General features: G+C 53.4%; 11 protein-coding genes across 12 annotated transcripts; 3 read left to right on the top strand and 8 right to left on the bottom strand.

The window, feature by feature from the left end:
* Positions 1 to 21,555: 21,555 nt before the first annotated feature.
* On the bottom strand, positions 21,556 to 22,163 carry IUM83_01294 (uncharacterized protein; the record flags this gene model as incomplete). The annotated part of the gene is made up of 2 exons (XM_067925138.1): positions 21,556 to 21,602; positions 21,665 to 22,163. 2 exons carry the CDS (start codon positions 22,161 to 22,163, stop codon positions 21,556 to 21,558), a joined length of 546 nt encoding a protein of 181 aa, XP_067797721.1.
* A 3,215-nt stretch (positions 22,164 to 25,378) lies between these two features.
* IUM83_01293 (M96 mating-specific protein family) lies at positions 25,379 to 27,211 on the bottom strand (the record flags this gene model as incomplete). The annotated part of the gene is made up of 1 exon (XM_067925137.1): positions 25,379 to 27,211. The coding sequence occupies one exon, from the start codon at positions 27,209 to 27,211 to the stop codon at positions 25,379 to 25,381; it is 1,833 nt and encodes a 610-aa protein (XP_067797724.1).
* Positions 27,212 to 33,904: 6,693 nt separating this feature from the next.
* IUM83_01292 (uncharacterized protein) lies at positions 33,905 to 34,306 on the bottom strand (the record flags this gene model as incomplete). Its single annotated transcript, XM_067925136.1, has 3 exons — positions 33,905 to 33,924; positions 33,999 to 34,191; positions 34,250 to 34,306. 3 exons carry the CDS (start codon positions 34,304 to 34,306, stop codon positions 33,905 to 33,907), a joined length of 270 nt encoding a protein of 89 aa, XP_067797723.1.
* Positions 34,307 to 34,837: 531 nt separating this feature from the next.
* Positions 34,838 to 35,787, top strand: IUM83_01291 (GTP-binding protein ypt3; the record flags this gene model as incomplete). The annotated part of the gene is made up of 2 exons (XM_067925135.1): positions 34,838 to 35,263; positions 35,377 to 35,787. The coding sequence occupies 2 exons, from the start codon at positions 34,838 to 34,840 to the stop codon at positions 35,785 to 35,787; spliced, it is 837 nt and encodes a 278-aa protein (XP_067797631.1).
* A 307-nt stretch (positions 35,788 to 36,094) lies between these two features.
* On the bottom strand, positions 36,095 to 39,226 carry IUM83_01290 (Leucine-rich repeat; the record flags this gene model as incomplete). 2 transcript variants are annotated; one of them, XM_067925133.1, is made up of 9 exons in its annotated part: positions 36,095 to 36,376; positions 36,453 to 36,700; positions 36,773 to 36,862; positions 36,936 to 37,025; positions 37,083 to 37,259; positions 37,337 to 37,459; positions 37,590 to 37,685; positions 37,791 to 37,970; positions 38,044 to 39,226. In XM_067925133.1, the coding sequence occupies 9 exons, from the start codon at positions 39,224 to 39,226 to the stop codon at positions 36,095 to 36,097; spliced, it is 2,469 nt and encodes an 822-aa protein (XP_067797629.1). The 2 variants fall into 2 exon arrangements, with proteins under 2 accessions (XP_067797629.1, XP_067797630.1); XM_067925134.1 differs by having other exon boundaries at positions 37,337 to 37,714.
* Positions 39,227 to 40,110: 884 nt separating this feature from the next.
* IUM83_01289 (uncharacterized protein) lies at positions 40,111 to 40,797 on the bottom strand (the record flags this gene model as incomplete). The annotated part of the gene is made up of 1 exon (XM_067925132.1): positions 40,111 to 40,797. One exon carries the CDS (start codon positions 40,795 to 40,797, stop codon positions 40,111 to 40,113), a length of 687 nt encoding a protein of 228 aa, XP_067797280.1.
* Positions 40,798 to 44,538: 3,741 nt separating this feature from the next.
* Positions 44,539 to 46,213, bottom strand: IUM83_01288 (M96 mating-specific protein family; the record flags this gene model as incomplete). The annotated part of the gene is made up of 2 exons (XM_067925131.1): positions 44,539 to 45,375; positions 45,452 to 46,213. 2 exons carry the CDS (start codon positions 46,211 to 46,213, stop codon positions 44,539 to 44,541), a joined length of 1,599 nt encoding a protein of 532 aa, XP_067797278.1.
* A 4,537-nt stretch (positions 46,214 to 50,750) lies between these two features.
* IUM83_01287 (Glutathionyl-hydroquinone reductase YqjG) lies at positions 50,751 to 51,978 on the bottom strand (the record flags this gene model as incomplete). Its single annotated transcript, XM_067925130.1, has 4 exons — positions 50,751 to 50,939; positions 51,016 to 51,311; positions 51,372 to 51,755; positions 51,870 to 51,978. The coding sequence occupies 4 exons, from the start codon at positions 51,976 to 51,978 to the stop codon at positions 50,751 to 50,753; spliced, it is 978 nt and encodes a 325-aa protein (XP_067797281.1).
* Positions 51,979 to 53,551: 1,573 nt separating this feature from the next.
* Positions 53,552 to 55,294, top strand: IUM83_01286 (Zinc finger, RING/FYVE/PHD-type; the record flags this gene model as incomplete). The annotated part of the gene is made up of 1 exon (XM_067925129.1): positions 53,552 to 55,294. One exon carries the CDS (start codon positions 53,552 to 53,554, stop codon positions 55,292 to 55,294), a length of 1,743 nt encoding a protein of 580 aa, XP_067797118.1.
* A 431-nt stretch (positions 55,295 to 55,725) lies between these two features.
* IUM83_01285 (M96 mating-specific protein family) lies at positions 55,726 to 57,103 on the top strand (the record flags this gene model as incomplete). The annotated part of the gene is made up of 2 exons (XM_067925128.1): positions 55,726 to 56,253; positions 56,351 to 57,103. 2 exons carry the CDS (start codon positions 55,726 to 55,728, stop codon positions 57,101 to 57,103), a joined length of 1,281 nt encoding a protein of 426 aa, XP_067797282.1.
* Positions 57,104 to 57,166: 63 nt separating this feature from the next.
* Positions 57,167 to 58,528, bottom strand: IUM83_01284 (M96 mating-specific protein family; the record flags this gene model as incomplete). Its single annotated transcript, XM_067925127.1, has 3 exons — positions 57,167 to 57,628; positions 57,691 to 58,014; positions 58,085 to 58,528. The coding sequence occupies 3 exons, from the start codon at positions 58,526 to 58,528 to the stop codon at positions 57,167 to 57,169; spliced, it is 1,230 nt and encodes a 409-aa protein (XP_067797633.1).
* Between the last annotated feature and the right edge of the window lie 10,401 nt (positions 58,529 to 68,929).

Here is a 68,929-nt window from a genome sequence, read left to right as displayed (position 1 = left end):
GTGTCGGGCACACAAGATTCGGCCTGACCAGTCGCCTATGGATTTGGGCCAACGGGAGCCGCAGAATCTTGGCGTCATCCTGATTACACACTGATTTGTACCCAGAGTAATCAGTGTAATCAGGTGATGACAGACCAAGTCCGCCCAATCCCGGCCACAAGATCCTGGCGTAATCAGGATATCACTGATTTGCACCCAGGTGTAATCAGTGTAATCAAGTGATGACTGACACAGACAGGCCAATGGAAGGGCCGACGCGCATTCACGGGCGCCGCCAAGCCAATAGTTTAGTGGGTGTCTCACCCTTGTTCAAGGTGTACCCAGGAGATGTTTGCACCCTTACTTGATAGACCCTTTGTATGTGCATGTGCATGATAATAATCAGAGTTTGTTTTGCCCCGAAGACCGCAAGCTGCGGAGTTCGTCTTGCGCCGACGGGCGTGTTGCTACACAGGGACCAAGTCCCTGCCCCCGGCGGCGCGCGCAAGGTCAAGTGGAGTCGCTACGAGTGTTCTACGGTCAAGCTCAGCTAACTCCAAATAAATTCAAGTTCAACAACCAAGCCTTTTCGTGTTTCGGCCCGGTTTGCCGTCGTTGTTGCATTTCCACACGCGGGACATTGGTTTTGCTGGTTTTTCGTGCTGGTTGGCTGGTTTCCTGGCGGTGCTTCATATTTTCGGGCGGAAGGTGCTCCGCTCTGAGGTTTCGGCAGAGCAATACCTGGGATAGTGGTTTCTGGGGTTGCTGGTGGTATCCGTGTGGCGCGAATAGTCTGGGATAGTGGTTCCCAGCTTCGCTGTGTCGCCTACATCAAGGCGTGGTGCGCGGAAGTCCCAGGGTGCAGAGCGAGAACCCTGGATCAAGGCAGGCTCAGACCGAGCCAACTCTCGGGGCCACTCTGGTCTGAGGGGCGAGTGAAGACCGTTGTGCGGCTCTCAGTCTGAGCCGCCGGAGGAAGTGTCGTGACTGGAAGCGACTCGAAGCCGGAGTCGCTGAGCAAGGAGGAGGCTGTTAAGGCCCAGAGTCCAAGGGCCTGAGAAGAGAAGTGGACTAAGTGTGTGTGGAGTGAACGTGTTTATATTCAAGAAAACGGGGCACAGCGGACTCAGCACGTGCGTACAAGGGCCTTCCAAGCAAGGAGCAAGCTTCGTCTGGGGGCATCTGGGAACTGTCGAGTTCGGAGGCAGCTGGTGTGGCCGACGCAAGTCTGGGCCCACAGCGTAGCCTTAGGAAGAACCAAGTCAAGGGATTGCAAGAGTGAGGAACACACGCCTCACCCAGCTTAGGATCTGAGATCTAATCTCAGATTCTGAGTTGAGTGGTCTGAGATCGAGGTCTAGCCGCGAGGCTATTCCCTGATTTTGGAGCCCGCATCGCCACAGCTGGTGCGCGTGCCCGGATCAGGAAACGACTTTGGTGACGGACGTGTGCAAGTCATGTCGACTGCTCCCGACTCGAAAGTTTCCAAGACAAGTGGTGAGATGCCTGAGTCTTCGCTTCGGCGAAGTCTCAGAGTTGCTGGGACGCCCAGGTCCAGGAAGTCGGAAAGGGTCCCAGAAAGTGATGATCTGAGCGTATCTGCTGAGGAAGAAGCTGAGATGAGTGCTGAACCTGAAGCTGCGCCCAAAACTGAGGATGCCGAGCCGCCGCCCAGCTCGCCTGTGAAGAAGCAAGCTGAGACTGATCGAGATTCGGATCCAAGACAAGATATTCCGAGAAATGATGGTCCGAGTCTGGGATTACCACCAGCGAGTCACAGTTCGACACATCGAGGAAGTTTCTCAGCTGAGATGACCACTGCTCAAGCGCCGAGTCTCAGCCCAGAGCCAACTACTGGGAGTAATCCCGGTAGCCAAGCCGAGGGTGGTGCGCTCAGCCTTTTGGGTAAGCGCGAGCTACATCTGAGAACGAAAAGTGTTTCTGGGGCTGGGACGACCCCTGCGAGGCTGTGCTATGCGCCTGGTGCCACACTTCCCAGCTATGCAAGTGGTGGCGGTGCTTGGTCAAGTACTCTGTGGCCTGAGCAGAGAACCACTCGCAGATTGCAAGGTGTGCCTGAGGGTGAAGCTGAGACTTGGGCTCTAGCCCCACTCCCAGAGACGACTGACGAAGAAATGCTGAGCTATCCGCGATCCCAGTTTGAGATGTGGATGGGAGTCCCAGCTGAGACTGTTCACCCGGTCGACATCGCTTACAACCCGTGTCACGGTGGTTACGACCTGTGGGGATTCATCAAAGCTGCTGAGTCGACCGGTCGACACTTGTTTTCTGTGACCCGGTCGCCTGCCGCTAGGTGGTTGAACGTGTTTCGAGCTGAGCGACGTCGACTCCCGGTCATCTCAGACCTGAGAGATGTGAAAGTTTCGCTGAAATTGCTTCCACCGATTGCCTGCATGGCGCTGTTGCAGACTATGCTCTGGGAAGCTGGGTATGAATTTGTGAACCGAGTCCCAGCTTGGCCCAGCTTGGCCCAGCTTGGATGAAGTGTCTGGGGTCCCAGATTCTCGGGTCCGAGTTGAGATCGAGCGAATTGCTCATTTCCTCGGCATTGAGCTGGCGACTTGGAAATCTGTGGTTCGTACTACAGCATACTATGTTCGACAAACCTCAGATTCTCTTCAGACCCAGTCTGCTGCTCAGGGATCTCAGACCCAACTCGGATTCCCAGTTGATCGAGATGGAGATGTGGCTATGGGTGAGGATGCCCAGCTTTTCCTTGGCCCAGAAGTGGTAATGCGTCTTCAGCTGACTGGCCTTCGGCCGAGAAGCCCAGCTTCGAGCTTGGATGAAGAACCAATTCGCAAGAAACCCCAGCTGAGCCATGAACCGGCTGAGATTCCGCTGCCCTCGTCGCGCTCAGTTCCTTCGATCCCCCCAACATCTCTGCTATCCTGGCACGGGGCTGGGAGTGATTCGGATGCTATACGAAGTGCAAGATCGGGCACAGTTCCAAGTGTGGTTGGTGCAAAAGCTGGTTCTGATGCCTCCATGGCTGGGAATGACCAAGGGACGGACCTGTCTGGATTAAGTTCCTCGGGATCGTCTCTGATGTCTTTCTCAGATTATGGTGTTGGAGCTGGAACGTTTGGACCCACTTCAAGTGCAACGGTGATGATGGGATCTGTGACCTCAGCCGCGCGGAGTAATTTCCCAGCTGTAATGGTCTCAGTTACACCCCAGACTACTTCAGCCTCAGCTCGGTCTGAGACTGGGACGGCCAGGGACGTGAACCGCTCGCAAGTGCCGTTGCCTGGCACACCAGAATCTGAGAAGAACGCTCTCAGTGGCATGAATGACGCGGAACCTCACAGAACTGTGACCCCAACTGTGAAGCCAACCTGGGAAATTCGTCAGACTGCGCAATATGCTTTTCCGGAAATTTCTCAGCCTCCTATGACTGACGCTGAACTGGAGAATGTGTATCAACGCGAGATAGCCCGAGTCCGAGCTGAGGCGGAGGCCAGAATTGCAGCGGCTCAGGCAAGACGCGCTGAGCTCGAGGCTGAGCTGAGAACTTTACTTGTGGAGCAAGGAGCTGAGTCGATTGATCACCACGCTCAGCACTACATTCCCCAAACAAGTTTAAACTCAGCTCCCAGATCTCAGAAGCCAGAGCAACAACTTCAGTTGGAAGCACTCGAGCGGTTGGCCAAGCAGAGGGCTGAGGAGGAATCTCAGAAACGCAAGGAAGACGAAACCCGAGCTCGGTATCTCTTGGGTGTGCAACAAAGTCTCAGAGAAGCTGAGGATCGAGCTCGGCAGGCTGAGCGGAAGAAAGCTGAGGAAGCTGAAGCGAGCCGCATTCGAGCCGAATACGAATCTGAGCTAAGAATGATGAATGAGAAATATGCCCAAGCTCAGATCGAACACAAGAAGGCAGTGGCGATCCAAGAAGAGAAAATCCGCCGCTTCCAAGCGGCTCAAGACCAACTTCGCCAAACTGCTGTTTCTCGATCTCAGTCTGAGACCCCAGCTCAGATTATCCCAGCCATCGCGGTTACATCTCAGACTCCTGGAGACTCTGTGACAGCCCAGCTTGCTCAGCTGACGAGTATTGTGCAACAATTGGTAAAAGCCAGTCAAAGCAAGTCAAGTTCAGCTGGGAAAGCCCAGGCTTCAGCCAGGACCAAGACTTCTGAGACCAAATCTGAGACCAGGTCTGAGATGAAGTCAGGCTCAGCGTCTCGCCGAAGTCAGAAATCTCGGACGTCGCCGCCAGAAGGCTCAGATGATAGCGTATCTGAGTCACACGACTCCAGCTCAAGTGACTCTTCTCAGGACGAGCTCGAAAATCAGTTTGGAGCTGTGGCTCAGTCCAAGAGTGCTGATCCCAGCTCTGGGACTCGAGTGGTAGTCCAAGCGATGATTCCCCATGATGCTCTGGAAAAGTTCAATGAATATGCACCCCTGGAGGACCGAGTCAACTGGTGGGAGCGTTTCATGTACTACGCCACCATGGCACCCTGGGATGAACGAACTCGGATCGTCCAGCTTCGTATGAGACTCTCAGGTTCTCTGAAAGACTGGTGTACTCAGCTCTCAGACGATGTCCGCTCAGACTAGAAACAGCTTTCACACGTTTTCAAGAAGGAATGGTGCCGAAGCATTGGTTCCAAGGCTGAGCGGTACTACGAAATGAGGATCCGAGACCGGGAGACCCCCAGAATGTTCTTCTACCGCCTCAACCGTGCCGCAAAGAAGGCCAACATCGCTTATCTGAAGCCAACCCCAGACCGTGAGGCGCATATTAGGCGCTTCATCAAAGCTGTGGGTGATTCTCGGCTGAGAACCACTCTGCAAGGTCAGAAGTTTGACACGCTGAGCGAGTTGGAGGAGACTTTGAAACGTATTGAAGCTCTGCAGCGAGATGAAAGCCGGGATGCTCAGCAAAAGCGAAGCCCATCTCAGACTGTGCAGTTTGGCAGGTTTAAGCCTCAGCAACGACGAGCTGAGGGCCGGGCGTTCTTGGCTGATGGAGGAAATTTCGACTCAGATCTGAGACGACATGTCCAATTCAAGGACGACTCTGAGATTCCCTCAGATAATAAAGCTGAGACCGAAACTGAGACCGGAGCTGAGAATCTGAGCCCCAAAGAGGCACAGATGTCCGGGAAGGAGATCACAGAACCATCTGAGCTCAGCTGTACAACAGCCCTGCTGGATGAGGAGATTTACCGAGTTGCTGAGAAATTGGCTTGGAAGCCCAGATCCCAGCCCAGAAGTGATGAGTACCAGCATGCTGAGACTTGTGGAGAATGCGGCAGCAGCCGCCATACTACGGAGAAATGCTGGAGCAAGCTCATCTGTGGACGTTGTCACGAAGAGGGTCACCCGACTCAGTTCTGTCGACGCCAACCATGTTCCAAGTGCGGTGAATACCATCGCCGGGGTTTATGCGACATGTGTTCGGCTCAGAAAGCAGTACAGGATGTCATCCGTGCTGGGGGTTCCATCGAGGGTCTCGCTCCTGAGGTAGTCCAAGCTCTATTGGATGGCCCGGAGTCTGGGATGCCATTAAACCACTAGGCTCGCTGGCCCGGGAACCAGTGCGTGACAAGACGAAGTCCCAAGAATGCTGCGCATATGCATATGTGGGCTCTGCCCTTCCATGTTGGCGCAGTAATAACCCCAAATGTATGTCTTCATCTGAGCAAGGATGTGTTTATTCCGTTGGAGCTAACCTCGAAGACCCAGACTCCGAGGCTGAGCCTGAGAACCATCTCGAGTGTGCCCTAGTCCCAGGTCAGAGATATGGCTGGTGGAGCAATCACACTTTACTTGGTGAAAAACGGGCGGTGGCAAAGGTGCATGGAGCGATTTTCGATCACAGATTACCGATTATGTTGGATTCTGGGGCTACTACGAGTTTTATGAGCTTAGACCTTGCACGCAGGTTAAGGCTCAAGCTCAGACGTGGTTACAGACTCAAAATAACTGGGGTCGGGGACGTTCCCACCTATGTCTCAGCACAAGCTAGGATCAAGTTGACGCTCGGAACTCGGGTTGTTTACATCATGGATATCTGGGTTGGCAATGTTGGAGAAGGTGTTGACTGTCTTCTGGGAATGGACTTCATGATTGCTGCTGGGGTTCGCCTCTGTGCACGCGAAGGCATGGTCCAACTCCCAGATGAGGAAAGTCTTTTCTTAGTTGGAGGACCTGAGGTGGATCACATCGGTTTGGAAATCGGAGTCAGAATGTTGGAGACCGCCTGGCTACAACCAGGAGAATCTGTGATTCGCCCTGTGAAGTATGACCGTGCCGACCCTCAGAAAGTCCAGGAATGGGCTGGGAGGGGCAAGCAATGGGTGACACAATTCATCTATGGAGCTGGGCGGAAACCGAAAGCAGTCAAGATTGTCAATATCTCAGACCGGTTGACCCCAGTATATCAACACACTGTGGTTGCTTGTTTGGTGGAGAAGGATTACCTGCCACATGGAGACTTTTTTGTGCGGCCGCGATCTCGGAAGTATCGGGAATGGGCACAGTTGATTTTTGAAGCTGAGCCCTCTGAGGATTTTCTGAGGCGAGAAGAGGAAGCTGAGAAACTCCGGGAGTTGAACGAACCCCCTGCCGTTGAGAAGCATTCTTATCCTTGGCCTCAGAAGATCCTAACGAACCCGAGACTTGCGCGAAAATCTGGGCCAGCGACCTCTGAGAATGCTGATCAGGAACTGAAGAGAGTTTTTTCGAGACAATCTGAGACTTTTATGGGCAACCCCAGATCTCAGCTGGACGAGACTTTTTCCCGATGTCTGAGAATGGAGGCTGAGATAGATGAAGAAGCTACGGTGTTTTATCACGAAGGAAGCGCGCTGCTGAGCGATCTCCGAGATCAACTGGCGGCTCTCCCTGAACTGAAGGACTTGAACCCCAAAGCGGACCTGAACTCAGTTGACATCGGCGAAGTTGGTGAAACCACACCTGAGATGGACTCCGAGATCCGGGAGATCTTGGAAAGACATCACGCAAGTTTTCTGGGAGATGGGAATGCAGTCCCAGCCCCTGCGCGAGGTGTTGTCTGTGACTTAGATGTTGGTGACGCCAAGCCTATAGCTCAGCGCTCGAGATCGATTCCTCCGCATCTGTTGCCGAAGGTGTACGATCTTCTCAAGAAGTTACTGGAAACTGGACTGATCGAGACTTCACACTCAGATTGGGCATCACCCATCGTCATTGTGATGAAGAAGAATGGAGTTGATATTCGACTTTGCATTGACTACAGACTGGTGAACCAGCTGATCAAGCTAATGTATTACCCTCTGCCTTTGATCGATGACTTATTGATTGGGTTTGAGAGTGCGATGTGGTTTCTCAGCTTGGATATGGCTAGTGGATTCTGGGCTGTGCCTATGACGATCAGAGCTAAGCTCATCTCAGCTTTTATTTGCCCGTTAGGCCATTACCAGTGGACCCGCATGCCGTTTGGACTGAAAAATGCCCCGCTGATCTACCAACAAATGCTGGACAATTGTCTGTGGGGATTTGTCCGCCTCCCGGCCTCGGAAGAGGCTCAGGTGGACCCAGATGTGCTGAGGTTTCTGGGAATTAAGCCAGAGGGCTCAGATGGAGTTGAGAATGAATTGCCGGTGTTGTGTGCAGAGCTGACGGTGTTTCGGAGAAACATACCAGCCCCTCCTCAGCTGAACCCAGTTCTGGGACGAAGTTCGTACATCGATGACATCGCTTATGGAGCTGAGACCTGGGATCAACTGTGTATCGACCTGAATCGATTGTTGTACCGACTGCGATACTGGGGAATTTCTGTGAGCCTACCCAAGAGTGAATTCGGTAAAAAGACGATCTCGTACTTGTTCCACGAAATTGGGGCTGAGGGGATCCGAGCTAAGCCGAAAATCGCCAAGGGAGTCCGAGATTTGCCGTTCCCGTCGACTTTGAAGGGAGTTCAGTCTTTTCTGGGAAGCCTCAATTACTACAACAAGTTCATTGAAGACATCCCAGTTGTAGCCTCTGTCCTCTACGAGTTGACCGACGATCAAGTCCGGGAAGGCCGAGATCTCAGTCGAGCTAAGGAGGCGTTTGGGATCCTGAAAGCGAAAATCGTTTCAACGCCGTTGCTCAGACACCCAGACAGGGAAAAGCCGTTTGTGATCATAGTTCACGCTAATCCCTGGGCTGTCTGTGCCGTGTTGGGACAAGAATACGATGGAGTAATTCACCCGGTGCGTTACACCGGAAGGGTGCTTCATGATCAGGAACTCAGATACCACCCAGCTGAGAAAGAGGTCGTAGCCCTACTCAGGGTTCTCAGAGTTTTCTACACAATGCTGGTTGGATGCAAATTGCTGAAGGTCTATACCCGGTATTCGGTTCTGAAGTGGTTGTTCAGGTCTCAGTCCCTGGAAGGTCGCTGTGAGCAGTGGGCTGCTCGCTTGGCTCCATGGCCCTAGGAGGTTCACAGAGTAGAGCGTGACGAAGACGGACTCGCTGCAATTCTAGGAGCTGGGATTACCCCCCGGGAGCAGCTTGATGAAATCGCTGAGAACCTGATCCCAGCTAAGGGACGTGTAGTCCGAGCTCCGCCCATCAGTCTGGAGATGCTTGAAGCTGATTACGAGGGATGGCTGCTTAGTTTTGACGGAGCAGCTAAACTTTCAGATCGGCGAGGTAGTTCTGGGTGCATCCTGTCGAAGTTGCCGTTCTGGGACGTTGTAGAAGCTCGAGGTTTTCATTTCGAAGGTGTCACGGTGAATGAAGCCGAGTATCATGGTCTAATCGAGGGCACTCGCATGGCTTTGGAACGTGGAATCTCAGATTTGGTTGTAGTTGGCGATTCTCGAATTGCGATCCAGCAGGCACAAGGTTTGATTCAATGTTTGAATCCTGGACTTCAATTATTGCTGGCTCAGTTCGAGTCTACCCGCCTCAAGTTTAAATCGCTGACACTAGTACATGTCAAGTGAGAATTCAATGCTACCGCAGATTATTTAACCTCAAAGACACTCCTTGCTAAGTGCCCAGTAGTGGTTGATGACCCGGTGGAGCTGAGTCAGCTCAGACAGATGAATCAGATCCCTGAGAAATTGGTGAAATCTGAGGCACCTGAACCTGCTGACTCCTCGGCAGAACACTCGGTTGTCACAAAAACTGCGCCCGGACCCAAGACAGAACCAACCTCTCTCGAAGCTGCGGCTGAAACATTGACTCCTGACGCAAAGATTTTTGTGGTCACTCGTAATCAAGCCCGGCGCCAAGAAGCGGGCGCTGATGCAGACAGGGAACCCCCAACGGAGACTTCAGAAACCCAGGCTGAAGCAGAACCCAGGTATGTACCTGAGATGACGACACCCGCCGCATCAATAGCCGAAAGGTGGCGACGAATCCTCGTGCAGCAAGAAGCTGAGCCCTGGACAAAACAGCTCAGAGCTTATCTTAAAGGTGAACTTGAAGACATGTCCGCGGCCGAAGCTGAAGATGTGGCGAAGGTTGTGGATCGTTACGTGCTAGACTCTCGGGATATCCTGTATTATCTGAGCCGTCCTACCCCAGGTCGACCCAGGGACGCTGCTGGGAATCTGAGATTGGTAGTACCTTCCGCTCTCAGGGACGACCTGTTGCAGCTGAGCCATGAAGATTGTCAAGGCGGCCATCAGGGAATTACTCGCACCTTCGAGAGACTTCGCCAAGAATACTATTGGCCTGGGATGTATGTAGATGTGGAACGCTATGTCAAGGAATGTGTGGATTGTGTCACTGCTAAAGGAGCTCCGCCTAACCCAGGGCCTTCACCCGGAAATATTCTGGCATCTCGGCCCTTTGAGGTGGTCTCTATGGACTTTGTGATACATCTTCCTAAGTCAGACCGTGGCAATGTATTTCTGCTGCTTTTCCAGTGTGCTTTCTCAGGGTATGTTATTGGGCGGCCTATGAGTTCTACTACAGCTCAGGATGTGGCTGAGGTTTACATGGAATATGTCTTTCAGAGGTTTGGAGCGAGTGAAATGCTGCGTCATGACCGAGATCCTCGGTTTATGAGTGAGGTTTTCACCAAGTTCCGGGAAATGCTGGGAAGTCGACAGCGTGTGACCCTAGCCTACCGCCCTCAGGCCAATGGCCAGCAAGAACGCTCTGTGCAAACCGTAGTCCGAGCTATCCGAGCTTACGTCTCCGAGCCTGACCAAAGCGACTGGGACGACCAAGTGGAGAAGCTGGTGTGGGCTCTGAACACGTCCTTCGACGCTACTCGTCTCGACGCTCCATTTTATTTGGTTCACGGTTGGGACCCGAAAAGCACAGTCTCAGCTATGCTGGGATCTCCCCCAGCTGGGCTGGATCAAAGGACTGCTTATGAGTGGCGACGGAACGTGCAGAGGCAATATGAGTACGCCCAAGCTTGGGCTAAGGATCTCCAAGCTAAAGCCAAAGAGAAACGTTCGAAAGCTCAGACTAAGGTCTGGGCTGAGCTCTCTGAGAGGCTGAAGTCAGGGTTTGCTGTCGGTGATGCTGTTTGGTTATACCTGGCCCGAGTGCAACCTGGACTGAGCAAGAAATTTGCTCATCTCTGGCATGGGCCGTTCCGGATCTTGGAAGTCTCAGATGACTATCGGTGCAAGCTGAAAATCGAGGAGACTGGCTACAAGCTCTACCCGTGGGTCCATGTGAGTCGACTCAAGCCTCGAGCACTGTTTCCAGACCGACCCACAGCTGCGATCGAAGTTTCTGAGGAAGATGATCTAGATGCAGCTTTATTGCCCGAAGATATTGACGAGCCCGATGAAACTCAGGATATCTAAGAGGTTGAGGCCATCCGAGATGTCCGCTGGGTCAAGAGAACCCGGACGTCGAGAAGAGTCCGAGCGTATTTGGTAAAGTGGAAGGGTTATTCGGAGTTGGAGTGGCTGCCGATATCGCAGCTGAACTGTGGAGCTTTACTTTACGAATTCAACAAGAGCCCGCGAGCGCATGCACGGTTTAAAGCTATGCAGGCTGGCTATGAACCTCCTGAGTCTGAGGCTCAGTAGAGGTATTCAGCCTAAACCGTGCATGTGTTAGTGTTGCTTCGTGTTTGAAATTTGTTGAAGTTTTACATGTTTACCCTATTCTGAAGATGCCTGGAGTGAGCCGAAGCGGTTCCTAGCTGAGGAAGTGAAAACAAGCTGAGATGCATAAGAACTCAAGTGACACACGCAATGCAAAATTGTGAGGACGTCATATTGAGTTAAAAACGCTACATCTCTGTGAACTACTCATCCTCCTCTCCTCGGTGGCGCCGAAGGCTCTCCAAAACTCTCTCCAACTCAGCTTGATCGTAAATGATGCTTGGGTCGATCGGATTCTGGGCTCGCTCTTCATCGTCCAGTGGGTCTCTTTGGAGCTCGGCCGGGGCCAGGTCCAGAAACGCGTCGTCCGAGCTGCGAGTGGCGCCGGCTCAGCATCGTCCAAAGTCTCGAGCTGATCCGGGAGCGAGATCTGGCGACTTGGGTCGCGAAGGATCCAATGACAAGGATCGTGAGGGACGACCCAGAGTCCAGGCTCGTACCATATATCATCCGTGTAGCCTTTGACGCGTCCCAGATCATCCATGAGCTCCCGACGTCGAACCTCGAAATCGGCACTGCGCTCCTTGCGGTCACGGTAGAGATCCACAAGCTCAGGAATGCCCAGAAGTGCAGCCATGGCTCCATAATCAAAACGTGTATCCATCGTGACCCAGTGCAAGCGTTCCCAGTAAGCTCGCCGCCAGAGGCTCATGAAGTTGACCACGCGCTTCAGAGCGCGAACCATAACCGGGCCCAAGTCGCGACATAGAAAGAATACCAGAGTCTGGATTCGCTGATTCCACATGGCATCCCAGGGCTTTGTCTTGAGAAGTTCCAAGTACTCGACCGGTTCCCAGCGCTGGTGCAGGTGCTGAATATGGCTCTTGCACGGCGCGTATCTGGGGAAGCCAAACGTCTGTCGAGGAAGGTCTTGGACTCTGATGCCATAATGCAACCAGCTACCTTGGCCCGGTTGCGGTTCTTCGATAACTCCATCATCTGGGCGCGCTGCGAGCCCTGCCTTAGAGCGTCCACTCGAGCGAGCTGAGATCTGCTGCGGAGCCATTGTACGAGCTGGGTCAATCGCTTGGTCAGACACTGGAACCTGCAGATCAACAAGACTGGACCTACCATGCAAAGTCGTATGGGACGAAGTCTTGCCGCGCTTGGAAGTTGAGCCACCGGCGGACGAAGTTGGGTCGCGTATCCTTTTGCCCCCACTGGAGCTTCTCCCTGAAGCGGCACCTGACTTGGAGCTCTTGACTTGGTAGTGCCCGCCACTGCCCATCTTATCATCATCGTCATCGGCATCGTCGTCGACATCTGAGAAGTCAGTGTCGATTGAAGAGTCGTCGTCCTCGTCCTCCGGGCTGGGCTTCTCAGGCAAGGGATCCCGGTTGGGCGGCCGTTGACTCAAGTGCACGTCGCGGACCCGCTTGATCGCTGCCTCGTAGTACGCTGACGGCACGTACGCCAGCCAAGGCGTGGAGTCCAATTGCTCCCAGTAGATCGCCGAGACCAGCATGCTCACGAGGGCCTTCTTCCCAAATTGGTCATGCAGGAGTTGCGCCTTCCCGGCTTGGTCCACGGCGTCCCAGAAGTCGACGCCGGCGCGCATCAACTCCCTGACGTCGCCACGGACATGCTCCCACGGCAGATGTCGGGGGAGTTTGAGCGCTGCCAGACGATCTGAGACCCGGGACTGAGATTCCTTGGAGGCGCGAACCTTTTGGGGCGAATGAGACGAAGGGTAGCCGGGCAGACTCATCCGATCATTGATACGCTTGATCCTGAGGTGCTTGGATGGACTTGTGCTGGAAGCGGCGAGAAGACCTGAAGACTTGCTTGGCTGGGCTGGGGCTTTGGCTACCTTGCCACCAGCCTTTCGAGCGCTGCTCAGCGAAGGAGTCCGGACGGAGCTTGGCTTCTTGTTCTTCTTCTTGCTCGGCTTTGCTGTCGACGTGGCCTTGGGCTGAGCTAACGTGCTGCTGGGCTGAGCTGAGGCTTGAGCTTGAACTGGGACCGAAGTGGGAACCTGAGCCGATGTCGCTGACGCCGCCGGAGGCACAGCCGAACCCAGGAGAGACGTCAACGTCGAAGCCGCAGCGCTGAGAACGATCGCGGACGCTGGGCTTGGGACTGGGTCGGCGGTGTTGAGCGGAACGTAGGGCCCACAGTCATCCGAAGTCTGGTCCCGCGCCGAAATTTGGATTGTCGTCCTGAAGCTGGCTGGGACGTTCATCTGGCTCTGGAAACGCTGAAGCAGCTCATAAAGGCGCGCCCAGTGCCCCGAAGCGCTGCAGTTTGCCATCAGGAAGTTCATCAGCGCCTCAGCTGAGAACGGGACCGCGCTCAGTAGCTGGTGCTTGAGCTGCGTGGTGTAGACGTCGCTGGCGTGCAGAGTGCTCTGGCAGGCGGCGAGGTCGCTGCCGCACTTCTTCAGCTGCCCGCAAAGCGCTTGGTTCTCAGCTTGCACGTCGTCCAGCCTCTTGGTTAGCGCTTGAACTTCAGCTTGAAGTAGCCGATCCGGACTGCTGGCCGGAGGTGGGGCTGGCGGCTGTGCCCTGAGCTGAGCCCGAAGCTTCTTGTTCTCGGACAGCTGGAAATTGAGCTGAGCCTCAGCGGCCTGGAGCTCACCACGGACCACCTGTTCTCGCCCGGCTGCGGCAGCGTCGTACTGGTGAGAGCCTTGATAGTCGCGCATCTCTTGAGCGTGGCGCTCGCGCTCGCGCTTCAGCTCCACGGTCAGCCGATTGATCGCAGCCGAGAGCTGCCCGACTTGAATGTGGGCCGCACCACCGGGACTGGGACACTCGAGTGCTTGAGCGTAGTTCAGCACGCGCTGCAAGCACTGGGCCGTACCGACAACGCGGCGCGCGAAGTGCTCCACGCCGAAACACTGCACCAGGGGGACGGTCTCTCGCTCGAAGCGAATACGCGATCTTGGATCCGAAAAGTTCAGGGCACGGAAGCGACTGGCTGGATCACGTCCTGCGAAGCGGTGACATGTGCCATCCTGCTCAACCACGCCAACTCGTTGCTCGAGAAGCGCGTGACGTCTTCAATGCGCGCGACCCCATCCAACCCATCAACGAGGTTTGCGCGGTTCTCCACGTCGTCAAGCGTCGCGGGGACCCGAATGGTGGACGGCACGGGCGACGGGTGGCGTTGCGAGGGACTGAAGAGCGTGAACGACCGCCGTGTCCCCGCCGGAGACGTCGCCGAAGGCGTTTGCAACGCTGGCGGTGGCGTCAAAGCTGCCGTGCTCACTGATGCGACCGTCGTGGATGCGGATGGCGGTGTGATCGACGTGCAGGAGCTCGTGGTGCTGCCGGACGGTGGCTGCGAAGCCGGCAATGCCGGTGCAGAGCGCGGGACCGTCGAGGCGGATGCTGGAGTCGCCGGAGACATGCTGGAAGCTACCGAAGATGTCGTGGAGTCCGTGTGCACCCTCGTGGAGGTCGCCGACGACGCGAACACGCTTGTGGAGGTCGCCGTCGCCGTGAACACGGAGGCGGAAGCCGTGGGAGAGCTGCCAGTGCTGCTTGTGGACGTGGACACGCTGCCGGAGGTTGCAGGAGCCGCAGGAGCGCCCCGCGACCCCGCGTCTTGTCCGTCGCCACCTTGCGATGGTGCGGGGAGCCGCTGGTCGTCCGCGTGGTCGTCGGCCATCCGAAAAATGTGTTGCGCGTGCCAGCGCTGCAATGTGAAGTTCTGTGACTCCGGACTGTTCGCGAAATGGCTGGGCCCGAGGCCCGGGAGCCGCGGCAAGAGATTTCGCGGCCGGGACGGGGCGAGTGTGGGCATCTTCCGGTTATGTGCGTTGGGGCCAACTTGTGAATGATCTCTTTGGACTTAGCGCAGATAAGGGACGGTTGTGACGAGGTCCGAGCCAATTCTTGGCCAGGACCCATCAGTCAGAAGCCCAAACCCTACCACGTACCGGCCACATGTCACTTGAAACGTGGATATTTCTTGACCCAAGTCTGGTTTTTGTACATACTTCAAGTTGTGCTGGCTACATCTGGAAACTGAGCTCTGCGAACGTCGAGTTGCGGCGACCCCAGATCCCCAGGTCTGAGATTTGAATTCGGTCTGGAGTCTGAGGTCTGAGAATCGCTCTAGAGGCCACAGATCTGAGGTTCCAGGCCTTGAATCGGACTCTGGGCGACGAGTTGAGCCCTGGCCTTCTGGGTCTGTGATTTGAAGTCTCATGGTTGCTTAAGTCTCAGACCTCAGGTCTCAGATTGGTGATCTCACAGTTTGGAATGCCCGGAGTTCTGAGACCTGAGAGTGGTGGCAAAAGTCTGAGACTTGGTGATTTGGAGTTCGGTCTGAGGTTTGCCTGTGGACCAGACCCCGAGATGTGCAGTCTGGGGTCTGGGAAGAGGGCGTGGCGTGCGGCGTCTGATTTCATCTCGGCTTTGGGGTGCCACAACTGAGATATGGAGTCAACATCGTAATTTTGCCCCCAGCTCAGATTCCCAGACTCAGAGTCCCAGAAGTTGAACCAAAACTGAGACTCGTCAAATTGGTCGGACAGCCGGGGTATGGAATCAACATCGTATTTTTGCCCCCAGCTCAGATTCCCAGCCTCAGAGTCCCAGAATTCGAGCCAGAATTGAGACATGTCAAATCGGTTGGACAGCCGGGGTATGGAATCAACATCGTATTTTTGCCCCCAGCTCAGGTTTTCAGCCCGGCAGTCCCTCAACTTGTGCCAAAACTGAGACACGGTGATTGTGGGCGCAAGTTGGTGTCTGGATGCACGATGTTCGTGAGGATAAGTGGCAACTGGTGAAAGACAGCTGACGCTCCAAGCCTAGGACGTGACTAAAAGCCTACGGCGTGCCTGCAGGGCCTGAAGTGCGACTTCGTGGTCTCGCCTATGAAGTGGGTACACAGCGATGGCTACATTGCCGGTCTGGGAGCTGCGGTAGTTGCTCTTTGGAGTTGGCGGTTGCCGCTTGGAAGGTCGCTCTGAAGGGTCGCCCCGTTGTGGCTTTTCGGCCCCTGGTGTCGGGCACACAAGATTCGGCCTGACCAGTCGCCTATGGATTTGGGCCAACGGGAGCCGCAGAATCTTGGCGTCATCCTGATTACACACTGATTTGTACCCAGAGTAATCAGTGTAATCAGGTGATGACAGACCAAGTCCGCCCAATCCCGGCCACAAGATCCTGGCGTAATCAGGATATCACTGATTTGCACCCAGGTGTAATCAGTGTAATCAAGTGATGACTGACACAGACAGGCCAATGGAAGGGCCGACGCGCATTCATGGGCGCCGCCAAGCCAGTAGTTAAGTGGGTGTCTCACCCTTGTTCAAGGTGTACCCAGGAGATGTTTGCACCCTTACTTGATAGACCCTTTGTATGTGCATGTGCATGATAATAATCAGAGTTTGTTTTGCCCCGAAGACCGCAAGCTGCGGAGTTCGTCTTGCGCCGACGGGCGTGTTGCTACAGGGACCAAGTCCCTGCCCCCGGCGGCGCGCGCAAGGTCAAGTGGAGTCGCTACGAGTGTTCTACGGTCAAGCTCAGCTAACTCCAAATAAATTCAAGTTCAACAACCAAGCCTTTTCGTGTTTCGGCCCGGTTTGCCTTCGTTGTTGCATTTCCACACGCGGGACATTGGTTTTGCTGGTTTTCGTGCTGGTTGGCTGGTTTCCTGGCGGTGCTTCATATTTTCGGGCGGAAGGTGCTCCGCTCTGAGGTTTCGGCAGAGCAATACCTGGGATAGTGGTTTCTGGGGTTGCTGGTGGTATCCGTGTGGCGCGAATAGTCTGGGATAGTGGTTCCCAGCTTCGCTGTGTCGCCTACATCAAGGCGTGGTGCGCGGAAGTCCCAGGGTGCAGAGCGAGAACCCTGGATCAAGGCAGGCTCAGACCGAGCCAACTCTCGGGGCCACTCTGGTCTGAGGGGCGAGTGAAGACCGTTGTGCGGCTCTCAGTCTGAGCCGCCGGAGGAAGTGTCGACTGGAAGCGACTCGAAGCCGGAGTCGCTGAGCAAGGAGGAGGCTGTTAAGGCCCAGAGTCCAAGGGCCTGAGAAGAGAAGTGGACTAAGTGTGTGTGGAGTGAACGTGTTTATATTCAAGAAAACGGGGCACAGCGGACTCAGCACGTGCGTACAAGGGCCTTCCAAGCAAGGAGCAAGCTTCGTCTGGGGGCATCTGGGAACTGTCGAGTTCGGAGGCAGCTGGTGTGGCCGACGCAAGTCTGGGCCCACAGCGTAGCCTTAAGAAGAACCAAGTCAAGGGATTGCAAGAGTGAGGAACACACGCCTCACCCAGCTTAGGATCTGAGATCTAATCTCAGATTCTGAGTTGAGTGGTCTGAGATCGAGGTCTAGCCGCGAGGCTATTCCCTGATTTTAGAGCCCGCATCGCCACACCTAATACTGTGCTCACCGTGCTCATATCCACGCTGTATACGTAGACTAGAACTAGAACACGCCATCGCATGTCGATTGAAAAAGTCATGAATTCTGCTGTCCGCTTACACCAGTCCTCTGATCGCAATTTCCCGATTGTCGTCAAAATGCGCGCCAATCGGACAAACTCGCCTACAGCGGTAGCCAGAGTCCCCTCACACCAGTGGATGCAGTGTAATCTGATTGGTCGGATTTCTACTACCGCATATCCCCTGTCCTAAGCGAACGTCGATGTGCGTTCTTAACGTTAGGGTTAACTAGCCCAGCAATGAATTAAGTATTTAAAGGTAGGAATTAAAATCGTACTTAAAGAGTAAAAATTATGGACACGGCGGGAATCGAACCCGCGTTCATCCGCACAAACCGCGGTGCTCTTGCCACTTGAGCTACGTGTCAAAGCTCACTTGGTTATTTTCGAAATTGCATGAAGTAATATTCTAGAAATCATCTTCCGAGCTGTCGCTGCTAGCATACTCATCGTCCGTATTTACCGATCTTCCAGCAGCACCAAGCTCACGTATCTTGTCCAGCAAATCCGTGATATCCTCGATGCAGTCAGACCCAGTTTCTGTATCGACACTACGCACGTCATCAAGGAGTCCTGCCTTTGCAAAACCACTGACAATTGTTTTGGAGCTCAGATCCTTCCAGCTTTCGGCAATCCAGGACGTAGTGTCAGTGCGTTTGGGTGCTTCCATGACAAAAGCAGAGCTGGACTCATCGTCCTGAATGCTGTTGATCATCTCTCTCGCCACCTCTTGTATCTCGACCCTAGCTATGGTTGCTGCTTGCTCTGCAACGCGTTGCCGTTCCGCTGCCCGGTTTCGTTCGCGGGCGTGATGGTCAGCAATCTGTGAGCGGAGGCAGTGTACCCAGCGCGATCGCAGCATACTCTTGAAAGGCTGATTCCAAGCCATGTCTGCTGGTTGGCACACGTAGGTATAGCGTGGAGGCACTTTCATTAGCACGACGTTGATGGACTCAGCATAGTCCGTGACCTCTTGGGTCCAGTGACCCGAAAAGTCATCCCAGAGTAGGAGTATCTTTTCATCCATGTTATCTCTGTAGGCAAAATCATATCTAAGGAACTCCAGTGATATATGTGAGTTCCACCACGCAGTAGTGTTGCCGTAGATACGGCAACCGTGCAAAGACTGCAACACAAATACCTCGTTCCACAAGCGCACGCCGAAAACATGACGAATTGAATTATGTGCTGCTTGAATGTGATCATGACGTGACACACCGCTCTTGAAAACAAGAAGCGGGGCATATTTGTTTCCGTGCCAGTCCCCCAACAGCATTGCAGTGGCTCGCTCCTTGTCGTTGCCACTGCACTTCACCCACACCGTTTTTTTTTTTTCACCACGAGTACTAATTGTCTTGCAGGGTAAATACTAAAAAAATACAGCTATGACATGCATGCATACTGTTAGTACTTCTGGGGTGCAAGCTACGAACTGACGAAATCCATACCTGTCTGGTCTGCGTTGAACACAGTCCTAATGCCGTGCTCAATGATGGCTGCCCGAACTTCGCCTATGAACTTCGCTTTTGCTGCTGCAGCGTCTTCTGGCGTCGTATGTCCTTGGCGTGTCTTGGCACGAATGGACAGCTTCTGGCGCCGCATAAAGCGCCTCCGCCATGAGTGAGACGCCTTGAAGGTGTCGTAACTCAGCCCTTCGACAACAGCAACCTCTCCAGCCTTGTACCGCAGCATCTGCGAGGTAACGGGGCATCCCTCTTTGCGCATTGAGCTCAGCCAGAGGACAGTATCACTTTCTGCATCACTAGATAGAACTGTCGCTTGCCCTGTGTTGCGTAAGTTCTTTAAGTGCCCCTTGCCGTCGCTGCATATCGATCGAATATGAGCTTCTTGTTTTTTGTACTTTGATATTTGCTTTTGCTTGCGATTCTTTTCTCCTGAAGTGCAGGATGGATAGAAGTGCTCGATTGCTTTATTTACTGTGTGGTCTGCATCTAAGAAATCGAGCACATGCAGCTTGTGGGTGTAGTCTACAGCGATACGTGTGTACTGCTTTTGCTTTCTGCCGGTTCCAGTTGTACGGGGTCTTCCCATGGCGCTTTCTGCAATGCGTCCGTTCGCTAGCCATCGGCAAGGCCACTCTAGTATTAGCTGGCACACGGAGGTATTTTAGATGTAGTCACATGATACAAATTGAGCTCTGCTATTGACTGAAATAGAACTTCGCTTAGGGCCGTTCCTAACCGGGATCGCGATCCCAAACGTGGCCTCTGATTGGCCCGTTTCCCCCCGACTATTTCCGACTGTGTATCCCCAGCGTAACCCCTGCGATTCGAGCGGGATCGCCGGATCGCTCAGAAGCAAAAATGACCGTTCCAAGGTGGCTGGAACGCGCTCCTAACGAACGCTCGCTCCGTCATCGCCGACGCCGCCTCCGCTTGATGGCAGCACTTGTATTGGCTGCTGACGCGATCCCTGACGAACGAGAGGGGTGCATCTTACGGCACCGTTTGGACTGGGACGTGACCAAGCAGACGCTGCTCCTGAAAGCACAATTTCAGCGCTGTTATCGGATGAGCTCGGAGTCTGTTGAGCGTCTTTTGTCGTTTATCATGGCCTGCACTAGTCCGGGACAAGCTCCTGTCATGCCGTCGAACCGGAACTGACCCCGTCTCTCCGGAAATCATGCTGCAGATGACCATTTCATGGCTGGCGGGGAGTAGTTACCATACGACGCCGTTCACGCCGTAATGGATGCCATTTGCGATTGCGCGGAGCTGACCATTAGGGCGCCAACGGAGTCAGCGAAGCGCATGTACGAGTTGGCCGATGGATTCACAACGATAAGCAAGGACAGTGTTTTGACCGAATACATCGGCTGTATCGATTGGTGGCTGTGTGAAAATCGTGCTCCGAGTGCAAGATAGGTACCCGATGTTGCTGCATTTTACTCCGGACATTACCAGAAGTATGGCCCCAACGTCCAAGCCATTTGTGACTCGCTGTGTCGATTTACCGGCTATTGCTTCAATTCGCCGGGCAAGGTGGGAGATTCGATCGCGTTCAAGAAATGGAAGTTGCGAGAAGCAATCATGCAGCTACCAGCGGGCTTTCACACCATCGGAGACAACGCGTACCTCCTTTCCTACTCGCTGCTAGTTCCTTCCAGCAAGCCGGAGCTCAAGAGAAAGGCACACTCCGACTACAATTTTTATCTGAGTCGATTGCGAATTCGGATAGAAATGGCATTCGGTCTCCTCGTCAATAAGTGGCAGATCTCCAAGCGCCCTCTCGTCGTCGACTTCGTGAACGTGAAAAAGGTGATCAAGACATGCATGAAGCTCCACAACTTTTGTATTGATGAGAGAACTAAAACGCAAGATGCAAGTACGAGTATGCGCGCAATTACTACGAAGTACCATAACTTGTCCGAAAGCTGGTATCATCCTACCGACAATTCTGACGACGCGGTTGCCCTGCGTCCTGACGCACAAGACCGCATTCTTCGAGACGTCATCATGAACCACATCCAAACGTTCAACCTTCGCCGACCCCGCGCTAGCAAAACGCTCTTCCGTTCAGGATCTGCAGCTCAAGCGCGGTAATCGGAACTTCAAGCATCGATTTCTTCGCTTGCTGTGCCTTCAGTGCCTGTCCGATGTCAGCTGCATCAAGTCCCTACGCGATATACTCCCGACGCTGCTCCAAGAGCTGCTGCGTCTTGACGGCGTTGCGATCCAGCATAGCATACATGGTTGACAGGTTCTGAGCTGCGCGTTGCTCTTGAAGGTATAATTTCTGCTCAATCCACGTATCGTCCCGCGCCTTACTGCTTTCACTGGTCCCAGGTGGAGCAGGTCGTTCACACGTTCGAGAATAGTTGCCACAGCGTCTGACTGCGAGCCTCGTCGACGTTTCCGATTCACTTGCTGGCGCCTCTCTTCTCCCTCCATCGTCGAATCGTCGTCGTCCTCGGCGTAGACATTAGCTGAGTAGAACTCCCTTACACCTTGATGATGTTCGCACCACCGATCCAGGTATAAGACATCAGCGCGCCCATCACAAAAGTCCCAGAAGTCATGACTCCCCTGTCCAGAAACCTTGGATCCAGCTTCAGCACGCGCAAAGTCGCTGCTAACCTCCTTCCACATCCTCTTCAGCTTGTCCGCCGAGTGCGCCATCTTGAAGGAAGCGTCAATGCCTTCGAAGATGACATCATCTGAAATAATTTTGTCGAACTCACGTGTGTCGGGGCAGAAAGCTGCAGCCACATCGATCCAGAACGTAGACCCGCCTTGGTCGAACTCCTCGCGGCGAAGCTGGTTTCCTATCGTCAGCAAAAGTTCGTAGAAACGAAGCGAAAACAGCACGTTCAAAAGCCGAAACATACAGCCCTTCGTGCGTTTGTCATCATCACCACGTCCACGCTTTGATCGCTGTCGCTGTCGGCTGAGCAAGGCTTCCACGCCTTCCTTGTTGGTGTCCCAAGTGCAAAGGATTTTGACGCGGTCATCTTTTTTTGTGTTCTTGGCCACGTTCAGGTTGCGGGCCGTGCACTCCAACTTCAGCTGCTCCAGGGTCCAGTCTTTGTAGTCGTCGGACGCCGGGGGGCGGATCGGACGCTTACGCGAGTCCAGAGCCACGGTAACAGTCCACTTCGAGCTGAATGCAGCTGTAGTGTCGGCCGTGCTGCTCGACGAGCGCGCTGCTTCCGCGTCGGAGTTCGTCTCGCTTGCTGTCATGGTGCCTTTGAAACGAAATGTACCACTTTCATGGGTACCATGACGCGGTCCGGTTAGGAACGGCCTGGATCGCATTCTGAAGCCATCTTCTCAAGAGCCCTACCCCTTCCGGATCGCGATCCCGGTTAGGTTAGGAACGGCCCTTAGGACAGGGGATATGCGGTAAATACGTGTTGTTTAATCAGTAATTCGTGGCTGTATACCTATCCCTCTGATGAGCGGTGGCACTTCACAGAGTCCGATTGCCAAAAGAGCTGCAAAGCACAATACTTGCACATTACCAAATGGCTTGAGGACTGTACATGGAGAAAATATCAAAAACACAAAAGATTCCCTGACAAACACCACGAGACACCAGGACAGAGACGGTCATCCTGTCTGGTCCCAGCAGCTCAGATTAGGTCTAACTAAATTTTGCACTCCCCCTCCTCATTTAAGAATCGTCGCGTCATCGGGAGGGGGAGACAAGGCGCGGGGGCATGGACAGCGTGCAGCACGTGGGGGCGGGGACAGCGTGTCGTCGGTGGCGCGCAGCGTGCCTTGCCCCGTTCGTGGAGATGTAGTGAGTGGCTCTGAGTACCTAAAGCATTGTTGTGACGGCTATTATTTGTGCTGAAGTGTAACGAGTTGTGCTGTATGTGTGCTGCAGGTACAGACGTTGTTAGAAAAATGAAGAACTATGACCACTGCAAGGTGGTGTTGTTTTTATTGGTGGCTGTAAGCGCAGCTACATCGCTTGAGTTCTAAAGACTCTGTAGCGCCTGGCCAACGTTCTGCGGACGGCCAACGTTTTTCGTGCGCTTCCTGTTAACCAGGATTTCCTCGCCAGCTTCATCCACTACGCTTCTAGATTGCTGCGCGAACAATAAGTGGCAGCAGCATCCCATTTTAAAATGGTAACGACAGGGGCAGTATGCAGTGCGCAGATCGACAGGCCAACCAGTGCGTGGTTGGCCCTCAACCTCCATGCGTGCGTAGTGGACACCGAACTCAGCGGATATCACCATAATTTCTCTGGCGTGATTGAGCTCAGGCACAAAAGTCCTCACAGGAAGCACTTCGTACACGTGGACAAGGTCAGGATCGGCATCACCGAGGAGGAAGTCGATGCTTGAGCGGGTGATGACGTTTTCAGTGAGCAGACCACGACGGCGAAGACCTCTCGTACGCGTTTTCAGCGTTGTCGCGCAGGTGGGGCCAAGCATAAATCGAGGCAACGCCACCGAGCGGTGATCACAGCACGCAAGAAGTTGAGCAATCAGATGCCCCATGTTCAGTTGGCGGTGGTGCGTGTAATCACGCTTGAGTGCTCGGTTGAATTGCTCGACCGGGTTGGTGGTGGTGGCGTATCCGGGAGGTGTGAGGTGGCACTGCCTGTTTGCAAATGTGTCATTGAGCCACTGCGTCGTCAAGTACGCGGTGATGGAAGCACGATCCGCATGAGCAGCCCAATCATTCATCATTTTCTGCTTACGCTCGACAAACTTTGCCTCGCTCCGAGAGAAGTGCAAGTCGTAGACGCCTTTGTAGACCAGCGCCGAGAGCTCCGAGCTCAGCCCACGTGTTCTCTCACGTAGCTTCGCAACTACGTGATAGTAGCACATAAGATAGGTAAATGAGCTGTCAGCGACGACACTGGCAAATCCATTGTACTGCGCCTTGTCGGCATCGCCAAGCACGTAATTCACTAGCAGCTCTTGACCATTAACGCGTGCAAACATGCGTCGCAATGCAACGAGAGCGGCAGCAAAGTGGCCTTGTTGAAGCTGGGACGTAATGAACAGCGCCACAAGGTGAAAAGTCCGGGAGGCGTCCGTAATACCACACACAAGCACCGGGTACCTGACGCTGTTCAGCTTGAACGTGGCGTCCAGATGCAAGATCAAGGTACTCGGATCTCGTGCAGCGTTGCGGAGCAGTGCTTTTGTGGTCATACCTTCCAGAAACGGCCGGTTGTCCGAGCCGTTTCCTACGTCGGGCACGCCCGACTCGTCGTACTCATTAGAGAACGTGAAGGGGTCGCGCTCAGCTTCACGTCCACTAAATGCTGCGACTCGCACGGCTTCTGCGATTGCCTTGCATTTGTCGTTGCCACCCATGCGCGTTCGACGAAAGTGACTCACAATGTTTTGCACTGTACGCAAGCTAGGAAGCACAGCAGGCTGAATGCCAAACTTGCGACTTAAAGCATGTCGAATGCGCTGCGGCATCAGGTTTTCACGGACGAGCTCCTCGATGAAGCCATGCTGTCTTGGCGTGATGCAAGCTTTTGACGGAGTTAACGCCCGACAATGGTGGTCGCCTAGCTCGTACATGTCAACGCTGTCAGTCTCCAGGCAGATAAGCACTTTCAGCCGCCAAGGGCAGGGTCTGTAGGCGACGGCATCTCTGCAGTGCTTGCACGCACAACGCAGAATCTTGTAGTGCATTGAGTGCGGTACGGCGCTGCTGCAAGTCGTGTACGACATGATTTGGCTCTTGATCGTCTTCCAAGTCTTCATTCCTTGAAGCAGTAATGCAGCATCTTCAGTGGAGACGTCGCTGCGGAGCAGGTTCCAGGGGTGAGAGGAGGGCATTCCGGTGAGTAGCGAGTGATGTTGTAGACAATGTAGTTTTGCTTTGGTGGAGGGGGAGCGCTTGCAGCAGCAAATTTGAGAGCGAGCCGGACCAGTTATTTCGTACTTTCAGACGACATATATTGATATGCAATTGGGTAAAACCATTCAAATAAAGATCTTAGATTGGGTGAAAATTGTAAATGGTGCTGACACAACGGTATGGGATGATTGCTCGCAAATTCTTGTGGTCACCTTTCATTGAATTGTGGTTGCTACTATTTTGATGTGGCAAAATCATGAGGTTTTGTGTTCGTCAGTGCCCATGGTGATTTTCAGGGATTTGTTGTGGTTTTAGAACCTTGTCCTGTACATGTATCCCTGACTCGTGTCACTGACACGTTGGAAGCCGCAACCCTCGGTGCAATCTGGATCCTGCCACAAATCCTGGATACTAATCAGAAAAGCGGACGTAATCCTGCGTGACTGCTCGGCAGCCAATCAATGCCATCCGTCCGGACAGTGGTGCGAACCCACAATCCATAATCGCGCTGTTTACTAGACACAGCACTTTAAGAGCATTTCAGCTTGTACCGCATACATATATTATCCTAGTCATATTTACCGCCTCAAAACTGTTCTACACTTTAATGCCACGTTCTACCGCACCTCCTGCTTGAGCTCGACCTTGAGCGAGTCGTGGCTGTGCTTGGCACCGATGGCTCCGTTCATGAGCGCGTTCTCGACGCTGCGCTGGCGTTGGCTCCACAGGGCTCGGTAGCACGGCACCACCAGCTCGGCCAGTCCGTGGGTGTGTTGCCGACTCTGCTCGGCCGAGACGCCGCACAGCTGGGGCATCAGGTACGAGCAGAGCTGCAGGATGCTCGAGTGCTCGCCCGTTGCAGTGCGCAGCGGCTCCAGCAGCCCCCAGCCGCAGTCGCGGATCTCCACGCCCTTGGCACTTGCACTCACGTGGGGCAGGCGGTTGGGGCACTCGGCCACCGACTCCCACACGAACACGACGCGGCCCGTGGTCTCCTCCACGACGCGGCGAAGCACGCAGCGTACCGTGAGCTCGGCGTCGGGCGCGCGGTGCTGTCGCAGCGGCATGGAGCTCTTGAAGCACACCGTGTCACTGGTGGTGCCGCCCACGACCGTGGCCTCCGACTCAGCCTCCAGCGTCTGCCAAATGGCCGCGGCGCAGTCCTGGACATTGAACGGCAGGATCTTGGCGTCCTTGACCTCCATGACCGGCCCGCGGCGCTCGTCCAGGATCATCTGCGTCTCCTGCAGCTCCTGCTTGTCGCGGGTCAGCCCTCCCTTCTCGAACACGGCCTCCATCTCGGCCAGGCGCGCGTCCAGCCCGGAGGCAAGCGACGCGAACACTGCCGTCTCCTCGGTGTCGCTGGTGCGCGGGCGTTTGACGCCGAGCACAGCCGCCGACGTCTCAGCGTCCGAGCCCGAGCTCATGGACGACTTGCATCTTTTCCGCAGGAGCTTCTCGAGGCCCTTGGAGATCTTCAACTGCTCCTGGATCAGGCCCTTGAGGCGCAGGTTCTCCATCTCCGCCTTGCTCTTCTCCTCCTTCTGGTGCTGCGCCATGCGTTCCCACACAGGCACGACCAGCAGTCCACTGGCGGCGTCGCTCGAGGACTCAAGGCCCATAAGCGGCGCGGCGGTAACAGCCACGGGCGAGTGGTCGGACGTCCGTGCGGCGTCGCTCTTGTGCATCATGACGGCGACGGCCCTGGACTTGCGGGGCATGCGCCCGCGCACGTGCTCCAGCTCGCGCTGCAGCTCCTGCACCTGGGCGCGCAGCCTCGTGAGCTCGTCCTTCTGTCGTTTGCGCGAGTTGTTGACCGCTCCAGTGCCGGACGCCGCGCGGCCTCTCTTGGGCGGGCTGGGAGCTGCAGCTGCTGGTGCTGCACTAGCCTGCTGAGCAGCAGCAGCACTAGCCTTTGCAGCTGCAGGCTGGGGCTGATGCTTGGGCATGGGCATGGGGCGTGCCGCCGGCGACAGGCCGTGCGGACTCACGCCCGCGGCCGTGGGCGTCTGCGTCGAGTAGCTCTGCGCCACGCCGCCCGAGCTGCTCGGGAAGGCGAAGCGCTGGTCGCCACGCAGCGACGGGATCACCATCTTGGGCAGCGACGGCAGCGGCGAGCTGCCCGCCGACTGCGGCCGCAGGGCCGGCAGCGTCTGCGGCTGTGAGCTGTTGGTGGAGCTGTGGTTGTTATTGCTGTTGCGGTTGCTGCTGCTGCCGCGTGCCAGCAGCTCGACGATCGTGAGCGCCGTGGCGTTGCGGCGCTCGGCGTCGTCCGAGCTGTCCGGGAAGGCGGCGTGCGGCATGCGGCCGCTCGACGTGGAGCGCAGGTTCAGGGGCGGGAAGACCGCGGGGCTGGCCATCGTCGGGAGCGCGGGCGACGAGCGGGTGGAGTCGTCGGCGCGCGGCTTGTGTCTCGGAGACGGCGATTGCTGGACTGCCAGCGGGCCCATGCTCTTGTCCTGGGTGGGTGGAATGCCGGGAAGCTCGGGGCGTTCGTTCTTGTCTTGTCCTGCGCGCGTTGCCGAATGTTGATGCCGACGACTGCACGGCCCGGAAAAGAATAATCACGCGGCTTTTTTGGCAAAATGGCAAATTTTGGCCCGAGGAGGTGGGTCATGAGGTCTGTGAGAAAGGATATACTGGTGGAAACGATATCGAATAGGACAGGTGTGGGGTAAGACTGTGTGGGTGATGACCTCCTTAGAACAGATGCCGGCTGGGGGATGGGCGAGGGTGTTGACCAACCGTGTTTAGAACGCCGACGGATTAGACCGGTGGCGGTTGGGAAAAGCGTCCGTTTCGCGAAAATGGGCACGTCTTCTGCATGGAAAATGGGCTCGAGACAGGGATCTGTTTGCGAGACGCGAGATCAAGTGTTCATCCGACTTCAGACTCGTCCCAGCTCTTTAGAATTGAGCGTAGGAGCGCCGTGAAAATCTCAGAAAATCCCGCTGGCCAGACGAACTCTGTACGAAATGGGCTTATCCAGCGTCTTTTTTGGTGCTACAGCCCGCCTCAAGTGCCTAATTACGACGTCAAGTGCCTACTTTCGCCGCCCTTTCCCAAGCGTAGCATAATCCGGAGCCCCGCCAAAGCCGATCGATGACGATGCGGAAATGTCTCCCGTGGTACAATTCGGAAAACACTTGGTTTCTCTATGTGAGTACGACTGATACGCGGCAGTCATTCCGGTACGGTAGACTTGCATTGTAAACAGAAAATCGCGATCACAGCGCACGTGGGTATGTAAATCGTCGACTGCCGTGGCCGTGGCCGGGCTCTATCGAGTCAGCCAGCGGCGATAGCAAGCAAGTGCATGTACTTGGCGACTGGGCTGTTATTGTATAGGCGCACCTCGCTGCCGCATCCATCGCACTCATCGCTCGCACTGGCACTCAGCTGGGTTCAACGAGCCGTCTTGCTTTCGGACTCATCACTGGCTCGATTACGACGACGATCGCCATCGCAAGAGCGTGATGATGCCGCCGTGCTGCTTACGCTCGGAGAGAGGCTCGGAACGGACGGAAATCTGACCGATGGGCTCGGGTGCTGCGCCGGACAAGATCTCCTCCGCCCGGCCGGCGAGAGCGCAACGTGGTCTCGGACCAAGACGTCCTCAGACGTTGCCATCACGCGGCGGATGGCGAAGCCTTCTGTGTTGATGCGACGATCAGACTCTGATTCAGAGCGACCATGATCACCATGTCCACCACGCGGCCGCAGGGCCGCCGCAATCAGCCCCGACTGACAGCACCTTTGACTCCCTTCATCACAGGCCTTTACTGTGTGCTGCCCGCGCAGATGGACAAAGGGCGGTTTGCTGGCTCCAGAGAAGCTTGTATGACTTCAAATTTCACCTTTGCTGTTGCAGCTTGCAAACAACATGCAAGCGGGTCAACCTGCAGCGATTACCAATCTACTGGTACATGCACATGTAGGACAAGACTGTCGGAGTGGACAGGAAGGCGACAACAGCTCGCGTGATTGCGTTGATAGTCTGTCCCAGGGATCTCGTTTTGCACGATCCAGCTGCGGGAGCTTTAATTGGCAAACGTCGCCTTAGTCCATAGTCCACAGATTATGGCTACCGTAACACTGCAATTGTGTACATCTCGTGGTAGATTGTTTTTCGGTATACATCCGGTGTGTACCACACACAGCGATTGAGCGATTTGTATTTTTAGATGTATTTTGTCAAAATTGGCATCAACAATTTCAATTTCACTTGACCTCGGATACGCTTCCGCTTACTCCATCGTCGTCAGGGGTCAGCAGGTGCAATCCATATCGAAGATGCTTTGCTAGCTTTATGTTTGCTGTCGGTCTCTATATTATACTTCGCGCCGTAAAATGCATGCGCTCCGTAGGGGGCTGCGGAGCGCCGACATTGGCATGATCGTATCATTGAAGCTCCCCGCTGCTACAGCGACAAACTTGGAAGTTTTTATATGCATTGAGATGTTGCACCAGGGTTTGGAAGCCATCATACGCATCCCACGAGCACGTTTCATTTTGTATAGCTAGTGTACTCCCTTACGCTAACATGCTAGTTGCTATACATGTCAGCTAACTGTTAGTTAGTGCCTAGTACTTTGAGCTAACATGTCCGTAGCGTTAGACCTGCATAAACACAGGCTATCTGAAGTATGGACCTGCATGAGCGTAGCCATTTTGAACAGGAAGGAATTTGTGTTTATAGACCATTTTGTTGCTCATAATATGAAAATATTATTAGCAAATCCGAACTTGGGCACAAATGGATTCCACGCGCACCCTCAATTACACAAGTATCCCCGGATCGCTGATTCGGAACCGCACAGTAGCTCAGTGCTTAAAGAAATAGGCGTACAAGCACTATAAACTAGATCACGGGGCTGGGATGAAAGCTCTGTTAGAATTTCTTGGAACCCAGGCAGACACAGCTCCGTGGCAACGAGGACTTCAACAACAACGGCCGAGTCAATTGTGGAATCATGCCAATTCGCTCACCCCGTACCAAGTATGGGTGGCATGTCGAATGGCGTTTCGTCAACTCAATCTTTATTTCGATGGGAGGAAAAATGCCAGTCCCTGCCGAAAACTCGCGGGATGCAAACGAACGAAAGAAAACCAAACGTACATATTTTGGGACTGTCCTTGCGCTCAATGGTGTTGGCAATTGCTAAAACGACAATGGACCGGAACAGTTTTATTCGACGATGGTTTCTCCAATTTTCGCACCGCGTGTGCAGACGAACATCACCACCGATCTCGAACGCTTTAAAGACGAGAATATCGGCGCTCTCTATACAGCAGCACACAGCGGCACTAAGACGTATATGACTACAGTGTGTGGAACAACTCTTTGGACACAACGCAACCGAGTCACATTTGAGATGAGTCAACGTCCAAGTCGCTCAGAACTCCGTGTCATGGGTATATGCCAGTTGCGAGCAGTAGCAAGACGTGAGCGTAGAAGTCAATCAAGATGTCGAGTTAGAGCAGTGTTTGGACAGCGTTCTTACAACTCAGACATTTCGAGCAGTATGGCCAGCACGGGAATCCCCGTTACTGACAGCAATAAAAGCATTTAAGACTAATATGTGTGATAGTTATTTTAATAATTAAAATACTACATGTACAACAACTATTACCGTAACAATCGGGCCCAGTGCAGTCATAATCACATGAAGCAAAGAACCTCGTAAGGTTTTTCAAAGAGTTCGCTCGGATGACGTCCGTCCCGCACGGTTGGTTGCGGTACCTCCCTCGCGCCATCACAGTCACAAAAGAAAATGAAGAAGAGGCCGGAGAACAATAACAAGACGAAGCTGAAGGTGCGGTCTCTCGGAAGTACAGTGTTTTGCCTCAATAGCGCAGTCGTACTTTGTATACAATTTCTCAAGTAAATGGGGTGACAGAGGTTTTACTAGTCGACTACGAGTGGGAGTAGGTCGCAATGATGCCGCGCAAGCGCTCAACTTCAGGCGCTGCAGCCTCTAAGTCGACCGCGCTTGGCGAAGTCGCTCGGTCCTCGGTTGGTGAAAAACAGGGTGATTATATATAGTCTGCGAGGTTATTAGATGTGATGGCTGCGCTATTGAGGCAAAACACTGTACTCGTTTTTTACATTTTGCTGATGATGCTCGTGTACAGGGTGCTGAGGCCTCTAAAACCACTGCCAGAGATGACCATCACTGACGAGGAGGAAGATAACGATCAATAGACGTTAAACACAAGTTTTTTTCAAGTCTTTTTTTCTCAATATTTTTTTTAGGAGGGGAGGGGTTGTCACCCATACGTCTGCCAGTGTCGCACTCAAACCGTTTGTCGCACTGGACCCGATTATTACGGTATGCATTTGTTCTATTAGGTATAGTTCTGGCTCGACACGCGAAGTGGGTTTAGGTTAGCTGAACTTGTGCACTGCAGCAGAAAAGTATTGGACTGTCCGTTTTTCTGGAGGCATGCACACAGCAATCCTGGATGGGGGATTACGCTTGGCGAAACGTGCTGCACAGCACGCAGGCTCCGGAAGTGGAGCGCAAACAACACGCAGGCTCCGCTAGTTTTCGCATGCTGTTTTGCGGAACAATCCGAAGCAACCCATCGGATGCAGGCCTGGCAGCAAACACTGTGGCCATACATCTGGCATAAACTTGCACCGATTGCGCAGTATTACCGTTGCGCACAATCAACCTAAGTTGCTCAGTCCGGTCGCTATATTGGTCTACACTGCGAGCCCCTTCCATCGTTTGCCTCAATGCAAATGTTCTGAAGGTTGATACCAACTCGAACAAGCACATCCTTGGCGTTCATGTTGGAGACGGAGGCCAGCTCGGCTTGAGGGTGCTCACTCGGTTGATGGAGTGGTCGAGTGCTGGGAAGATGGCGAAATGGCAAGTGAGAGAGCCTGAGGAGTGCTTGGACCCTGGCTCTTGTTGTTTGTTATCGTAGGTTCCGGTACATTGGAAGCCGCCACCACCCTGTGGTCTCTCTCGCGAGGTTGACGTTGTGACAGCATGAGAATAATCCAGCTGAGAAGAGGATAGCATTTGAGTCAGCAGGTTAGCAGGTTGGTTCACACTTATTAGTATGCGGAAAGGGAATGCGTCCGACCGTAAGTTAAACTCAACAGTAGCTACATGTCGAGCTACATGTCGAATAGAAGTGCGTTACCCTTTTTTACTTCGTGTGTTTTTGTGATTCGCATCGTTTCGTCATATTTTGCGTGAGTTTCCGTCATTTCTACGTACCTTTTCGCATTTTCTCGATATCGACCGAGTTGCCGGCCACAGTTTCTTCTTCTTCTGTTCAGAAGAAAACGAGATGATTCCATAATTCCAAAGAAATCTGCGCGCGAGTTTGCGAGGTAAGAAGCCCGAACAGTGTCGTAGACCATAGCTTCGACGTTCTAAAGATCAAATCTGACGAACAAAGGAAAAGAGAAAATAAAAGATTTAGCGAGATAGTTCGTCTAGCATCGCTATTTTCCGTAGTTTAAATAATAATAAATAAATATAGCCAGCAAAGCAAGTAATCGAATGAGTACGATTATATGGTTTGTGGGTTAGATTATGATAAAGAAAATATATAGATCGAGAGCCGACTCAGCTCTCAATCTCTATATTTGAAGGATCAGTTCAGTTGACCCTTCATTCTGTAAGCTTAGGTAAAATTTTAAAATTACCTGGAAACGACTGCAATGCTTGGCCAGGGATGGCAGAAAACATCCCTTTAAATATTTTTATCGGTTAAAAATATTATAACATATTTTTCATTTTTATTCGTTTAAGTACGAAAATTAAACATTTCGGTTTTGTATCGGACACAATCTGATCACCGCGCTCTATTAGGTGGGACCCAATACTTTCAGTGGCCATCTCGACGTCCTTGCACACGCGGAAAGTGGGAAAACAGTCCACGTCAATCTCCTCGCAGACGTTCTCCAGCTCCCCGGTGGTCACCTTTAGGAACTTGACGGCCAGGAACTCGTTCTCCGTCACCTGCGTCACCTTGGGGGCCACCATATCGCAGCCACCGCAGCGCGGTGCCGAGAACTGCACGGTGGTCAGCTGCTTCTCGCCGATGGCGGCGTTGAAGTCCTCAGAAGTCTTGACCTCGATCGGCATGGTCGGGAGTGGGCCGCCGCCGCAGGGCTACTTCAGTTTCAAAGGGGGCGGAGGTCAGTATGGCGATGAGGCCAGTATTCAGGAAATTACTGTGTTATACGGTGCTCCAAGGATCCGTTTCAGCGGGGTTTGATGTATAAAAACGGTAAAAAAAAATCATAAAAATGGAAATAAAAATATGTTTTGATATTTTATTTCGAAAAAATCCTTCCATATTTTTTGCCATCCCTGGCTTGGCAACCGTGTTCGGATTTATACCTGTCCAGCTTCTACCGGGTCAGCCTGCCCGCCCGCAAGGTCAATCGGGTACCCGTACCCGTCCGTAATGCTTTCGAGTCGGGTCGGCGAATTTCGGGTACCCGATGCGAGCTCTGCCTCCCACGAATCCCAGTTCGGTGGTCGTGATGTTGACCTCGTCGGTGAACCAGCCACCTAACTCGTGTGAGCCTTACGTAACGCGATGGTCCAGGTACACACGCAGATGATGATGGCTCCAACGATGCTCCAGCGGTTGATTCGTTCACCTAGCAACAGCGAGTCCCACACGATAACAAGCACCACATCCAGGTACCGCATGACTGACGCGATACCAGCCTTTTCGAGTTGAAAACCTTTTGTCAGCAACAACTGGCCCAAAAATGTAAACAAGCCGCTAACCAATAATACCACCCCAGACTGCTAGGGTCGAAGGCATCACAAACGCCTGCCTCAAGTTAGCCAGAAGACCATTCGACAGAAATTTACCGTTTGCGTGCCTGTTGAACCAGCACGACATACGATAGCGACCCCACGATGCTGAATAGCAGGAAGTAGTGTACGACGACCATAAAGTGGATCCCAGTCAGTTTTCTGACGGAAACATACACCAGTACCTGTCCAATTGCCCCAAGTAGTGCAGAACAGATCGCAGTCCACGATCCATCCGTCTCAACAGTTGCGTGACTGGTGCCGAAGATGAAGCTAGGTCGAACGACGCACACGAGTCCGCTGAAGGACAAGACCGCGCATGCAAGACTTGGGAGGTCGATGTGCTCACGAAGAAGGCAAGCTCCCTATATGCATTGCAACAAACTTAGATCAGTTAGATTTCCCACCGCCTGAACGTCGCTGTACTAGATTTACCGACCAGGAAGAAGGTGAAGACCGGGCTGGAAAATACGATTGCACTGGAGTCCACCAACACCATTTGTGAAAGCGCGTAAAACGCGAACGAAATGGAGGAAAACCCGGCCAAACAGCGGCAGAACAGCATGAAACGATGCTTTGGTGCGACGTAGAGTGATATTCCACAGGACCAGACGCTCACATGTAGGCCACGACTATTCAGTCAAAGGTCAGAATATGTTGTCCCGAATAGTTATTTTCCTACAAGCGTACCAAGTTGAGGGTGATGGCGACAGCAGAGCGCCAGAAAATTGCCTCCATCGACGTCATTGAGTACGTGAGGAATTTGACAGCAATGGTAGTCAGACTGAACGACACCGCTGACAGTGCCACACACGCTATACCCAATAGTGCATGAGGGTGGGGGTCCGTATCGGCGGTTCTCGCGTTCTTCGCCGTGGTAGGAAGCAGTGGTTGGTCTTCTGTCATCACTTTCGTGGGCTCGATGGGGAATAAGCGGTTTTGCGTTGCGCTCGATCGGGTGGATTTGGTTCTCATTCGGTCTGCGAACAGATAATATTTTTCTGGATTGAGTTGCTCAGCGCCAGAAGAAAGTTACGAGTCTCGCTCTGTCGAGCGCGCTGGCTCAGCCATAGTGGCGTGAGGCGTTAACACTCTTGGATAGAACCAGATAGCTACGAACGAGACCTGCGTGCATCGGGCGGAATGATACCCACCACACCGACCTTGAATTACCGGTTACATTCGGTTTCTACCGGTACTATCAGTTTCCGTTTCTGGCGCATTGGCGCGCTTGGAGCTCAATATCACAGTTCCAGCAACACAAGAGAGACGGGAAAAATGGCAGACGGCAGCGAGCACGACTCGTTCGAGGCGGCCGAGTCGGCGTCCGCGTCCGCGTCCGCGTCCCCGTCCCCTTCGGGTTCGGGGGCGTCCTCCTTGGCGCCCTGGAGCGTGCGCATCCACGACAAGCGCGCCAAGGCCTTCCGCTTCACGGCCGTCACGGACGTGGCGCTGCTGCGCGAGGTCATGGCCCACCGGCCCTGGGCCAGTTCCCATGGGGACATGGCCAAGACGTGGGAGGCCGTGGCCACCGCCTTCAAGCGCACCGTGCCCTGGTCCACCAACGACGGGCGCGCCTGCAAGCGCCGCTACCTGGCGCTGGCCGAGGCCTTCGGCTCGGACAAGCTGCAGAAGCTGCGCGGCTCGGGCACGCCCGACATGAACGCGGAGCGGGAGGCGCTGCTGGCGCGGTGCCAGGCCCTGGTACGTCCTTTTCCGTACTGTTATTATTGTATCCGCTTCTTTTTAAATTTTGACAATAGTGTTATTGTGGTATTGTACAATATGACATTAACGGTCTTATTGTGATATTGTAGACGGATGACGACCATCGCCGGCGGAAGGCAGCCAAGGAAGCGGACCGCAGACCTGTGGCCCAGTTGGCCCTGGAGGACGCCGCCAGATTGTCGGGCAACGTGAGTCCGGAGATTGGCGCGATGGCGGTGGAGGCGGCCAGAGCCGCCGAAGCTGCTGCTGGGGCTGCTGCTGGAGCCACTGGACAGGACTTGACGCTGCTGCTGAACGACCCGAGGGTGCTACTCCGCCAGCGCGAGCTGGAGCTGGAAGAGAGACGGATGAAGCTCGAGGAACGACGGGTCAAGCTCGAGGAGCAACGGTTCGAGCAGCAGAGGCAGACGGCCGAGAAGCAGCTGGAGATGATGGCGGCGCAGACCAACGTGCTGCTCAAACTGGCGGACAAGTTGGCGGGGCCTCAGGACTCCGAGTGATCTCTGCCGTCAATGTTTGTACACAGAGGGTGGCTGATTGCATGGTTTTGTTTTCGGCTCGAGTAGGGCGACGTGAGGCATGTAGTGGTTCCGCCGTCCATTCTTGTGGTATTGTACATTCGTCTCAAGTCCCTCCTGGTGCTGAACAGTGACTCTATTCCCTTTGCATCATCCTGCTACGGATAAGTGATCTATCTGCACAGGCTGAAGGCAACGTAGTTCGGTTTTTGAAGATCTTTGGCCCAAAGTTGTTTAATGCTGGCGTTGATTTTGTATGCTGATGATGTTCTTGACGACGCGCGTGTTATTAGGCTGTATGAACATCGAGGTCGAGCTGTCTGCAGAGCCGAGCATGCGCGCGCTGCTGCTTTTGACGCGTTATCTCCTGGTGAATGTGCAATTGCGACGAATTCTTCAGTTGTTTGCGTCGGCGTAAGGCCCGGTCGGCCTCGTTTTCGAGGTGGTCGTAGACTTCCCGGAGCCTCTGCGTCTGCCTCCGACAGCGGAGCTGGTCGCGCTCTGCCTTCGCGTCATTTTCGAGTTGAATCGCTGTCAGCCGCTCTTCGAATCGGAGCTGCTTCAATCGCCTCTGTATTACGCCGAGTGAAGAAGAAATTGTGGTGAGCTATGAAGAAAGCAAGAGAGACGGAACAGTCCGAACGTACGAGTTCCTGGACGCTGCGCCGTCGCAATGTGTCCTGGACGAGATCGCGGCCTTCTGATCGAGTCTGTGCATACCCGACTTGTAGCACGGTGAGCGAAGGCAATCCTTCGCCTCGTATGAGATCCAAGAACGAGACGATGGCTTTTAGCTCGGCGTTGCGGGACAAGTTGAGTTCATGCAGCTCCTGACAGTTGCCACGGGTCAGCGTTTCGTTAAGTCGGAGCAGGCCTGAATGCGGAATTTCATTATCTGGAGCAACATTGACGTGAGAATGTCAATATTTTCAAAACACGAGCTCGCACGCAGATAAATGCGATATACCGCTGAGGTCGAGAGCCCAAAGCCGTTTGGCCGGAGGTGAGAGCAAGAACGGACAGAAGCGGGCAATGCCCTCGCCTCGAGCACAATTTGCTGCGTTTTGAATTGTTCAAGAAATAATAGCGTTAGGCAAACGAAGGCAGAGATTTTCTGTCGAGCAACTTACATGAAAGATCAAGTACTTGGAGACGAGGACAACAATTGGTGGCCAAAGCGGAGCTCAACGCTTCAAACTCCAGTGCACCGAGGTCATTGTCTGTAACAAAAATGTCAGTAGCTGTGTCAGCAGAGATGGAAACAAGTTATTCCTTGCCTGCAATTGCCAATGACCGCAGGTGAAGAAGCTTGCCAGCTGACAGCACACGAACGAAAGTATCGATCGATGCACGGATGCCATTGTCAGAGATGTCTAAAAGTTGAATCCTGGTTGCTTGATTTTCTAGGATAGCCGTCGCAATGGTCCTAAGACCCTTGTCACCGAGGTGCATGCCTACAATGACGAGAAGGGATCACATATTTTTCGTTACGTGGAGTAAAAGATATGAGCAACAAGAGCGCACAAATTACTTGAAAAATTGAGTTGCATCAACTCCGGCCAACCCGATGGCAGCTGAGTGCTTGACATGAATACTCGCGCCAGTTGGTTCGCAGCCTTGGGGTCACTCAGCGGGTTACCGCTCACATCTACAACTTCGAGATGCGGACAGCACAGTGGTTTAGCTTGGAAAACTTCCAGCAGATGACCTATAGATATGTCGTCAGCCGTAATAGCCACGCAGTGAAGCTCTCGAAGAGCACTTAGTGCCTTCGATTCAATCACTTCGCGTAATTTGTGGAGAGTAGCAAACGAGCACAGATTGTGCGAAAGCGCGAGGCTTCGCAGTGACGGCGTCATTGACAGACAAGCAATAAAGCGCTGCAGGTCGTGGTTAGTCATTTCAGCATCTGGAAACAAACACGACCAACATTGTGCAGGTTTACGCATGAGATAAAACACTTGAGGAGTAGTAACCACACTTACTGGACATGTCGATCGCCTCTAACGTCAGGAACCTTTCGTTCTCAAAGCTCCAAATCCAGTCCCTCACATAACGACTACTGAATGCGTTGTTGGCTAGACTCAAACGACGAAGCGCTGGAAAGCGAGCGTCTCGCCAAAGCCTAGCAAGGTGCTTGAACTGTAAGTCTTCCAGCGCTAAATCTGTGCAAGAGCGCGCCTTTTAACGTTAACGAAATGCTCTTGAACAAGTGAACCACACACACACACGACGTACCGATCAATTCAAGAGTTTGTAGACGGGAGTTTACATGATCCATGAAAAGAGTCTGCAGAAGCTGCTCGAAGTACTTCCCCTTTTCGGCACTCAGCCCACTCACTTTGTGAAGCGAGATCTCTTTCACGGCTGCAAAGCAGTCGCTGTCATCGTCAGGATCATTGTCATCGCCGTCGTTTCCTCGTTCTAGCAGCTGAATCACGTTCATGACATCCACCGCGTTAGCTCCATTGAACAATAGAGCTGGCGTTTTCTTAAAGCGCTTGTGGATGCGGCCAGTTCGTGGAAATTGAAACCCAGTGAGGAACTGCTGGATGGCACTAGCGCCTTCAAACTCGAGAGGCAACGCGTTGCAAGCTTCATAAAACGAGAAACAGCTCGCGCTAGCCCGCACTCGATCATGAATCGGCAACAACTGCATCACCTTCGCTGGAAACACGCTTTGACGATTCTCCCATATTCGGTTAACAAGATACCGTCGCGGTCTTGGAGGAGGACAGTAAAGTTCGTAGAATGCTCTCACACCAGCGGCAGTTGACTTGTTCACGTACGCTGTCACTCTGGCCGGCTCAAGAGGGTCTAGGAAAGCAAGAATACGACTCAGTAGCACAACGTAAGGCTGCTTTGAGTCAGTGAAGATGGGTGGAGGGCCTTGAGGAGGAGCTAGAAGGTGTTTCTTCTTCTTCCGATGAATTTTATCGCGGTGTTTCTCCACAGGGTCCAGCAGTTTGGGCACCCAGCGGTTGAATCCGAGACTCAGTCTCTTGCTCGCCTTTTTCTTCTTCTTCGGCTCCCGTGCTACATCCGGATCTTGGACTCGATCCGCTCCGTCTTGACCAGCTTCGTCCTCGTCTTCGGACACGCCACTCTCTCCGTCATCAGAGCCTGGCGGAGGCTTTGGAGCTGTCGGTTGTTTCACACCCCAACTCGAAGGCGAATTCGTTGAGGTCGACTGCACCACGACTGGAGCGACTGGAGCTTCATCAGAAGGCACGGCAGCTACAGCTGTGAGCGCTTGTGGCTTCGGTCTCTTCACAATCCTCTCACGTAAAGAAACGAGGAGATTGCCTCCGACCAGAGTCGGCCTCAGCGCTCGAGTGCCAACGCGAGTATCTCCCGTCGGAGAGGAATTAGTCGCCTCCTTCTTGGCCTTGGGCCGGGACGGGAGCCAACGCTTCACCATAACCAGCGACGCTCCGAGATATCTCGATGCAAATAGCCGCCTGTCGTCGATACCATCGAAGCCGAGAGTCAAATCCGGAGCCCTGTCATCTTGGTGGAATTCTGACTGGGTGCAATGCAAAGCAACGCAAGACTTCCTCGTGGTAATGCATCGGTACATGTATTACTGGACGCCTGGGTGACATGACCAAGGAAGACACATCAGGTGGAGACATTGTCTACTCGACACTCAGCGCTCGAGTGCCAACGCGAGTATCTCCCGTCGGAGAGGAACTAAACGCCTCCTTCTTGGCCTCGGGCCGCGACGGGAGACAACGTCGCCATAACCAGCAACGCTCCGAGATATCTCGAAGCAAATAGCCGCCCGTCGTCGATGCCATCGAAGCCGCGAGCCAAATCTGAAGCCCTGCCATCTTGGTGGCATTCTGACCGGGTGCAATGCAAAGCAACGCAGGACTCCTCGTGGTAATGCATCGGTAGTATACATACATGTAGGACTCATCCAGACGTCTGGGTGGCATGACCGCGAAGACACATCAGGCGGCGACATTCTCTACTCGACACTAGGCACCGCAGGCCTGGTCTCACCGTGTGAACGTCACCACGATCTAAAACAGCAGACTCGCTCCATACCATTCGTCTGGGTCTCCAAGCTGGTGATGCATCAAGTGCTGAATATCCTACATGTACCGCTATCGTGTCGGTGAGGCAACCTAATGATACTTGATCGGCGACACCTTCACGAAAGCTTTGGGTACGTGACGGAGATTGAGCGGGAAGGGAAGAGGAATAAGTAGGCTGTATTTTTTGGTGTGGGCATTCTACACATGAAAAAGGGGGTCGGTCATTCAAGCTGGCCGTTTGAGGCAGGGAAGGGATAGGAGCTCAGCACGACGCCGAGTAATAGGCCGAGTGGTCCGTGAGCTGCATGGGCTCGGGGATGGCGTTCGCCAGGTAGCGGGTCCGCGCGATCTGCTCGAGCTGCTTGAGCTGGCCGAGGTGGGCCGCCACCTGGCTGCGCAGCTTCTCGTTCTGCGCCTCGAGCTGCTGCACAGCAGCGACTTGGCTCTTGGCCCCGCCCGCCCAGTTGTTGGGCGAGGAGGTGTTGTCCCATCCGTCGTCGCTCGACGAGTGCGAGCGCTCCAGGGCCTGGCGCTCGCGTTCGAGCTTGCGCGCGTGCAGGCCCTCGATCGTGGACTGCAACTCCACGACCTGCTTCTTGAGGAATTCAATCTCGAGCTTCTGGCGCTGCTGCTGCGACTTTGGCGGCGCGGTGCCGACCTCCATGAGCACCGTTCGAGGACGCTTGCGGCTGCGCGGTCGGGTGGGGGCGCTGCGCTTCGGTCGCGCGGTTGAAGTGGTTGATCCCGTCGGGTTCGCGAACCCGAAGAGGTCGCTGAGCACCACCAGGTCGTCGTTGGTGAGCGACGAGTCGTCCGAGAGCTCGGTGCTGGACGGGCTCATGGCTTCCGAGCGGGCTTGATAGGCTCTGTAGTCGCGTCGGATCGGTGCGTGGCTGTGCTCGTCCACGAAGAGCGAAACTAGGTCACCGCTGTCGGTCGACAAAGCCATAGTCATGAAAGGGGATGGTTGGATCGCTCGGGTAGGTCGTGTGCCAGGCACAAGGCAAAATCGGGAGTGGGAAATGCTTCACCTCGGGAATCCAGCCAGCGCAGCGCAGCGCGACGCGGCTGGTGGCAGGTTTACCGGCGTGTGGCGCAGAGCTCCGAGAAAACGCGGCCTGGCATATGCTCGGGTTGACGGGAGAAAGGACCCCACGAAACCTAGCTGTCGGTCTATGCGAGCGCCGCAGGCTCAGCACCATCATTGAAGATGGTGCAGAGCGCCGCCGAGCAGGCTGCGAAAAGAGACTGCGTGAGCCCCAGCGTTCGGTTGTGGCGACTCGCCTCGTCCGGCTCGGATAGGTTTTGTTGCTTGCTTGTGTGTAACTTGGAGCTCAGCGCCAACCAAAAAGCACTCCACGTGGCCTGGCTAGTCGAGACGCGCGCTCTCTTTTTCTCTCTTTGCTGTCGAAACGCGTGTTTCGGCCCCAAAAGCTTAGAGAAACACCGGGCAAGGGACGAACACGCAAGCTTAATCGACAATCGGCGCCACTTGGAAGAATCACACCATTGACGCAGTCTATAAAACATTTCGTGAGGGTTGGATGCAACTGTTTGGTGGCACCGCACTCCGACGTCATTTAGCGTCATCGGGCTTTTAACAGCCCGATCGGGGAAATGGACAGCCGTGCACGGCAGCGATGTCGGTGCCGGCGGAAAGCGACTCGAAGGTTCACTGCCACCACCGCTTTTTCAGACAGCTTCTCAGCCTTGTAGCGAGCCGATCTCGCTTTCGGAGCTCGAAAGTTATTGAAAACCTGCCGGCGCCTCTGATCGAGACGGGGCTATCCCAACTGGGTCTCCGCGCCTACGATTGCGAAGCCCGTCCGCCGCAAACAAGTAATCCCCGCGATTTGGACAGCGGACAGATGGGAGGATGAGCCATTCGCGTAGGTCACGCGCGCGGCGCCACGGTGACAGCGTCGTTGTTGAAAAGGACTGACCGACCGTGTGGCTGGTTAGGACTCGCTGGGACTGGCCTCTTCGTTGAGGCTCGACTGGTCTCAGCTAATGATCGATCACCATGCTGCGCTCCCTCAGGTGCGCGGCTCAGGCTGGTTTCGCTCAGCTGGCACCGTGCTTAGAACCGCGCTCCAATATGCTCGCTCGTCTGGCGGGCTGATAGACACGCTGTCCCCTGCCGGAAGATAGGACAGCAGAAGTTTGAGCCGTGCAGAAGCAGACCGCGAGCTGGGTACAGGCCCACCAAAACGCCCCGCGCGGCTGCGAGAAAACACAACGCGACCAGTACCGTTGACCACAGCTCACCACCCGCCACCTGCTCCTGCCGCTGCGCGAATGGCCCCAGCTGGAGGGCGTCAAGCTGGATCGTTTGACTGGGCAAATCGGTTACTACGGTCCCCGTGCCCCACGTCCAGATCGCGAGAAGAGCATCGTCGGACTGGGGACCATCAAAGCAGTGGTCCGCTCGGCACGATTGGTTGCGGGTGGCTCAAGGTTATGCTGTTGCTGATCACTGGTCTTGAAACGATGAAGAAGGGCGGACTTTTCGGTGGCGTTTGTTGATCTGGTCATTCCACAAGTACCGCTGCACCCGCGTTCCCTTGGGGATCGAGTTCCTGCGCTGGCTGGCTCTGTGACTCATATGAAAGCCGAAACGGGTTGCGACGGCGTTACAATGGACCATTTCCTCCTTTTGGGCGGTGCACGCCAACAGAAAAGAGCACTTGCAAACATGCGTGAAAGTTACTCTGTACACGTGATCCCACTTGGATACTGTAAAGGGACCATTTTTCCGTCATTTTAAAACAATGCCCTTGTCGAGCGCACGACGAACTTGGGACAGTCGAGCGATATACGGACTCATCAAGAGTGCACATCCGAGCCTGCATCCTCCTCGCCACCTTGTTGTACACTGTGTACCCGCTTCGACCCCAAGACCTGATTTCGTGGGATGCAATGGTCGGTGCTGCCCTAAACTTGCCTGGAGTCCTCCCTCGCACAGCACATATGCGTATGTAAACAGATTATATTGTACATGTAGTTTCATAATCTGTTTTTACCTACACGTACTGTACGAAATCGACTCGACATTTTCTATAAGCTTGCGCTCGTCGTTCGCGAGACTTCGGACTTCGTTGGCGTTTCTTTGGTATGGAGCCAACGTTCGAGACTATCCAATGCTAAAGATGCTCTTGAACCCAACGCGTAGAGTGCATCCAGTTGAAAATATGGGGAGTTCAAAAGGCGAGGCCTTTTACGGATGAAACAAAAATGAATGGAGCATGCCAACTCAACAGTCTTTTAATAATTAAACAATTTCGGCGATCGTTTGACAATTGACAATTGCCTCTAAACACTGGCGAGATCTTCAGAAAAGCCGGGAGCAGCCAGGCAAATCGATCGCCAGCTGCATCTCCCAGCCACGCTCGATTTGGGGTGCCCAGACTCACATGGCGGTCATCATCATGCTCGTCCGGGGCACAGATCGTTTTGCTATCTGTGGCCTCAGCATTTTGTCGGGGGTGGGCTAGCTACATGGAGATACGTTTGTTCATGTGCCGAATCGGTCTCGGGGAAAGCTAGCTTCAACGTCATATTCACTGATATCCCCACGCCCAGCGATCGCCGCATGCGGTTCCATCAAGTCGCATCGAAGCGGGCTTTGAAACCGGCCTCGATATGACGACCGTGGCGATCGAGAGGTCTTCAACTTGCAGCGACCCAAAAGATGAAGCTGGGACTGCACGCCAGCGTTCGTCAGCCGCACTGACGTCGAGTCGATCTCGCGTGCACAGCACCAGAACCTCGTCGGAGGGGCGCAAAGGCGCGAGGGTTGTTGGTACAGTACGTAGCCGACGTTGCTACTCGCTGCTGTGTAGGGGCTGAAGAGGTGCACATGTACCGGCACAGTACATGTACAGCACTGGACGCTCTCAAAGTGTTGCTCATCGCTGCTCTTCGCCTCCAGAAATCCACCGAGCAAAAATTCCCAAGCACCAAACGGGGCTTTGCCAACCAGTTTCAACGTTTCTCAGCGCTGCGACTGGAGTTTCAGCGGGACTCATACGCTGAATGCGTGGAGACATTCTCTGTCCTTTACGACGGCAAGATGGCCACAACTGCACTGGTCATGCAAAGCCGATTGTGTCCAGGCGCAGCCACCTGGATCGTCTTTCGGTGTGGTCGCAATCCTAAAATTGTTGCATCGTGGACAAGGAAAACGCACCGCGTGTAGCATTCCATTGCTTGCTTCACTTTTGTACAGGACACCATTGGCAGCGTGTTCTCTCAGGCCGGGCTGGCAGCCCGGCTGCCGCAGCCACTTCTCCCGATGATTATGGGCCACTAGCTTGACGCACTGCGTCACGCAGCCCCGTATCAATGGACCAATGCAGCTGCAGTCTGCACTGTGCACCCACACACCTACACAACAGCGTTGTGACAACACCGCACATTGCACGCATCTCTTGGTTTGATGACGAGCGAAGCGGTTCCTACCCACCCACTGTGAAGTTTCAAACGGACAGCAAACTGCTCTGCATACTGCTCGACTCTGCACGCAATCTGGGAAAGCTTGGAGGCTGCATTCTCGCTAAATATTGGCTCCATTCATTCATGCCTGTTAGAGTCGTCAGCGTCTACGCTTGCAAGTGTGCCCAGGCTGGTGAGATGAACCGCACACTTTGGCTACCGTATATCCCGATACATCGCCATGCCAATCTGAACGCTATAAGCTGATGTCGGTGTCTGCAATCGACGTCGCAGGAGTTGATGCCGCGTTCCTCGCCATCATTTCGTCCAGCAGAAGATTTTCGAGCATCTGGTTGATACTCTGTCGGCTTTGCTGGTATGCAGCGAATACCATCTCTGTAAGAAGACCCACTTCACAGTGTTCCTCTTGCTGCTGCTCTGATTCTCCTTCTGACGGCTGGCTTGAAAGCGTAGGCACAGAGATTGTGTAGCTTCGAATGGAACTGCCAGGAGATCCGTCTGGGAGCGTTGCTGCCTCCATAACCGCGTAACCTTTTTGCACAAGAAGTACAGGAGAACTGGTACCGTCTCGCGAGTTTTTCACTCGAGTGTTGGCATGCCACACGTACACGACACGTAGCTCCTCGTCGAATCGCTTCATGACCGAGAGGTTCACTGAGTTCCCCATGTCCTTCTTCTCGCCTGAACCTTTTCGGGACAGGGGCATGATGGTCCGGGAGAACACCATATCGTCTGTGTTCTTGATGATTGTCAGCTGACTGTCTTCAAGCTTGAGTTTGCCTTCGCCGAACGACCGCCACACCACGTCGTCCAGAACCTTGTAGCCGAACGGCATAAATTTCTTCTCCTTGTACTCCAGGTGCATGCCGTCCGTTGGCGAGTACCTCATGTTGGCGTCATCTTCCACGTTCACCGCGGGGTCTGATTCACCAAGACCGTGTTCCTCCAGAATCCTGTCGACTTGCGTATACCGTGCATCGACATCGCGCACCATTTCCTCCAGCACTTCTTCCTCCTTCCGTGTTTCTCCTCCATCCTTATTACTGCTGTTCTCCTGTAGCTGATCCCAAATCTGCACAGTCATACAACGACGCCATCACGTTAGTTCACCAACACACTCCAGGTTGCCACCACCCGTTACAACGTACCCTTCGCTTCCGTAGCAGCCTTTCGAAGCTCTTGACAAGCCTCATTTGGCTCTGCACCATCTCGCGCAGCTTGACGTTCTCCACCTCGGCCTTGGCCTTCTCCTCTCTCTGTCTCTTGGCGATCCGTTCCCACAGCGACACCTCCGGCTGTGCAGGGGCACCGAACTCATTTAATCCCCTGGTGACCACGGCTGTGGACATCTCGCCTCCTGCCAGTTCCTTCTGCTCCTGTTCTCTATGCAGCCTCTCGAGCTCCTCCCGATTCCTCTGCTTCATCGAGGTCAGTTCGACCTCCAATTGCTCCGCCTTCTCCTTTAAATACGCCAGCTCCTCCTTTTGCCTCTGGCTCGTGCTCTTGTTGGTCTTGCCCTTCTTCTGCGGCGGCTCCAGGGCCGACGTCTTGGCCGGGGGTCGGCCCTTCCGCGCTTTCTTGGGTTTCGGCTCTTCTACTGAACTTTGAGACGTCGGGGCGGTCGGAATCGACGCCGACAGCATCTCCGCTGCCTTGGCAATGGGAGGGAGCTCTGCGATCGCCGCCCAGGGCAGCGAATCGTTCGTCAGCGCAGCTAAAAAGCTGTCTGCAGTGGCGGCATCTGTCTCATGAGCTGTAGGTGTCAATAATGCAGCCTCAAGGCTCGAAACGCCGGTGTTGGCTGCTGCTACGTCTAAGCTGTGTCTGTTAATCCTGGGAGACGTCACGCCTCCCTGTGAGAGCCACAAATCGAGGTCTTGCAAGAAGTCCGTGGGCATGTCCCCCTCCATGGCCGGTTTTCCCTCGATTTTGAGGCTTCTGGGGCGCGGTGGCCGGCGATTCGCGGCTGGGAATGAAGCAGAGACGGCGGCGGGCAAGGAGCAGCGGCTTGCAGCGCGAACGGATGCGTGGAGCGGCCGTGGCGCTCGAAGGAAGAGGCGCGCAGATGGCGGGGTGAGCAGCTCCTGCCGTTATGGCCAAAGTGACAGATGGGGTAAGTTTTGGTGTAATTTGTGGCGGTTTGGGGTAAATCTTGGTGATGTAGATTTGTAAACCTACCCCCCCCCATATTGACAAAATAAAATTTTGGTCAGAATGACGGTAAAGTCAACCTCGGGTTATTGGGAGGTGTTACGGTGACGCGAGGTAACAGTAAGTGATATCACCCCACGTTATTGCAGGGGGGGGGGGGTCACTTTGGACTTCGGACTTCAGCGAGGTGTGGACCAAAAAGCCGGACTACACCCTGGGTATTGGAGCAGCACTGCTCAAGGATCGACAGATGGGACAATAGCTCCACTTGACCGCCGTGCAGCAGCTCGAGCAGACCGTGAGGACTCGCTTCCTGCACGAACCCTCGAGCCCATGCAGCTGACGGACAGCCTCGCTTCAGCCTCGAAAAGCCATCTAGAATGCACCACTTACTTCCCTCCCTCCACTACTGGTACCAGCACCAGGTATCCTGGAGTCTGGAGTTTTGGACCAAGTACCAGACAAGAATCACGGCACCGAAGAGAGATCTACGCAGGAGCTACTAAAACAAAATTTGCGTGATGAGCGTGTGGGAAGCTGATTTCACTCATCAACTTGGTCGACGAGCAACGCATTGCCCATCGAACCAGTGGCGCCTTCCAAGTATCGTAGGGCATTATGAAAGTAGCCTAGTTATGGCGATTCACTCGGAGGAACGTATCATATGCCTCCTTGAAAAGGTCGATGTCGCTCTTTTTGAAACCTTGGGACGCCATGTACCTGACCGCGTCGTTGATCGACCCGTAGCCACTTTTCCGGTTCGTGAACGTTGGGGCCATAAAAGATGGTCCTTTCTCCATTCGCTGTAAGTGCTCCGGCAGATTGTCGAACCAGCCACACTTCTTTCTTTTTTTCTTTTCTTCGGCAGTAGCGGCAGCAGCAGCGTGGCGTGACTTGTGGGATCGCAAGAGCCGCTGTTCAGTGCCAGCCTCAGTCGACAGGGCGTTGCACTAGTTAGCTACGCAACTTCACGGCACATATCACTGACCTTATATTGGCGCGAGAGGTGAGCCAACGCACAAACATAGTAGCATTGATGTTTCTGTAGCTTTTTCCCTTCGCGGATCCCTACCTTTTTGGATTTGTATGGAAAATCCAAAATGGTGGGGAGCCACTTGTCCCTATTGCTTGACGTTCTTCTCAGCTATAAATCGAAGTATTTGCGAGGATGGAGCACCTTTCAGTTCCTGATGCTTCTATGCCATACAGCGCTTTCAATCGGGTGTATTCCCTGAACCCACAAACTACGCTAAATTACTTACTTAATCCCCTCTGCATTAGGTACAAGCTCGGCATTGTTGGCTCTGGTGATGGCGGAGGAGGGCCAATCTTCGTTAGAACTGCGGTATATTTATATCGCTTAATGAAGTTTATGCAAATGCTCCACGTGGCTTCTTAGGAGCTAGGACATGTTGTCTGTGTGTGGCTGAATACATGTATAGTGGTCTTTCCGATAGATAAATGAGCGGAATTCACAGTCACAACTATTGTTTTGCGATTTCAACCAATAAATTTAATTAGGGTTAGGGGTGCGGCTTCATACACCTCCCTACAAATATTTGTCGGAACCCGGGTGAAAGCATGGATATCAATCACCATACCGAAACCAAGTTTAGAAAATATTGTGAACATACTTTTGTGATTCAGACGATCAGGCATGTCACTAGTCTAGGCGTAAGTTATTCAAGGTTGCGAGACACTGGCAGGCCTACGTTGTTCATGCTGTTTTTCGTGTATGTGATACAGATGGGGGCGGTGCATTCGGCTGTATCCGGCAGAGATTTTCTTGTACTTGGGGATGCTTGCGAATTGCAGAATGACTCATCCATCATACTCCAGCATTCCCATTTTCATGTGCATAATACCGGTAGCCAAAGTCTTAAGGTCTTGGCGGTGGTGGTCATCAGTTATCGGTAAGATCAGAATTACAGCGCAAAGCATGAAACAAAAGATCCCCACTAGTAGAGCTTTGTAGAAGTTATCGCGTTTGTCGTGAGTGACATCGCTACATAATAATTGAGGCTTCGATTTAGTATATCTGCCGATCAAACGCTATTGAGACGACAGATGATAATCGATCGGCTCTACTGATGGAACATGTTAAGCACTTTTAAGCACTTTGGACGTTATTTATACGCGGTGTGTCATGCATCGTTTGCTCCCCATGATGGCGCTGAAAGACTCGTCCGAGTCAAGTGTGATACACACATAACGTTAGTAAACTTTTAGTCATAGTTCGCGGGTAATTGGACGATTAGTGTGGTGAAAAGAGAATGACGACTTTAACGTTGGACCCTCAGAGGACGGAGTCGGAGGGAAGGAGTTGTGCTTCAGAGGAGGCAAAAGTAGAACTGAATTGAATAGCAGATCATAAACTCGAGCTACTTGTCGCTGCGGTCTGGCAGCTTCTGCGATGCTAGCGAATCTAACGTAACATACGAAGCTTCATATGCAGTAGGTTGCTTCTGAAGGCAACAGCGAATCTGGAAGCCGGTCCCAACATTGGAGAAGAAGAAGCTTGTTGTCGGGATCGGATGATCCTGTTCCAGATAGGCAACGGTAGCGTAATCCAGCGCGATCGTAAACTAGGTACTTTACAGCGACGCCCATGGCGTCAAATCCTCATTCCTGCATTTGTACTCCAGCAAACAAGTTCCGTCATCCAAGATGAAGTTCATCGCTCCTCTAGTGGCTGTCACAGTGGCCTCCGACGTCAATCTCGCGAATGGGTCGATCTACTATGATCGACCCAACAATGGTGGGTATCCTTATCCTACATCCACACCTCAAGCGACGACCCCAACTCCTGCAGGCGGACCGATTTACTATGGCAGGCCTAACAATGGTGGTTATCCGTATGTGGACTCAATCTCAAGTACCTCAAGTACCAAAAAGAGCAACTAAACTTGGATACGATAGTAGAGAAAGGCTTGAAAAGCTTTGAATGGAATGGGTTTGAATCGCAGAACTTGTGCGTACATCCAGCATGCAATAGCGACAACACAACTACAGAAAGCTAGAGCGTTTCCTGCTTTTTGCCAACTAGATACACTGTAAATTACGAATACACGCCAAACTTTGGAGAGTGAACAACCTGCAATGGCAACACTCTTCCTGGGGCGTTGGACTGAGAAAGGTCCCAGTTACCTTGCTACCAGGAAACTCCCTGAAACTCTTGCGCGCGTTCCATACTCGCAGAGTATCATCGACCGAATATCCCTCTCCGCGGTGGAGAGGGGTAATGTCGAGATGGTCAAGATGCTTGGCGAGCACATCTCCATGGGCTTTGGCAACGCATTAAATGCGGCCGTTCCCGCTACTCAACTGACGTCGTGAAACTACTACTGCAGATTTTCAAGGCGAAGAAACTAAAGGAGAGCAGCCTCTACTATAGCGTTGGAGAAGCATCGAAGAAGGCCGTATCAGATCGCAACAGCAAGATCGCTAAGCTCCTCACCCAAAGTTGCAGAAGATATGACGGAAGCAGTGCGCTACTGGCAGCTGCGAGGATCGGCAAGCAGTCGCTCCTCCGTTGGTTATGGGATTCTTCACACAGCGATCAGAAAACGATCCAGCTAGCATTGAAGAATGTTTCATCAGATATGAAGACCAAAGCCACGAAGGCATTGCTGAAGAAAAGCGATCCAGCAGCATCCACAGCTATTTTCATGAATGCTGCAGCGGATGGCTACACTGAACTGATGCAGCAAATGATGGACACAGTCGACTCTCGTTCCCTGACTCGTGCGTTGGCAACTGCTGTTACTGGTGGTAAAATCGAAGTGGAGAAAGTGCTGTAACAAGTCGAGCATTTCATTTGCGATGGAAACAGCAGCAATCATAGCAATCATATCTTGGATATGTCAAGTTGCTGTCGATGAATTGCTGCGCAACAAATGTAACCCAAGCACCATTCGCAACGCAGTTGTTCGCGCTAAGGCAGATAGTCATGACGAAGCTGCCCAAGTGCTCCAAGCCAAGCGAGCAAGATCGCGTAAAGGTACACTACATTTAGCGATTGGATGGACACCAACAGAGGGGGAATCAGTTAAGTGACATCAATATACCTCAATGACAAAAATACACAGAGGGGGAAATGTAATCATTGAGTTGGCATGCTTGTGTAACTTTTCAAGTCAAGTGTGTCCCACGGCCCTCGAGGTTGACATGGGCCTGGTTTATCGTTAGCAGATTAACAAACACAAGCTGCACAATTCTTGACACGCCGATGTTGAAACTCCACTGAGTAACCAGAAACATGGGAATCGAGATGCTTCTGGCCACACATTCGTAGGCTTAGAAGCTCGGTAGAGCAGCATTGTTGAAGCGGTTCCGGTCGTGAGGGCGCGTGAAATCCACACCAGGCCCCGCAGGAACGATACCGAACGGGTTCAAATGCGTGTGGGATGCGTAGTAGTGCAACTTGATCTGCTGAATGTCGACACTCTTGGTGATCGGCGGCATTTGGTAGATGTCACGAACGTACTGCGCAACTCAGCAGAAGTTAGACAACTCCACTCGGCCTTATAAAAACACACACACAAATTTCGACATAACGTACGTTGCTGAGGTTAGTATACTGCTCGATGAGCTTCTTGTTGGCCTTGAAATGCACCGCGTACACCTCGTCGAAGCGGATCAGCGTCGTAAAGAGGCGCAAATCGGCTTCCGTGAAGCGATCTCCCACCAAGAACCGGTGAGCGGCTAGGATCTCCTCTGCTTGATCCAGACCGGCAAATAGCTTCGTCACTGCATCATCATACGCCTCCTGCGACGCAGCGAATCCGCACTTGTACACGCCGTTGCTGACATCGTTGTACACCCACTCGTTCAGCTTGTCGATCTCGGATCGGAGCTCTTCCGGGTACAAGTCCACCTTGGACGGCACCAGGTCGTCGAACTCGCTGTTGAACATGCGTACGATGTCCGCCGACTCGTTCGACACGATAGTCTTCGTCTTCTTGTCCCACAGGAGCGGCACCGTGTAGCGCGTCGGCTCACTTGTGCACAAGTCGTACAGGTCTCGCACGAATTTCGCATTGTTCACAGTGTCAGGGATGCAACCCTTGGATGAGTACGCTCCAAGCCCGGACGGCCCCTTCAACGTTGGCATCGTAGCGGGGTCGGCGAAGGCCCAGCCACAATGAGCGTCGTTCTCGTCATTGGGGCGAGTGCGCTGGAAGACCGGGTGCACCACCGACAATCCGATGATGCCGTCCAGCGCCTTGAGGTACATGGCTCCGAGGCAGCGCGAGGCCCACGGACACGCCAGTGAGACGTACAGGTGGTAGCGGTGCTTCTCTATCGAAGATACAGCAACAGGAGCATCGCAATTTAGCACGACACGAAAGTCTCACATAACGGACGCCTAGAAATTTTCTTTCGGGGAACTGTGTGATAAGTAAGCCTACACACCGGCGGGGAAGACGGCGCTGCTGTTGCGCTCGACCCAGCTGCGGAACTTCGAGGCTTCGCGCTGGAACGCGCCCTTGCTGGACGTCGCAATGAAAGCCTTGGTAGCCATCGGGTGTCGTTGTGGGGAAGGGTCTTCTTGGAATCTACGTCAAAGGGGGTCAAGATATCATGGTTGCTATATTTAATTGGTTAAAATCACCTTGAAGCTGTGTCACTGCTGCAGGTACATGTAGCAGCTAGCTGACCATGTATTGTGGGCAATGAAGTCGTGCCTCGAGGTGTTACATGGACGCAGATCAATTGATGCATCGCATCTTATTCCAAAAGATACTTTATGCGAGACGCTCGCAGTAGAAACGGGTGTCGATCACTGAAGTCCGCTTCGTCGCATTGCGCTTGTCTTTTCGCCAGGCCGCATGGTGTCGGAGTGGTTGAAGTTGCCACGCGTGCGTCAGACGACTGTTTGGCCCCGGGGCGCTGTCGTGGCCGCGAGCAACATGTTCCCCCCTCGTTCCGTGCTGGCCTCCGGTGCTCGACAGCGGTGGCAGCGTAAGCGAGAGTTTTTGTTGCTAGCGACATCCACAGCTTTTTGTTATAAACAGCGAGAAACGACGGCCATCCATGACGAAAGTGGCTGGCACAGGTTGCTGCGTGAAACCTCGCTGGATGCATCTAAGGTGGCGCACCGTACGAGCCCAACAAACGGGGCGAGGAGGCCAGCACCACTCAGTACAAGGGGCGCTTACGCCACTGTGAAGCAGCGCGAAACTCCAATGCTGCTGGTGCATGGTCAGCACAGCAGCGCGCCTATAAGAATAAGAGCGGTGGAAAAGGTAGGAAGCAGGGCGGACCATACTACCTAATGCTGCAAAGATTTTCTCGTCTACAGCGGATGTTGCCTTTTTCCGTTACTTCTGATACGCTTGTACATGGCTACATTTGTCCGCTGACTATGCGGATCAAAGCTAGGACTTCAATATTGTATGAGGTATACATTCGTCACTTCAACTATACGCGATGTAGCCATGTCGGACTCACCAGTAGTTTCGAAACGACCGTGTTTACCTGGTTCCGCCGCTGGACGCAGAATTGCCGCGCAAGCTACTTCCTTCCAGGCATTTTGCTGCTCCAACCTCGACTGACGCAGACCTGCACTTCATTGCCTTTTGCGCCGCCAATGAGTGCGCGCTCGAGTTTCAGTGGCTGGTCAAACATGCCAGGAGGAGCCTGGATTCTCCGCAACGACACAGTCGCCTTTCGCGGCGTCCTCGGCGGTTGTTGAGCTGATCTCCTCCACAATCAGGTACAATAGCTCTGCATCGCCGTGGACAGATCAGCGCCAAGGCGCCACCGCCGCAGCGTCTTTCTTGTGCTGGCCATCAAGCCCAAACGGCGCCGTTGTGTGGCAAGACTTGCACTATGCGACAGCCTTGACGGGGCCCCGAGAGTGGCGTTGGCAACGCGCAACGTTGGGGCCGTTGCAAACCTCCTTTGCTTGCATGCCTATCTTGAGCACCCCAGCCTCGGCACGCTGCAGCCAGCGTTTCAGCTTCAAAGGCCACACGCTCGCCTGAGAGCTCCATCTCGTCAACACCAACACCTCATTCGAGAATTGACCTTGCACGGAGCAGGTGTGTACGTGCACCCATCGCAGCAACAGGCCCAACAAGAAGGTCGGCGCGATGCGTATCCACCACAAGTCAGCGAAATCTCCCGAGTTCAAGAGCCCGTTCGCTCCTCTGCAGCTAGCGACCGAGGATGAAGCTCAACTTGAAGCAGTCGCTCGGATCTTCGTGCAAAACACCGTCGTGCAGTACGAGAAGTTCATCGAGCAGGACCGCCGAAAGGTAGACGGCAACCACTGGAAGTGCATTAAGCACGAGCGCGACCTGCGAGTATTCCTCCAGCGCCGACGGAAGGATGTGGAGCGCCGCATGCGCCGACACATGCGACTTCGCAGCTTTCGATACCGCAGTTCCGAAACAGCCGAGTTCTCCGATGCGGACACGTACGCGCCCAGCATTGGCAGTCGCGACAGCAGTTGCAGCAGCGTCTCCAGCGCCTTCAGTCGCCGAACAGGCAGTTTTACGAGTAACTACAGCACCAACAGTTCCGATAGCAGGTCTACCACCGTTAGCAACAACAGCGCCGACATCGGCGCTGGAGCAACGACACTGATGGGCGTCGAGCTACCGGTTCTTCAGCTTGTGGGGTCCGTACCAGGCTCGTTGGACGACGCCATGTTCGGCGCAATGGGGGCTACGGCAGATGCCATGCGCGTGAAGAGCGCGTACGAGCACGACAACATCACGGACGGCGCGGTGCTGGCCACGATCACGACACCAACGGCCGCTGACCCGTTCCGGTCGCTGACCGTTAAATGGGTCGAGCAGGAAGGCCCCACCATCGACCACCACCGGTACCACCCGCTGCACTACCCAGTGACGCTTCCAGGCGCAAGTACACGAGAAGATCTGATCTTCATCGAGGCTACAGGAACCACGACGCTGGCAAACGGAGATCGCGTTGGTTTCCAACTGCGTCACTCGGTGCACTTCCCACAGACGCGCATCCGCCCCAACGTTCGTCGGGGGAACATGTCGACCTGCATACTCTTCCGCGACGGTGATGCCACCACTATCGACGCCTCTGAAGGTCCGTGCCGCGGATCGGTTGAGGTGTTCGCTCGCGCATGTCTGAGCGGTGGGAATGCTGCGGTTCGATCCACCACCCAGTCTATGGCTGCAACTGGCACCGTCGTGCTTTGCGGGCGCATGAAGAAGCTCGCGTGGATGCTGTCACAGCGACAGCCTCCGGTCCAGCAGTTAATGGGGTACGTCGCTCAGCAAACCAGCTTGGCAGGCCTCACCCGTTCACTTCCCGAGCGGAAAGCAAGACACGGGTCGCTCACCGTGACAGTCTCCGCTGCCGCCGCTGCAGCGGTGTCGGCCACCGACAGCAAGCTCTGCGTGACCTGCAAGAAGCGCGGACCGTGGTTCAGCGCCCACGGGAAGAAGAAGAAGCCGGCGACCACGTGCCAGTTGTGCTGGCGGTACGTGTGCTCGTCCTGCCGGTTGAAGAAGACCGTCATCAGCTGCGTGATCGACCCGCGTCGTGACGATCGTCTCAACACACACGTGATCCAGCGTGAGGTCACACTCTGCAACGTCTGCGTGCACCAGTCCATGGTCGCCACCAGCGCCCGCGACGTCGCGCGGGAGGAGATCGAGGCCGACCCGAAACGCTGGTGCTTCCCGTCGCCCATGCACGCGCGCGAGCGAGCCTCGGACGGATACCTGCACGCGCACCTGCTGGCCCAATTGGCCGGCTCCTCTCGCGGCACCAGCGCACTGCGACCTGTCTCCTCCGCGCTGTCAATGCGTTCCGAGCTGGCCGTGAACGAACTGTTCCAGCGTTGCGCATGACCATGAGCAAGCAAACATCCAAGTTCGTATAACTTACCCTACCTATTGTCGTGGATCGGCGCCTCGGAGGTCGAATCGCAGACCTTTCGACCGTGGAAAACAAAACAGCAACCGCGTCCTCCATTGTCCCCCCAACCTGTAGTTACGAAGTAGAAGTAACACCTCTCACGAAATGCCAAGTACGTCTCCATGATGTATCCATTCCCATTTTCCGCTTGGACGCCGCATCCACGTCCAACTTCAACTGTCTCCCTCTTCAAATCCCGCCGTGACTACCCGGTCCAAAACGCTCCAACATCTCTCACTTCCGCAAAACAAAAACGTAATCACGCCTCGTCTACCTGGTAGTCATCGGGACATGTTAAACCGGACAGAACTGTACATTACATGTAATGGCGCTGTAGCATTCCGTTCCTGCGTGCGTGGCCATCATGGCCTTCCAGCTGCTCGAGGCCGACGACGACGAGACGTTCTCGGACGTGCTGGCGCTGCTGGACGAGTACAACGCCGCGCTGCACCAGGAGCCGCAGCACGCCAAGCGCCACGGCGGCTGCTCCGCGCGCGCGCTGGAGAGCGCGGCCTGGGCCGCGTTCGAGGCGGCGCACCCGCTCACGCAGACCACGAGCAAGCACCGCAACGGCGCGCGCGAGATGCGGCGCCGAGAGGTCCAGTTCCTGCGCACGTGCGTCAAGGGCCTGGAGACGCAGCTCAGCGCCGTGCAGGAGGCGCGCGAGCAGCGCGCGCAGCTGCGCCGCGCCATGGATGGAGGAGGTGGAACCAGAGCTGGAGCTGCAGCGGACGCGGCGCTCACGAGCGTGTGGAAGGAGCTGGCGGCGCGCCAGCTGGACCAGCGCCTGGCCTCCGAGCGCGAGAACAGCCGCCTCAAGGGCGCGCTCGAGGACCAGAAGAAGCTGCGCGAGATGCTGCAGCGCGCGCTCAACACGCGCGTGGCCCGGAGGGTCAGAATGCGGCAATTTCTGCCTTTTTTTTTAGTGTTTTTTTAGTTAAATATTTATTAGATGGTATTTTTTTATTGTTTTTTTTTATGTGATGCAGGTGATGGAGACGAGCGTGACGCAGGAGAAGAGGACGAGGAGGGTGCATGGCGTCCCGCTGGACATGTCGGACCAGGACGTCTTTCAGGAGCTCGAGGTGGGCGTGGACGACGTGTATCAGGAGGCGGCGAGGGTGTTTTATAGGGTGGACGCCGGGGAGGGGCAGTGTATTGGCGTTTTTGGAGACAAAACGCTGCCGTTCGACCTCCACACGACGGCGGACGCGGCGTGGAAGTGCCTGGCGCACACGTTCCACCACGACAAGTACAGCTTCTCGTACAGCCGAGAGAGGCGGATAGACGACTCCGGCGAGGTCGTGCAGGACGACTCGGTCGGGGAGAGCTTCGGCGTGGAGATCAATGCACCCGAGAGGATGGCCGACTTCCAGATCAAGCAGGTATTCCGGCGATACGTGGAGACCGACAAGATCGTCCTGGCCTGGAGGTCGTACATTGACCCGGCGGAGTTCCAGGGCAGGAAATTGCAAGGCTTTCGCTTCGTTGAAAAAGGGTCAATGGTCATTCGACCACCACCGAACAAACCGCACACGCTTACTAGCGACTTCACCAAGCTACGCATCTGGCACGTCATTACTCCAGAAACGCTGGCTAGCACGACAGGGACCAGCCCGCAATTTGTGCAGGACCTGACGGATTTTGTATTGGGCGGATCATCCTCGGCGAGCACCGTTCAGATGATCGAGAATATGCTGATTGAGCAGTCTAGAAGGAACGACACACACTTTTCAGTGTAACTTGTGTGGTGTGTGCACTGTAACCATCTTGTTCATGTATACTGCGTTTATCAAGACTACTTTTTATGGAGTGAATCCATTCAATTGCGTCGGACCCTGCTGGAACTGAGCGCGCAACGTGCGATCCATAAAATCGAAAGCTCGGCTTGGCAGACAGCCGTTAAGCACGAACTCCGTCATATCCTGAACTAACTTTTTCTGGTCGCCCTCGGCGGCGATGTCGTTGATGTCACCGGTGATTGTCTGCCATGTGTGTACGATGGAGGCGGCTTGGTTTGACCCAAGCAACTGGTCCTCGTAGGGCTCGACGACAAGGGCGCCCTTCTCTTCAAATTGAACTCCGCCCAGACTCTCGCCCTTAAATTTATCCGGGCTGAGGATTGCTCGCCAAGCAACCACGACGCGTCCGGCAACTTCATAGCGGCGAACAATTTGCTTCACCTTGAAGTCAAGCAGAACCTTGCCAAAGCGATGTTCTTCTCCAAAGCTTTCGACAATCGTATCATCACGCACGATCCCAGAAGACTGCACCAAGAATGACCTGTGTCGGTATGTTATACATTCCACTCGCAGCCAATCAATCGTACCTGGGTCGACTCCACGTGGTAATAAAACCGCGTTGTTGGCCGCCGAAACGAGTGCGCAAAGTATTGCCAGGCGGCATCCCCCGTTAATTCAACACTGAAGGGGAACATCCTGTCAGCAAACAATCGCGGGTGGGCATTCTTGGCGTTCGGGAATAGCGTCACGTCGGTGATTGTTCCCGGGCACAGTGAGAACACTCGGAGCACTTGACGGTGCACAAAGTCAATAGTCCCCGCCATATCTCGAAACAATGCGCTGTCGTTACTCCCCATTGGGACCGGGTACTGTCGTCTGCAAGGCCACGGGTCTGGTAGCCTCTCAATCTTCTGTTCATAATGTCGAAACGACGTCACTAACAACCAATTTAACAAGAAAATGAAACTAAAATGCTCGTACCTCGACGTGACCCTGTCTGGTTTGTAGCAACTGCTGTATGTTGCGAGTCGTGATTTCGTTGTGCTCTTGGATGAGCTGGCGCAGTCGCCTGTTCTCCTCTTCGGAGCTCAGGCGAGTTTGGCGCTGGTACATGGCCATCTTCTTCCACAGCTCCATCGTCTGCTGCTTCCCCACTGTCATCGTACTTGGGTCCGTATTCTCGATCTCGAGCTGGAGCATCTTGAGTCTCCTCTCCAACATCGGGACCTGGTCGCGTAGTTCCTGCAGTTCCTTGTATTGAGCCGCCCGCGCGCGGTTCGGATTGTAGTTGCGCTTCTTTTTCGTCTTGGTAGCGGTCCTCTTCTCATGTGCCACCTCCTGGGTCCGGGCGTTATTGTCGTCATTGTATTCGTCCAGCAGAGACAGCGCCGCCTCGAGCAATTGGTCATCCTCAATGAGCTCCATCTCTACGTGTCACGAGTTATATTCTGGTAATTATACCGGTGTTGTAGAAACCACCAAACATCATAATATGATGAGACCTCGTCAAACAAAAAGTTATCCACCATTTGGAGTTTTCGAGATAATCACGTTAAAAGTTTACCAATCAAAGTTCGTACATAACCGGGTATCAAAATTAAAAGCTAAAAACACTCGTAGAAAGCAAAAATAACTCTAATTCGACCGAGTTTTACACGAGATTTCCGATAATATACAATATGTTAAAATTAAAAAAGACATTGAGGTCACACTTTCGGGGGTCTGGAAATAGAGATATTTTTTGGACCGAGGTAGCTCCACGAGTTCTCAACATTTTCTTACAATTAATAGGTTAAAAGAAGCACAAGACATGGTTCTTTTGATTCATGCGGTTAACTCGCGATTCGTACTTAGGTTCGTAAGTAACTTTTTGTTTGGCGAGGTCTCATGTAAGACCCAGGAAGTGACCATCCTCGATGATCAGACCGAACCTTATGGTATCTACCAGACGAGGGCGACGACGTCTGGGACCGGACCTGCTAAAACTTGAGGTACTAAGCGCATAGCCGTGAGATACTCGAAGTATTTACAATTGTGTCTGAACCCCAAAATCTAGAAACCTCCAGTAAAGCGTACGCTCCTTTCCCCCTTTTCGTTTGCTTTGCGAGACGCCAACCACGAAGTTCCCAAGCACGCAGTTTCCAAGTTCGCCATGGACGCCTCCACGCGCAAAGCCCTCGCAAACACCCAGGAAATCAACGATGTAGTTGCCACCGTGGTGGCAGAACATGCTACAGCACGACCAGAGAACACTGTGAAGCAGTATGCACCGAAACAAGACGAATTTAAAGCTTGGTGCTCCGAGAAGGAGTACGACGACGGCTGCATTGTGTTCGAAGGGAAACTAGTCGCTTTCCTGAAGAAGTTTGTCATCCCTCGTGGCAATAAGTGCGCCAAGACCGAGGATGGCACGCCGCAACCTCTCAGTATGGCTGGAGTCGAGTCGTATGCGGAAGCTGTCATTGACCTGTACAAGCTGCAGCAGACATTAAAAATCAACACGCATCCACACCCGCATGGCAAGGCATACCATGACCTGTTTGATACTTTAAAGCGGACGGAGACTGAGTGGAAACGGAAGTCTTACACTGATCGTGGGCTAGGCACTGTTCTTGACGGCTACAATTTGGACGATATGCGGTAATTAAAAGATTTCTGGCTGTCTGACAATGATGGAATTTGTTTGCGGGATCGGACGGACTTTTTATTGGGGCATGCCCTTTTAGCGCGTGGCGAAAATCGGCGCTTCATCGAGTTTCCAGACATGCTGACGCTGGAGCTTCCCGACGAGGGTCCTCAGATGTGCACACCTCTGGTGACTATCATGAATCGCGGTAAAACCAATCAGCATGGGCGAATTGAATATCGCGCGGCAATGCGCTGCAAGGAAGTCAAAATCTGCCCTCTAAACGCAGTCGCTATGCATTTATTCTGGCGGTGGCAAATAAAGCTGGAACCTTTTCCCGACGTAAGCAACCGTAAAAACTGGTACGACATCCATCTTATCGATGGGGAAGAGCGCACGAAGCTGATCTCATACACTACGCAATTAACTAGGGTCAAACGTGCCTTTGACGCATGTGGCATTGACTCAACCGTGTGGACACACGCAAATCGGGGTTCTGGCGCAAAGTTAGCTGAAACGTTTGGCGCTAGTGAAGAGCAGATACGACGTCTAGGTCGATGGAATGCAGCCCGAATGGAGGGGTGTTACTTGACGTCGTTACCAAAGAAAGCCATGCGGGCTTTGGCCGGTTTTTCGACACGAGGTGGGGGCTTTTGGTTGCCCAGAGCATCTGTAATCCCCAGTACCGAGCTGCAACAACTTGTTTATCCGGAAGTCGAGCCCTGTGGTGAAGCCTTAGTGAATCGAAAAAAAAAAGTGAAATTGCGGCTGGCGCCTTTCTGCAAATGCTTCGACACATGCGCATAGTATTTCTACAAGACTCAGTCATCTTGCGACGCGAATACCCAAAACATCCTGTGTGGCAACACTCGTTGTTCTCGACAGAGGAATACAAGCAGTTTGAGGCCGAATTGATGTCCGCAATGCCGCATTTGGAACAGCCCACGCATCACATCCTGGAAACAGTTGTGCCACATGTGGCTCAGGCCTTAAAAGATGGATTTGACGCTCTAAACGGGAAAGTTGATGCACTGACGGCTAGTGTCAGCTCATTAAAGTCCCTTACGAAGAAGCGTATCGTACTCAGCTTCGAAGATATCAGCACCGAGTCCGAGCTGTCAAGATCTCCAACCGATTGCCACCCCCAACCACGAGTGCAGAACACCACCCATACCGATCCCTCATCAGCGTCCGATTTCCGTTTGAGCAGAGCTGTGACCACTGTGGTGAACTTTTGGAAATAGTACACGTGTGGCCTAGCGGGGCAAATGTCCGTCAGAGAGACAACTGAAAAGTACGGGAGCTCCTGGCGTAAAAGTCCCACGGAAGCTAGATTTCACCTGCGCCGAAAGAAGTTTTATGACGTCATTGCTGTCCTTTCGGAGCGAGACAATATTTCTACCGAAAATGCCGCAGAGAAGCTCGAGATGGAACGCAGCAAGTCGGGTTTGTCGCTGAATGCCTTCACGAAGAAGCTACCCGAGTTGACTAGATGATAATGGTACCTTTCTGTCAACACGACGGGTTCTTTACAACTCGAACTCAGATCGAGTTTAACTCGAAAAATTCATTATAACTCGAACAATTCATTATAACTCGAAAGATTCATTATAACTCGAACGCAGATCGAATTTAACTCGAACGCTGATTCATTATAACTCGATTAAATCACAACAACTCGAAGGATACAAAAACCTCGAACTCGGCATACGTAAGTAGGCAGTCCCCCCTCTTTCCCCCGCCATCCTCCCCACTTCGGATTCCTCTGGACAGAGCCCTTCGCCGCGCGATATCTGGCCATGGTGCGCCCTTGCAAGAATCTGACGCTGGAGGAAAAGCTTGCCAGGCTGCAGGAGTGGAAACGGAACCCGGGCTGGGGTGTCTGTGAGGCTGCAAGAAACTTGGGGGTGAAGCCAGGCACACTACACGGTTGAAAAAAAAAGCTGTGGACCATGGTCGACGACCCCCTTCCCCCCGGAGCAGCTCAGCGAAAGCGAGAAAAGGGCGGGGGGCGACCCCACCGACTCGCCCCGTACGAATTGCGGGTGCTGGAGTACTATAAAACTTCCATTGGCCTCGAAGGCAGTATACGCAACGTCGACTTGCTGAAGTATTGCAAGGAAATCCCTGAGTTTACCAAGGACAAGACGGAGTTGGCGCAAAAGAATTGGGTACAAAGATTTGTCGTGCGGTACAAGGATTTTGTGGCTGCGCGCGTTAAGGAAACACGAGAAGCTGAAAAGGTCGCTGAGGCTGAAAAGGCCGCCGACGTTGCTGACACCGCCGATACTGCTGCCGACACCGCCGAGACTGCTGCCGACACCGCCGAGACTGCGGAGGATGAAACGTCTGCTGATGCTGCTAACAATGAAATGACTGCAGCGGATGTAGCCGTGCAAGATACTGCAGAGATGACGGCGACATCGAATGACGTAAGGCCTACGAGGCAGCCACTAACGGGTTACGTGAAACATGGAAGGGTAGAATGTGAAGGGCGTGGCGGAGAAAGCAGCGACAGTGAGGCAGAATACGACTTTGGCGATTTGGCTACACGTGCTGAAACGCACAGCACTATCGAGATTAATCCCGGTTCCGACACTGGATCGTCTGATGTGGATAGTCGTTTCCCTGGAGTTAGTGATGAGCGTGACGTGGGCATGGAGCAAGCCGGCGGTGACGTTGAAGATGTCGCGGCAAGTGAAGTCGATGTTTGTATGGAAGATGACGAATCTGAGGAAGACAAGGGCGCGGAAGTGATTATCGCTGGTGTCATCGCAAGTCGATACGACGGCGGTGGAATTGCTGCTGCGTTAGGCTCGACAAGTGCAGCTAGTTCTGCTTCGCGCCGGTTTTTCCGAGGTCGCTTCCCTCCCTACACACCGCTCGTGATTTGGACAGACCCGAGATCTGACCGCATGCTACATGTGTTTTCCGACGACTCGGATAGTATACTCAATGGCGCCACCACGACTGGAAACGTGCTGGATTATTTTGTGTATAGATACATGACATCTAAGCTTGGCGTGGTGAGCCCTTGCGGCAGCGGGCTGTACCAAGAAATTGAGACAGCGTTTACTGTGCGCTCGCCGAAGAAGCGGAAGCAACAGCTACAATCGGCGATGAGATCTTTCAATTGGGCTAACTTTCGCTACGTACTGATTCCAGTGTCTGGCCATAACCACAGGACCTTTGTCATTGTGGAGAACCCAACACCGCCAGGACTGACGAAACTCTATCATGTAGATTCAATGGGCGGGGTGCACTCTGCGCAATATGTCTTCGACATGCTAAAGTGGTTCCTGACGCAGGTGTACACTAAGAGCTCGAGTGAAGATTCTCCAGCTTTTGAATGGATGACCCGTGTCTGCAAGACGAAGCCTCAGCAGAAAAATTGTTTGGACTGCGGCATATATCTACTCCACTACATGGACGAGATTGCAACCAGGATTGCGCGGCTTGATCCACCGACTATTGCTGATGACATCGAGCAGTGGACGCGTGGAGGATTCAATGCGCCAAAAGCTGAGCACTTTCGCTCTCTGCTACACCAGCGGCTGCACGACGACATGCATGCTTAATGCTCTCTAACTCCGGTTTTGGTCGAGTTAATATTTATTCGAGTTAATCTGAATCCTTTCGAGTAGATATGAATCCGCCCGATACCTCAGCAGCGTAAGGGCGACGTCTTGGCCGTGTCATGCTGTGCAGCGCTTGGCGTCCAACATGTCTTCGCTGAGTCTCCAGAGCTTGCTAGCATGCTCGGGTGAAAGGCTCGCCGGGTGCGGGGCATCGAGTGCGGGGTATCCTCTCAGCGTCACGAGGCCGTTCGGAGCGTATAGTTCGCCGCCGCGAACGCTCTCCACCGTCGCCGCATACAGCGTCGGCAACGCACCGATCTTCTGCGGCAGGAACGGGAGCAGCTACACCGCCCGCATGGCCAGCCATCCCTTCAGCTTGCTGTGGATGTACTTGTTCCAGATCTCCGTGTGGCAAACGCCGGGGTGAGCGGCCACCGCGAGGACGTTGTCAACGTCCTTGTCCCTCATCCACCGCTGTAGTTCCAGGGTGAACAGCACGTTGGCCATCTTGGACTCGGCGTAGTCGCTCATGCTGTTGCCCGGGGTGCAGCGTGGACTTGGAAGCGCCGTCGGTGAATCTCTCCGCCATATCGCCGATATTCACCACAAACGCGTCCTCACGCGGAGACAAAAAAACTATTTATATAAAACCTCGTTGAATTGCAAAATCAAGTATATCAGCTGCGTCGGTTCGTCTGGATTTGCCTGGATTTCACTATAGGACGGCGTTCGGTCGGGACCCGAGATAACCCTTCGGTATTGGAGCCCATCCGCGGGGCACTTATCGTCCACTCGCATTCAGCAATCCGATAGTGGTTGGGGGAGCCCTCAAGCTACGTGAGACGCGCGAGGCGGCGCAGCGTCAGGCATGTGATGGCCCCGTAGGCCCCGGTCGAGCACGACAACCTGCGCGACACACACGAGGCGGCGCCGCGTAAGGGAGGTGATGGCCCCGTAGGCGGCGGGCGACGAGGACAACACGGTAAGTTATGCACCAGTAAGTTGGACATTCGCGGGGTGGGCATTTACTAACACAGTAATGTATGGCATTTAACTTGTTTCACAGACTATGTACTTTTCTTTAGGCTATCACTTAATGCATTCAGGGTAAGCTGGGATTGATTTCGTAGTGCTTCAAGCATACAAACCGCTTCTTCGTGACTAACGCTCTGCTGTTGCACGATAACAAGGACCCGATCAATAATTCGCTCGCATCGAAAGTAAAAGCGTTTCTCAGCTGCGGTGTTTCGAAGAACCATGCTGTTCTTCGAGTTTCCGCACGGCAGGACCGCCGTGTATTCCAAGCGACCATTCCTGCCAGACCTGGTAAACCGTTTTTAAAGCCCGCACCATTTTATACGATACTGGGAGAAGAGGTCGACCGGTGGGCGGCTGAGACACCGGATTTGATGCACCAGTGTCTCCCCAGTTAACGGTGAGTCGAACGGCAGCGGCGCCTGATGTAAGTTGCTTGAATTCACCTGCCAAATTACGAACTGATGTTCCAATTGCGTTTGTCTTGTTGTCATATGTGCTAGCGTTTGCTGATGCCGTTGATTTAGGTAGTCCATCAAGTCAGGAGCAATCTCATTTAAATGCATTACCTGGGGCGATCTCTCCTTTAGCATCTTCTCCTTCAGTTTTGAAGCAAATTCATTGAAATCGCGGGATTGAAACAAAGGGTGACTCCACAGCTTGTGCACAGGGTGCACATCACGAAGCAGCACGGCGTCTTATAGAACGACAGTGCGAAGGTAGAGTAATAGCTCTAAGAAGCCACCCGTTGCAACATGAGGTGCTGACTGTTTGATGTACGCATCGAGGTAGTTCTCTACGAACGGAAAGATCTCTCGTCGCAGAGTATCTGGCGGGTCGAGTGAAGCACGATCCAGGAAAAAGGCTCGTCGGTCTGGTGAGAACCCAGCAAGCGAACGCATTGCATCTCGCGGCAAGGCGGTGAGGTAGCATCCCTCCATGGCACCAGCATTCCAACGCCTTAACCTTCGAATTTGTGACTCTGTTGCTCCAGCTAATTCGGCCATCCTGGACCCCGATCCTCGTGCGGCGTGCGTCTTGGCCTTCGAGTGCATCCCAAGAGCCGTGAAAGCTTTGACCGTTGCGTCATAATGAGCCCGGTATGTTAGCGCAGTTGTTACACTTTTCCCTGCCTTGAGTACTTTGATGTAATACCATTGTTTAGGATCAAGAAAATTTGGTACAGCTTCGTTTTGAATATTCCACCTAAAGAAGAAATACAGTCCGAGTGCACCAACAGGACAAACTTCGACGTTGCGGTGCCGGATGCATGATCCAAACGCACGACGGCCGTACTGATTTGTCTTACCCTGTTCCATAACCATTACAAGTGCGCGGCAGTCGGTATATCCTTCATGCTCCAGAATCACGCTGAATAGATCGGGTAGCTCGAGATTACGTGCTGACTCCCCCTCAATAAACATGCATGACACAAAAAGTGGCTCATGCGGTTGCGTAAATCACCTCCAGTGTTTAGATTCATGTAATAACGCGAAATTGCAACCAGGTCGTCTGTGGTGCAGTACCCGTCCAACAACGAGCCCCCCCCGATCTACATACTCACGCTTGTTTTCTCGTGCTTTTCGCGCTTTAGCGTAGCCAATAGTGCCTTGATAAGACTGTTTCGAGGGTGAGGGTGTGCATTCGCACCACGGCTTTGCTGATCACTATACAAGTCCGAAATTGCGTTTACATACATCTCCACCGTAGCAACGTCATCCTTACGCGTCGAGTTTTTTACTCGAACCTCGCGATCGGCCACTTCTTCTTGTAGAAATAGATGTAGTTTTGCTGCTGGAGCTTGATAGCGTGTAGTTTCATGGAAACCTTTTCGATCGCACCGGGTTTTAAACTCTTGCTGCTTCGGCACGTACGCGCGTGCCGTGTTAGTTGGCCTCGCCGCGCGGCAGCTATCTAGAGTTGCACTAGCGCTCTCTTCGAGCTCCACTTGCAGGATCGGTGACTCCATTGCACCCTTGCAACACAAACAGGAATGTAGCCTTTTTTATTACTTTTGAAGTTTTCCGCTATCTGTGATGGCCAGTCACACACCAGGAACGGCGTCCTCGTACCATAGTGCATTCAAATACAGCAACACCTAACCCTAGGGAGATAACCTCTCATCATTATTACTATTATTATTATTATTATTATTAAATGCTTCCTGAACCACCCCTCACACAGAGAATCGACCAACGCGTTATCGAATTGTATGCCTACCAGAGCATACTTCTGCTTCTGCTTCTCCTTTTCCTTCTCCTCTTCATTCCTGCTGCCTGCAACGAGAGCCATCGTCTGCCCGACGAGCGCTGATACGAGAACAGCGGCATCTTCCGTATCTGTCATTACGGCTCCGCTGATTTACCTGGATATCGTCTCCAGGCGCGTCTCCACCTAACTTAGCTGGAGGAATTATGATCCAGATATCCCGTTGTCACATCGTTGAGGTCACTAAGCTAGCCAATCAGATAGCGAGTTTTCATCTTCAGGTAGACATGATCTCCAGCATATCTCCACCTGGAGATGACGCGACCAGGCCCTTACTGTTTGAGATGCAATGTATGATGTGTAGAAGACGAGTTTTGAAGACTTGGGTAGCAGTGCGTGACTGACCGCTTGGGGCCGTTCTATCATGCGGCTTCAGTGTATCTCAAGGTCGTGTACGAGTACTCTTTCTGCTCTAACTTACTTTTCTTGCTACTCATTAAGGCCAGACCAGTCTACGTTTTCTGCTTTATTGATTTGTACGTGATAGCCAGATGTGCTGATCTTCTTACTCTAACGATGATTGTTGCTTCCTTGAACGCGTAGGTACCGCTATGTGGCGTGTTCTTGATCACCACAGCCGCACCGTAGGTGTAGTGCATACCAAGAATACGACTATTAAGAAACCAGGCAGCAAAACCCGTTAACAAATGACTAATTATAACAGCTTCAAAGTGTCGCGATGTATCAAGTTTCGTCAACCGAGCATTGTTCTCCTTAACATTGAGTATCTTGTGTAGAAAGAATTATCGTTTGACAATGTAGAAACTAAACTCTTTCCCACTCTTGCGAATGGAGTATTGTGATGACTCCTCGTGCTGCTGTTCAACTCTTTCCAACCATTTTGCAACACGGAGAAATGAACGATTAGTCCTACCAAGTCCCACATCCTATTATCAGAAATTACACTGTACACACTTTGTCCTACCAGACTAAAGCTTCGCCTCTAGTAATAGTTTTCCCAAAAGAAAATTGGATCCCGTCAGCTATAGCGGTCAAACTAAAGTTTGCTAAGATTCCATGCTATGGAATCCGTAGCATTATTTGTAGACATGACCTTGATAAGATATGTACTTAAGTAACACTATGTATTAGGGTGGAAACCGTAGCATCATTAGCATTCCTTCAAGTATTATCTGGCCTAAAATACTTCGATTACAAAAAAATCAAATGTTCCTGATTTAGTGCCAAGTGCGATTTCTTCCTTTGAGCAGCGATGTGGAATGTTTTTCGCTGTAGAGTCAATCAATGTTGACATTCTCGGGAGGATCCTCCACAGTCTCGATGGATGTGATTGTCACCGTTTCCGTTGTGGGCTGTGAGAACACGAAGAAGTTTGCGGTGAATGGGTTGCACGTGAGGTAGTCGGGACACGGTCCCGCGTCTTCGGTTACATCCACTGAACAGGCATCCGCAGTGAACTTGTAGTTGGTTCCATTTGTGTTGCTTGAGCTAGGCACCTTCGTGTACACGCTGACGTTCTCGAGTATACACACAAACTTGTTGACACCGGGACCATAGGCACTCTCACTGCGTAACGCCGAATGCAAAAGCCCAACACCGATTTTTGCGTCAGTCTCGCTGGTCGGCACCCAGTCGCTCGAGGTTTCTGCTTGGACAGTCGAGTTAACCAGTAGTGCCCAGCCAGCGAGCGAGGGAAAGGAGGCACGCGCGAAGACCATGAGGGTGAAGTCGAAGTGCTCGTGTATTGCCGTCAGGAGTTGGCATATTGGGAAATGAAGTCTACAGCTTGGCAGCTACGGGGTTATGTTTACCCCCCTACAGACGAATATCGATGGCCGTAAACCATTTTGAAATCTTTGTCGAGGAATTAAGCTATTCAAGTAGATTGGACTTCACTTGTTGCAACGTAAGTAGATTTATGTTACTACTTGTAAGTAGATTGAAGACTAACCTACTTACTAAGATTTAGCGACGAAGCACGGATACAGTCACACCTCCCTAAATGACCCTCTTTAACTGACCACGGGTTCCTATCTGGTTAGGGTTCCTTGCCTGCAAACGGGAATATATGAAATTTCACTATAGCCACTCCCTAGCAGATCAGATACTTCTTTATTCTATAACTAACGGATTTCACCAATTACAAACCCTTCACAAAATAGAAACCCGGTCACGTTTAAGAATTGGATCCGAAAATAAAAGCCCTGCATAAAATATTAACCGGGTGGAACAGTTGGTATCGAACGAATGGCAGAGGTGATAGCTTTTTTTTTCAGCCACCATTGCACCGGACCAGTCGCACTCGCGTCGCTGATTGAGGAGATCAATGACGCACTTGACGACGTCGAATTCGTTGAC

The sequence above is a fragment of the Phytophthora cinnamomi genome (genome assembly GCF_018691715.1).
Source record: "Phytophthora cinnamomi strain GKB4 chromosome Unknown Contig14, whole genome shotgun sequence".
In the NCBI taxonomy this organism is placed as follows: Eukaryota; Oomycota; class Peronosporomycetes; order Peronosporales; family Peronosporaceae; genus Phytophthora; species Phytophthora cinnamomi.
This window is presented reverse-complemented; position numbering and strand designations above follow the sequence as displayed.